The sequence below is a fragment of the Panicum virgatum genome, chromosome 8N, assembly GCF_016808335.1.
Source record: "Panicum virgatum strain AP13 chromosome 8N, P.virgatum_v5, whole genome shotgun sequence".
Taxonomy (NCBI): Eukaryota; Viridiplantae; Streptophyta; class Magnoliopsida; order Poales; family Poaceae; genus Panicum; species Panicum virgatum.
In genome coordinates, this window is record NC_053152.1 from 5173114 (window position 1) to 5245202 (window position 72089).

Sequence of the window (72089 nt, forward strand, 5' to 3'; positions counted from 1 at the left end):
AACCTGCCAAGTCTCTCTCACTGCATTCTTCAAAAAAGTCTCTCTCATGCAAAATTCTGGGCGGCATATTTAATTTTATGCTCAGTTGTTCCAACATGCACAAAGAGCGAAGATTAATTGGTAGGTTTTTCCCGTTGATTGAGCAGATGAAGGGAAATCTTGTACTCCTAGATTCCTAATTGCTTAGTTCTGCTAAATATTGGGAAACTGCCAACCCAAGTCTCTCACAGTGAGATGCATATTTAATTTTTGGGAAAAGTCCACTTTACACCCTCAAACTATTGCATAAGTCTGAATTTCAACCTTTATCTACAAAATCGAATAACATAGACCATCCAACTGTCAAAACCTTGCAAATTTGAACCATGGGTGGTTTCCAAGGTGGTTTTGTATTTTGTGAGAATTAACATTATTCAAATTTAAACTAAAAAATTCATAAGTAATTCATTTTAGATCAAAAAAATACGAAAGGGGTATCAAAAGTTTTCTAAAAATGCAACCTATTTATTGGCATGATATATTTTAGTAATTAAGATCAATTTTTTTATTTCCAAAATATTTGGCTGTTTGTAGTTATGTCTATTATTTTTTAATAACTAAGCTTCAAATAGAGCAATAATAGATAGATCACATTTTTAGAAAATTTTGGTGCTAGTTTCATATTTTTTTTATTTAAAATGAATTATATTTGATTTTTTACATCTAATTAGAATTTTCTTATTTTTTTAAAAAATATAAAACCACCTTGGAAACCACCTCAAGGTCCAAATTTGTCCGGTTTTGATAGTTGGATGACCTATGTCATCCGGTTTTATAGTTGAAGGTTGAAAATAGGACTTCTGCGATAGTTTGATGGTGTAATTTGGATTTTCCCTTAATTTTTTGAAAAGCTGATGCATATTTAATTTATACTATCATACCAAGTTCATGAATTCATACCAAGTTCATGCAAAATTCAGGACCTTTCAAGTATGACATCAACCTGCAAGCCACAATCTTACTATTACTAATTGGAGGCTCCTTTGATGCTTTTATGTGAAGCCACCTAGGATCTTAGGTGGACACTCTAGAAATTGAGAAAATGATAAAAAGTCTCTCTATGAAGCCACCTAGAATCCTACGTGGACACCCTAGAAAATAAGATAAATCATAGAAATTCTGTAAAAAAACAAAACATATCTGGATCCGGCCATCAATTCATATAATGTAATCAGAATAGCCTTTGGATCTACCATGTAGCAGCTAGCAGAAATGAATGAATACGTCCAGGTTGGTAATCGCCATCAGATCGTACCGGATGCAGTCACCAGAGCTGAATGGGCAAAATCGAGATCCCCGACTAACGGATCGAATGGTTTAATTTTTTTGTGATCTTTTCGTTATTTAAATAGCATAGAGAATCTTTATCTCCAAGGCTCGATAGCTAATGCATCTAAGAGCATCTCCAATAGTTTCCAATATATTTTCTCCAAATCTTATTGTTTACCAACTCCCTAAATAGGTATAGGGAGGCAAAATAAACTCCATCTCCAATAATTTCCAATTTGTATTCCCTAAAAACAGAAATCGTCGTGCCGCCCTCCCTGCCTCGCGCCAGGACGTGACGCCGCCCTTCCCTGTGACGCTGCCCCTCGCTGATTATCGTGACGCAAGCTGCAGCCGCTGGTCCTCTAATCAGTGCGAGAACTGGCCTGCTGCTGCCGCCCCTGCCTCGCGAGCACCTCCTGCCGCCGCCCCTGCTGATCGGCGCCGGCAGACATTGTCTGGAGGAACAGGGGAGGAACACGTCAGGCAAGGAACAGGGGAGGAACACGTCAGGCAAGGAACAGGGCAGGCCACCCACGTGCAGTTCAGGCAAGGAAAAGGGCAGGCCATCAATGGCTCAGCACGCCGGCAGGAAGGGCAGGGCGGCCATACGCAGGCCTACGGCGGCGGTTGCTACCACAGAACGCGTCTGCCTATACCCAACGCGAAGGTGACGAACACATGCTACCGTAGGCCTATACCCAACACTGGAGAAAATGGAAAAAACAGATGGAATTCTATACCTGAACGGCGGCGGCGGCGGCGCAGCTTGTTCTCGACGGCGATGGCGATGGCGCGAAGGAGTGGCCGCGCGGGAAGAAGCCCGCGCGAGAAAAAAAACGCGCGAGGGAGGAGGATCGGGAGTTCGGAAGGCTGCGTATTTTTACGCACAAGGGCGATCAATTTGGCAATTGTTAGAAGATGGGGAATTAGGATGGGAAACCATTGGAAACTATTTTTTTGGCTTTTTCTAAAAAATCAAAGATGGGGAAGAGAAATATGGAACTATTGGAGATGCTCTAAGAAACATATAAAGAGAGTTAGCATCCTTCCAAAAAAATCCTATCTCTGATTTGTACTGCTACACCCATGTTTGTACATACAATACTTATGTATAGAAATATAGTTGAATTAGATCCATCACCACCTTTCTCATGCAGTTGAACAAGTCGCGATGGTGAGCAAAACCTAAGTGAAAGTAGAACATGAAAATCAAGGCAAGAGTAACTAGAATATGGAATGCAATATTGCTCGATAGTGCACTACTAGAAAACAGGCCTTCAGCACCGGCTGAGAAGGGCCAAAGGAACCGGTTTCCCAACCGGTGCCCCGCAACCGCGACCAATGACCTCGCCTTAAGACACCAGATTTTTCAACCGGTGCCTTAGGCTTCCATTGGTACCAGTTGGAAACACCAACCGGTATCAAAGAGGCTGCCACGCTGACGCAAGGTGGCAGCCCCTTTGGTACCGGTTGGTCTTTCCAACTGGTACCAATGACCTTTTCCGTTTTTTTCCCAAATCCAGTTTTGTTTGTTATATTTATTACTGTTTATTCTTTTATAATTGCTAAACGCACTCAAGCTCTACAGTACTATACGTTCATTAGTCGTTCGTGTTCGTTTTTAGAGAATATTTGAAACTAACTAAAAGTGAAATGTGAGCAAATAATTAAGCTAATTAGATGAACTACTATATTTATAAATTTACAGACATCAAGACATAATGTTTAAAAATATTTACAAATGTACAAGTCATGTTTGTAGTCCAACTACTGGTCCCCTCAGGAGGTCGATGGAAGTCCTCTATGGATGTGACCGTCGTGGTAGAACTCGCCTCTAGTATCCAAGATCTCGTTCAAAATGAATCCGGCGAGCTGCTCGCACACGACGTTGATACGATTAGTAGAGTAACATTCATCCCCCATTTGAGACATCTATCATTTAGAAAAAAAGGATTAACATCATGTGCGTTAGTACAATTATGAAAATATACTAGTGAACGGTTTGGACGTACTCTCGTGTTTTCATCAGTAGCCTTCCCGCATGGAGTCATGATGTGCAAGTAGCTACATACGTAGTACCCACACCAAAGGAGACATGAAGCCGATCTGATGGTGCCATCCATGTTTTCGGCTTCTTTGGGTCTCCTGTCTAAACGATACAATAGAAATTTTATAATGCACACATATAATTATGTTCTTATTAACAAAAAGTATTATTGTAGAGGTAAGTGATACTTACAAAACCCAAATGGTGATGATAGAGGCGTCGAGGGCTTGTCGATGGTAATTGTGATATAAATTTTCGAAGTACACCCAGAAGTCCTCCTCCCCACGGAAGAAATCATGGTCACGATACTTGACTCCAAATATTTTCACTTGGTCATTCGACATTCGCAGGTACCATCTATGCAAATTGAACATCTGCGTGCCTAGACTTTTCTCCTCTTCCTCAGTGACAAAAGGTTTTCCATGCTTGAATGGAGTAAGAATGGGAGCGACAGGGATTTCCGCCTCCACTTACCCCGTTTCTTCTAGCGTTAATCCAGTTTCAGAAAGAAATATCGCGGCATGTAGGTCCGCCTGGAGTTGTACGTCCGTTGGGTGTAGGAGTGGCAACCCTGGCACCCGAAGGGGCTCGAGTCCTTTTTGTTGTGTGCCAAGCTGAGGAATGGTCTTGCCACATTTTTTCTTCAGATTTCTCACCTTGTGTGCTTTTGTCAGAGTACGATCATAGTCCGAGGGTAAGCTTTTCGGTTTTGGTGGGTTGTTTAGGTTTGCGAGAAGTTTTTTCCCTAGTTCTAGAGGTACCTTTTCCCTCGGCGGGGGGACTTTAGGCTTCAATTGTTCTTTTATATATCGAGCAGTCTCCTCTTCCAACTCCTCAGCAGTTTTCTCGTAGGTTAATTTTCTTTCGACCGTTTTCTGCTTCTTCTTTGAGGGTCCAGCCGCTGGGAGGGATGCTGTCTTTTTCTTTTCTTTTTCTGGGTCAGGAGGAGTTGGAGTACTCGTGGCCCTTTGCGCCGGCGGAGACGGTGGTGAAGGAGGTGGTTGTGGGGACGGCGGTGAGGGAGACCGCGGAGACGGGCGATCGGTCTGCATGGGAGCCGTTGTGCTTGCAGTAAGTTTGATGTCGGCCTTGCGCCATAGAACGACCCCGTGCAGTGCGTCTCCCAATGTCTTCTCTCCATCCCCTCCAACAAAGTCGAGCTCAAGATCCTCATTGTTTCCAACTATTTGCTCGACTGTGACGGAGGTGTAGCCAGGGGGTATCGACCTTCCATGAATTGTAGTAGAAGGATTCAGGGGCAGGGCTGACCCGTATGCGACATGAATGGATATATTTCTTGCTCGCACATGAAGCTCGCACAGTGTTGGCATGGTGACATCGTCCACTGGATACCTCTGGTCATCTACCGCTGTTGGCTCAATCTGGTGTTGCTATTCCGCTTGTATGTCGGGCGCCGATGTGGATGCACAGCTGCTGCGTCGCTGAGAGACCGGGATTATCACAACATCCGGGTGCGACCCAGCAGTGCCCCTTTGGCTCAGAGCTAGCTGCACTGCCTTATTGACCCTGGCGTCCATCTGAGATTCCAAGGACGCAACCTTCCTTGTTATCTCTTCTTGCATGGCACGAAGTTTCTCTTCCTGTTCGACTTTGCTCTTTCGGTGAGTTTTGTAAGAGGAATCTCCGGCCCAAGCAATTTTCCATGGGACCACGCCGATGCCGCGGGCTCGTCCAGGGTATTCCGGATTCTTTAATGCCCTTGTCAGCTCATCATTCTCTCTTTGAGGCTGGAATGTTCCTTGTTGGGTCTCATCTATTGCAGCGACTAGATCGCGGGACACTTCTTGCATATGCTCGGGCACGACCAAATTTCCATCCAACTGGTTTAGTGTCACGCCATTAGTAAATAACCACCACTTGGATCTATTCGGCCAATCCCAAGTCGTCGGCCTGATGCCTCTATCCATAAGGTCCTGATCCATCTTCTGCCATTTTTTTATTGACTTCTTGTACCCGGCAGCCCCAATGTGGTGGCTGTACTTCTTATTTGCTGCATTCACCTTGGCCTGTTCGGATTTTTCTTGGGATCCCTCTGATAGTTTGTATTGTTTGAACTCCTCCCAGTATGGTTTAACCTGAGGAAGATCGTCCCAGTTCGGCTCCTTATCCTTCTTGATGTAATTGATGTACAACTTCTTCTTGAAAGTTGCAAAGGCAAGGGTCATCTTTTTCAAGGCACATTTCTTCACAAATTCTTGGTCAACTCCTTTAGGAAGAGTGAACATATCCTTGAGTTCTGCCCATAGCATTTCCTTCTGATGTGCAGGCACGGCGTGTTGCTGTTCTTTGGGTTTGCTCGTTTTCCATAGTCTTGTGGTGATCGGAATTCTTGCCCGAACAATAACCCCACATTGGTTGACAAATTTTGTGCTAGCAGCCTCTGGAGCACTTGGACAGCCCTCTGCATCCACTTCTGTGACGACCTGTCTTCCCTCCATTTTCTTGGTTGGCCGGCGTCTCCCTTTTGACTGGCTCAACGAAGTCGATGCGGAGGTCAACTAAATTACAGAAAAGATATGTTAATCACAAAACTAATCTAACGAAGTCACCATGCATATAGTTTTAAGATTCGTACTGGAACATGCTGCTGTTGATTGGACGGCGGCGCAAAGTCATCATCATCATCTCCAGACATATTCAGGAACGAATCAGCTGCCCGAGCATCTTCTTCAGCGATTGGCTGGGTGGTGTTGGCCCTCGTATCTTCGTTAATTGCATCCAACATGTATTGCTTGGCGACCTCGTCATCACCAAAGGGGTCCATCCTTAACTGAAACCGTAAAAATGTGTTAGAGTATGTGTCCATCCTTAAATGAAGTAGGAGAATTCAATTCTTTGAACGAATATGCGTGTTTGAGAGAGAGAGTGTGTGTGTATGTTAGAGGGACAGAGAAAGACAGAGAGAGTTAGTGTGTGTATGTGTGTGTCTGTGTGTGTGTTAGGGTGTGTTTGTGTGTGTGTTAGAGAGAGAGTGTGTGTCTGTGTGTGTGTGTGTTAGTGAGTGTGTGTGGGTGTTAGAGAGAGAGTGTGTGTGTCTGTGTGTGTGCGTTAGTGAGAGTGTGTGTATGTGTGTGTTAGAGTGTATTAGACAGTGTGTGTGTCTGTTTGTGTCTGTGTGTGTGTTAGTGGGGGAGTGTGTGTGTGTCGTGGAACGGGGTCGAGAAACCGGGGTTGAGGGTTGAGGGTCGAGGTCTAGGGTTGAGGGTCGAGGTCGAGAGTCGAGGGATGGGGTTGAGAGTCGAGGTCGAGGGTCGAGGGAGGGCGAATGCGTGAGTGAGTTAGAGAGCGAATACGAACGGGTTCGAGCTCGAGAATTAATTTAAATCAATCTAAATTACAAATGCAATACATGTAATCAAGAATTGTGCATAAAAGAATTACTCGTCGTCGTTACTCGTCATTACTCGTCGTCGTCATTACTCTTTATCGTCGTCATTACTCGTCGTCGTCATTACATTATACAGTGCAATACATGTAATACTCGTCGTCGTCATTACTCGTTGTCGTCGTCATTACTCGTTGTCGTCGTCATTACTCGTCGTCTTCATTACATTATACAGTGTAACAAAATTATACATAAAAGTAATAAAATTCTATCTAATTATACAAACTAATTATACATAAAATAATTATACTATATACATATATAATACAAACTAAAATCTATCTAATTATACAAACTAATTAAAAACTAAATTCTATCTAATTAAAAACTAAATTCTATCTAATTTTACAAAATAATTATACAGAATATATAAATAAATAAAACAATTAAGAAAAAAAATTCCTTACGCAGGAGGGGGGGCGGCGCGTGCTGCAGGTGAAGGGGCGCCGCGCGTGGCGTCGAGGTTGAGGATTGCGCGGAGATGGAGGGCGGCGGCGGTCGGGGGCGCTGGCGTCGGCGTGGGGCGGTGGCGTGGGCGTGGGACGACGGCGTGGCATGGCGACGGAGGCCGGAGTCGAGGACGACGATGGAGGTGCCGGCGCGGTCTCAGAGGAGGAGGCGCGGCCACGGAGGACGGCGCGGGCCGGGCCAATGGGAGGCGGCGGCGCGCAGGGAGGCGGGATAGGGCGGCGGCGGCGAGGCGGATGATCGTAGAGGGTGGCCGACGGCAATCGCGACGAGAGCAGAGGAGGAAGAAGAACAATCGGCGCGTCCCTCGATATATAGGGAGAGCCTAAGGTACCGGGTGAAAAGAACAACCGGTACCTAAGGAAGCCCTAAGGTACTGGTTGAAGATCCACCCGGTACCATTGGAAAGCCTAAGGTACCGGTTCTCCGTGTACCCGGTGCCTTAGGACTCCAACGGGCGGGAAATGAAAAGCCCTAAGGTACCGGGTTGTTTGCAAAAACCGGTACCTAAGCCTCTTTGAACTTTAGTTTTATAGCCTCTTTGACCCAATTTGAAAGAAACTCCTCAGTATCTCAATGGCAACGCTCGGTAATTTGGGCTCCGCGGACACGGTTCGACTCCCGCGCGACGCCCAATTTTGTTTTTACCCAAATCTCAAATAGGACCCTAAGGTACCGGTACCAAAGATTCTCTTTTCTTTTCCCATTTCTTTTTCTCATGTAAATCTATTAATTGCCTCATAATTCATAATAAATCTGATATTTGCAAAATAAATCAGATAATTGCCTAGAAAATCTGTTAATTATCTAATAATTTAAATAATTGTCTAATAAATTTGTTAATTGCTCAATAAATTTATTAACTTCCTAATAAATTATTTAATTTCCTAATAAATTTGATATATGCCTAGTAAATCATTTAATTACCCAATAATTATATTAATTATCTAATTAATCATTTAATCATCTAATAAATTAGTTAATTGAATAATAAATCTGATATATGCCTAGTAAATCATTTAATTGCCTAATAAATTTGATAATGTTCACGAAAAATATTACAAGATATAATCATTCAACTAAGGGAATATTAACTATGGTTTTAGGTGCACAATAATAAATCATTTAAATGTACAATAATTTTAATTACTACATAATAAATCATTTAAATGCGCAATAATTTTAATTACTACATAATAAATCATTTAGGTGCATAACTAATTATTTTAATTGCATAATAAATCAAATAATTGCATAATAAATCATTTAAATGCACAATATTTCTAATTACTACATGATAAATCATTTAGGTGCATAACTAATCATTTTAATTGCATAATAAATCATAATAAATCAAATAATTGCATAATAAATCATATAATTGTCCAATAAATCAATTCATTGCACAAGAAATCTAATAATATTCACAGAAAATATTACAAGATATAATCATTCAACTAAGGGAATATTAACGATGGTTCGCTTTATAATCGTCCCTTCATTATGATCATGACGTGCGTACGGAGCCTCCTCTTCGGCTAAAAGAATACTTGTGTCAACCTCCACTGCGAACGGAGTCATATCTTCAACCTTATTGTATTCTTCTTCATCTGTGACATCGTCGACTCCCACAATTTTCCTTTTTCCTACCAGAACAATATGGTGCTTTGGCTCATCTCCGGCACCTACAAATCTTGATTTATTCCTGGACTTGTCCTTTCTCGGTTTGCTAGACATGTCCTGCACATAGAAAACTTGAGTGACATCTTTAGCTAGGACGAATGGTTCGTCTCGATAGCCAAGCTCTTTGAGGTCTACCGTTGTCATTCCGTACTCGTCGATATCGACACCGTTTCCTGTGAGTTTAACCCATTGACAACGAAATAGAGGTATTTTCAATGGCCCATAGTCGAGTTCCCAGATCTCTTCAATGTAACCAAAATATGAGTTCGTTTGGCCACTAGAGTCGGTGGCATCTATACGGACACCACTATTTTAATTGGTGCTCTTGTTATCTTGGGCACTTGTATAAAATGTGTAACCATTAATTTCATATCCTTAGTACATCAATATTGAATTTGCCGGACCCCTGGCCAGCCAAGCTAGCTGCTCATGAATTTGATCGTTAGCCATGACTTCCTTCTGCAACCAGGTGGCGAATGTATCGTTATGATGTTTTGTAATCCATGTCTCAGACTTCAAAGGGTATAAGCTTCGCACAATTTGCATGTGCTCCTCCATGTATGGAGCCACCAAGGCTGATTGTTGCAGAACTGTGAGATGTGATTTGCTCAACGTGGCATGATCTGTGGCATTTACTGATTTTCTTCCAAGTGTGCCCTTTCCAATCAGCCGCCCCTCATGACGTGATACTAGAATCCCAATTGGGCAGAGTTCTTCCACATAGTCAACACAAAACTCAATGACCTCCTCTGTGACGTAACCCTTCGCAATGCTTCCTTCTGGACGAGCCCGATTACGAACGTATTTCTTTAGGACTGCAAAGTATCGTTCAAAAGGGAACATATTATGAAGGAAAACAAGACCGAGAATACCAATCTCTTTGACCAGGTGAACTAGAAGATGCGTCATAATATTGAAGAATGATGGAGGAAATATCATTTCAAGACTGACTAAACTTTGGACAACATCCTCTTGTAGCCTACTTAAACTCGATGGATCGATTGCCTTCTGAGAAATTCTGTTGAGAAAGGCGCATAGCTTTATGATTGTTGCTCGAACATTAGCTGGTAGAATACCTCTAAGTGCAACTGGAATCAATTGCGTCATCAACACGTGACAGTCATGGGACTTTACGTGTGCGAATTTCTTCTCTTTCAAGTTCAGTAACCTCTTTATATTCGAAGAGTAACCTGATGGGACCTTGATACTGTTCAAACAGTCGAACATACTTTGCTTCTCTTCCTTACTAAGATTGTAGCACGCAGGACCTAGATAATGACGTCCTTTATCCCTTTTTTCTGGATGTAGGGCGACCTGTTGTTTCATACGTTGAAGATCTAGCCGCGCTTCCAATGTATCCTTTGCCTTACCGTAGACACCAAGGAAGCCTAGAAGGTTCACACAAAGATTTTTTGTTAGGTACATCACATCAATTGCGTGGCGGACGTCTAAGACTTCCCAATGAGGTAACTCCCAAAAAATACTCTTCTTCTTCCACATAGGTGCACGTCCGTCATCACTCTGCACTGATCTGCTGCTGGGTCCTTTTCCGGATACTACTTTTATATCTTTGACCATTTCAAACACCATTTTCCCACAACGGTGCCTAGGCTTGGTACGATGATCTGCCTTTCCATCGTAGTGAGCATGCCTCCTCCTTAATGGGTGCTTGATCGGAAGAAATCGACGATGACCCATATACACGATCTTCCTACAGTGCTTGAGGTACATGCTGTCGGTTTCTTCTAAATAATGGGTGCATGCCCTATAACCCTTATTGGATTGTCCAGAGAGGTTACTTAGTGCTGGATAATCGTTGGTGGTTACGAAAAGCAATGCACGAAGGTTAAAATGATCCTCTGCATGCGCATCCCACATACGAACACCCTCCTCTTTCCACAATAATAGAAGATCATCAATCAGTGGTTTCAGATACACATCTATATCGTTACCGGGTTGCTTCGGGCCGGGGATAAGCACCGGCATCGTAATGAATTTCCGCTTCATACATAACCAGGGAGGAAGGTTGTATATACTAAGTGTCACAGGCCAGGTACTATGGCCACTTCTCTGCTCACCGAAAGGATTCATGCCATCCGTACTTAAGTCGAATCTTATATTCCTCGCATCATTTGCAAATGTTGTGAATGTTCTGTCCACTTTTCTCCACTGCGACCCATCAGCGGGGTGTCTCAACATATTGTCTTGCTTACGTTCTTCTTTGTGCCATCGCATCAATTTAGCATTCATTTTGTTCATGAACAAACGTTTCAAACATGGTATTAGAGGAAAATACCACATCACCTTGGCAGGCACCCTCTTCTTGACACGCATCCCCTCAACGTCACCTGGATCATCTCGAGGGATCTTATACTGGCATGCGTTGCATACAGGGCATGAATCCAAATTTTCATACTCACCTCGATATAGGATGCAGTCATTAGGACAAGCATATATCTTATGTGCCTCTAATACTAAAGGACAAACAACTTTTTTTGCCTCGTATGTTGTCTCTGGCAAGGTGTTACCCTCAGGGAGTAAGTTTTTTATAAGTTTCAGCAACTCCTCGAATCCCTTGTCAGACAAACCATTTGATGCCTTCCATTGCAATAATTCCAATGTGGTACCCAACTTCTTTTGGTCTTGTTTGCAATCAGGGTACAACAATGTTCTGTAGTCCTCCAACATACGCTTCAGATCTCTCGATTCCTTTTCTGTTTCGCAACCTTCCTCAGCTTCGCGCAGCATCTGACCAAGATCATCTTCTACAACGTATCCTTCAGTATCTTCTTCAGGCTCAACCATTGCAGTGTCATTGAAAAAGGAATTATAATTGGCTGCAAATTCAGAAATCCTGTCCTCTTCTTCTACATTATTATCCAGCACAATTCCTCTTTCGCCATGCTTGGTCCAAACATAGTAGTTTGGCATGAAACCACTATTGAACAAGTGACTATGGATGGTTCTTGATGATGAGTAATCCTTCTCATTCTTACAGAATTTGCATGGACAATGAACGAAACCGCCATACTTGTGTTTCTCGGTCGCTTCTATGAATTCAAGCACGCCATCCATGAACTCCTTTGAACGCCGGTCGGCCATGTACATCCATTACCGACTCATCTGGGTCCACAATACATTTATATACATCATTGTACTGTACAAATAGTTCATTCATACTACCAATTTATAACAATATATTTATATAATTGATAATGTATTTAACTATAATAAATAGATACTATTCACTTATCAAATAAATTGATAAAACATATAAATACAATAATTTGATAGTATTCAAATATCAAATAAATTGATAACGCATATAACTACAATAAGATGCTACAAATAAAAATAATTATCACATGTATAAACTAAATCAAGTAATAACTGTTTCTAAAAATTAATTGCTAAATTATAAAGAAAAATAACTAACCTTTTTTCAAAAAAAAAGCAAAAAATCGCCTCCCCTCACCTCACTCAGCTGCCATGAACAGTGAGTTCACGGCAGCTTGAGGGGGGGAGGGGCTAGGGTATTTATAGGCTAGGGCCAAAGGCACCGGTTGGTTTCAATGACCCGGTGCTAAATTTTGTTCAATAGCATCGGGTCAAGGCACCAACCGGTGCCTTAGGCCTGAGCTTCTGGCAGCTGCCACGTTTCATCACCATAGGAACCGATTATTACCATCAACCGGTGCCTATAGCGCCGCCTTCATTTGGTACCGGGTGGTGGTTCAAACCGGTTCCTATGCTGACGCATTGGAACCGGTTGGAACCTCCACCCGGTGCCAATTGTCCTCCACTAGGTCGGTCGAAGGCCAAAGGTACCAGCTGCAACAGCAGCTGGTACCTTTGGCCTGGACCGATGGCCCGTTTTCTAGTAGTGGTGGTTAACAACTAAGTCTTAACATGATTCTTATTGATCAACTGGTATAATAGTATTTCACTATGAGTGCAATTTTTGAGATTATTTTTTGTTTACAAATTATTAATGATGATTATAAATATGGGGACCATGATACACAGGGTTATCAATAAAGTCTATATGGAAAAGTTTAAACCACTAATTGAGGAAGGTAATGTGTACATCATTGCAAATGTTAGAGTCACACCAGCAGCACAGAAATATCGGCCAGTGAAAAATGATAAGATACTCAACTTCTTGCCGACAACTACTCTAAAAAAGATTAAAGGATACAGAAGACATTTCAAAGTACAGTTTCAAGTTCTTCACCATAAATATGATTTCTAAAAGAATAAATGTAGACATGTACCTCCCAGGTAATATCACTGACCTTATATTTTTTTACACTTTCTCTCATTCGATGGCCATCTAATAATAATTATGTTCCATAGATGTTATAGGAGTTGCAGCACACATTGGACAAGTAGAAGAAATCAGGACAAACTTCGGAGTGACGAAAATCCATGATATTGTGCTCTTGATCGAGTAGGCTTTTAATTCTCTCTTTTAAGAAAGAACTATGAACCTTCAATGTTTGCATGCATGGAACCATCACTTCTGATGCAAAAAAAAATCTCCTATTGCACCCCTCAAACAATTTATTGAGTAGTAAGATATTTGAATATTTACGTTTTCCTATGGATATGCGTGCTGATCTTGAATTATATTATTTTTTTACTTTTAAATTTGCAGTGATCAAGAAGTTGAAGTTAGGTTTTGGAGAGACAAAGTTGAGGAAGGCGATGATAGGACAAAATCCGAAGTCATTGCAATAACATCTACAACTATGAGGAAATTTAGCAGTAAGTCTTCAGTCAAGCTCAGTCATTCAATAAGGCTAACGTCCTAGAAAAATAAATAATCGATATGTCCATAGGGTATTATTTGTCATCAACCAAAATAAAGGTTTAAATGTAAATTTACCTATTCCTGAAAGTATGGATGCATGTGAGAGGTAAAACAAATTTATACATATTATCAAAGAGATACATATTGAGGAGCATCTAAAAGGGCCAATGGAGGACCAAATGAAGTACAATAGAAGAACTTTAGAAGAATTAAATTCAGTATTGTTTGGCATGATGAACCAGGCATGTATTAGCCTTTTCAATATAGACTATACAGTTTAAAAACTTATGTACAAACGGATCATATTGTTCCTACTTATAGGATAAAATGTTTACCATTGAAGAAATAATAGATGCAATTAATGCAAGATATGGCTGGTACTACATCTCATGTAGTAGAGGTGACCGTAAGAAGCAACTTGGAAACAAGTTAGATCACTACTACATCTCATGCAGTTACTGTAGCAATTCGTTTTGTAGTGATAGACTAACTAATTAGGCTCATTAGATTTGTTTTGCAATTTACAAGCAAACTATACAATTCGTTTTTTATTTCGTCTACATTTAATACTCCATACATGTAAGATTCTTTTTCGATGTGATAGTTTTGAAATTTTGAATTTTGCGACTAAACAAGTGTCTAGTTTGTATTAAGACAGACGAGCCCGTACTAATAAATTCATGGTCAGTCAAGCTCTAGGATCCCCTTTTCAAAGCTTTCAATGCTGGTTGGTAGAATAGCCCACCTCTGAAGATGTCTGCATACAAACAACGCAAACTTGGCCAACGCCCCCAGCTTTTGAGTAGCGGAGAGCTTCATTAGAAGCTGTGCTAAACAGGTATTTCTGAGCCGGCTTTAGGCGTGAAGCCGTCCATGAAGTTCTTTTTTAATGACTGATTAATTAATTTTAAAAAATTCGTCTCACAGTTTTCAGACGAGTTATGAAATTAGATTTTTAACTATTGTTTGAAAATTTCTTCCGACATCCGGTCAAACGTCCGATGTGACACCTAGGACAAAATTTTTTGCCAACTAAACACAGCCTGATCAGTCACAATCTCAGCGTGCTATCTTCCCCCCTAATCGTTTACTTTTTGACTTTGAGTCAGTCTCATTGTGCTATCTTCCACAGCGCACTTTTTTTTTTTGGATAGGACTAAGTTCTGATTTGGCTGGAAGATGCCTCCGAGGGCAACTCCTTTATCGCATTTTCCGCAGGGCATCGAACATCCAGGACCCCACGAGCAGCCTTGGCGCAATCCGGCCTGGAGATGAGCGGGCTACTATAATTTTTGAGAAGATACTGAATTTAGCTTCTATAATTAGCTTCAGGCTTTGAGCTCATCACTTAGTCAAGATGCCGACAAAGCTGTGGAGCTTCCTTGCTGATCTGCTCTCCAAAGTCAAGATGCTGACATCCATCTTGTGCGATGTTGAACCCCGGTACAAGACTCATCAGTAACTAAGTCGATCCAGAGCATCCGCTTATTAGGATTTTGGAGGAAGATGGTTCTATGGCCCTGTTTGGGACTGCGTCTGCGACGCGTTCCAGCGGAAAAAGCAAAAGAATCCTGCCAAACGGTCTGTGGTAGACGCGTGTTCGCCAGCCGCGCACAACGCGATAAGCGAGAAAATGAACTGCAAGCTGGGAAAACGCGAGAAGTGAGGCAAGAGCTGCTTACCGCTTTTACGCAGCCCGCGTCCGCAGACCACGGTCCCAAACAGGGCCTATTGCTTCTGAAAAGATTATTCTGGCTGCAGTGGCGGACCCGAGCAGTTTTTGTATAGTCCTAGAACTACTTAGATTTTTTGCATTCTTTTGTTTACTAGTTAGATATCAACAGCTAATAAACAGCTCCCATACTACTACTTTGCAGTCGTGCTTCAAATCTCTATGTTAGGTATGCCTTAGGTTCAAGTTCTAGATCCGCCCCTGTCAGGCTGGACAGCAACTTGTAGGCATGAGTGACAAGCTTGTCCCTACTCCATGACAAATTACTGCTGCACTAAGTAAGCTATCACTGATTGATTTTGACTAGATGACTTTTGGGACAGGAGTGTTAAAATTGTTTTCTCTAAAGAAATTGGGTTTTAAATTGTCGGGGACCCACTTTGACAAGCGTCAAAAATACAAATGGCTCAGCCTTGAATACAAGGGACCGGGCCTGGGCCCTTCAGCCTTCAGGCAGGGATTTTTTTCATTTTTGTATTTAAAAAAAATTAAAATTTCAAAAATATATGGCGGTTTCGAAAAATTTCAAAACTATACCCCTGTCGCCCCTTGCCTGGGCGACAGGGGGCCTGTCGCCCTCTGGCTGGGCGATAGGACCTAAATGTAAAAAAAAATTTACATTTAGGTCCTGGCGCCCGGGACGCATTAAACAACGAACTTGTAAAATAGATATAAAATCGTAGAAAAATTGGAAAAATACAAACTCAACTTTTCTGGATTCTATGAAACAAGATCTACAACTTTTGTTATATAAAGTTTTTCATTTAATCAATGTATCTTGCTCTATTTTAAATACTAGTTTAATGCACTTTTATTTAAATATCAAGATCCATCATTTGGATGCATGTCATCTTTGGCCAGAGTGTTGCATATGGTAAGTATAGGCTTGTACAAAATTGGTAGGCCCAGAAAACATTTCTAGAATAAGTTTTTAAATTAAATCTTGCAATATGTCTAGTTTAAATGAGTTATTTATCCATGCTGCTATACTGAGTTTTAGAAGCCATAACTTTTACAGTACCATTATTTTATTTCCTAAGAGCTACAAAAAAAGTTTGGTAAATTTTAGATAAGCACAACTAGACCAAATGAATTATTTCAAATTTTTCTAGGTACAAGAACTATTTTTCTTGATTTAGTGCATTTACCTTAGTCATAATTCATTTGGTCTAGTTGTGCTTATCTAAAATTTACCAAACTTTTTTTATAACTCTTAGGAAATAAAATAATGGTACTATAAAAGTTATGGCTTCTAAAACTCAGTATAGCAGCATGGATAAATAACCCATTTAAACTAGACATATTGCAAGATTTAATTTAAAAATTTATTCTAGAAATGTTTTCTGGATCTACCAATTTTGTACAAGCCTATGCTCACCATATGAAAACACTCTAGCCAAAGGTGACCTGCATCCAAAGGATGGATCTTGAGATTTAAATAAAAGTGTATTAAACTAGTATTTAAAATAGAGCAAGATACATTGATCAAATGAAAAACTTTATATAACAAAAGTTGTAGATCTTGTTTCATAGAATCCAGAACAGTTGATTTTGTATTTTTCCGATTTTTCTACGATTTTATATCGATTTTACAAGTTCGTTGTTTAATGCGTCCCAGGTGCCATGACCTAAATGTAATTTTTTTTACATTTAGGTCCTGTCGCCCATCCAGAGGGCGACAGGCCCCCTGTCGCCCAGGCAGGCAGGGGGCGACAGGGGTATAATTTTGAAATTTTTCGAAACCGCCATATATTTTTGAAATTTTAATTTTTTTAAATATAAAAATGAAAAAAATCCTTCAAGCAGGCCAAGTCCAATTGTTTTGGGCCATTTTTCGCTTCTGGACCATTTGCTCTGGAGTCGGGCAGGCACCTTCTCCGCCCGCCCTCTGGGCTTTGGAGGGCGGAGGCTCCATCAACGACATCTTCGAGAAGCTCCGCCAAGCTCGCGCGCTGCAGCAAGAAGCTCACCTTGAGCTCCCGCGAGCTCCAGACCTCGGTGCGCCTCCTACTCCCCGGGAGCTCGCCAAGCACGCCGTCTCCGAGGCTGTCAGTCGCTCCTCACCAGGTTCACCTCATCTTAGCTTGGTCGTGGTAGCAGCAGTATGTGGGTGGTGTTGGTAAATGGTAGCTGTTAGGGATAGTGGTAGGTAGGCTCCGTTTGTCTGTTAGGGATAGTGGTAGACTGGTAGTACTAGTGATTGAAACTGGAAATGGATGGATGGTGATTTCTGTGCGCTTGTGCTGCGGTTATGATTAATTGTCGTGATGCTTTTGGAACACTGTTCGCTCATGGATCCGGAATAGCCACGGTGCTTGTTCTATGAGTGGTTTCTGCCAGAATGCGATACTCCCACTGCTCAGTTGTCGTGTGTCTGGCAGTAAACTGATGACGATTATATGCATAAATGTCAAATTTCTGGAACAAGTGTGTTGCGCGTTTGCTAGTTGCTTGTTGAAATGTCTGTGAGGGCGTCCAAATGTGAAAAATCTGCAGTGCTTCAAACCTGGAATTTCCTGCTCTTATACTCCTAGATGCATTTGCTCTGAAGGATCAAACTCTTAGACACTCCAAATTTCAGCTTCAGCTGCACTGTGGAAACTGGAGAATGGGTAAGAAGCTGTGATCTATCGACTGGCATGAGCACTTCTCTAGTGCTACTCTGGAGCTTCAAATCCTGTCGTCTGTGGTAAACTTTGCTTGACATTGTACTAGTTTCTTATGCTGTTTCAGGATTCATAAAAACATAGGCCTACTAACTGAGTACCTTGTTTGGCTTCTGTTATCCCAGGATCATGTTCCACCTTGTTTCCTGGTTACTCTTCTGATGTCAACTGCACGTAGGCTTCTCTTTCTGTTTCTGTCTTCCATTACTGGCAAACCGCGCACTTAAGAAGACCAAAATAGCTTGCAAGGTATTCATCTGGTCCAACCTTAAGCTTTGATGTTCATTGCTGTTCCACTCTGCAGAGATGTCTGTTAAAACTTCTAGGATCAACTAGTGCACGGATCGAGTGGGTGTTTCTTTCTCTTTCCTTTTCATTAGTACAAAGGGATCCTAAATCTAGAAGATGAAGTACACAGAGGGAGAGAGGGAAAAAGAGAGGTAGAGGACCTTCAATACCAGCACTTGAACTCGATCCGGCGGCCATCTCAGGTTTGTTGATGGAGATCCGCTCAAGGGCGGCGACGAGCAGTGCAGAGGCGTCGTGGGCGTAGCGTCGGAGTCGAGGACGGTGGCAGCGACGCCGATGGATCAGCGTCGATGGCGGTGGCGGTGAGTCTTCCCGCTGCTCCAGCGCCCCCTCTAGATCGGCTAGGGTTTAGGAAATGTAGGTGAGGGTACTGGCGGCGCGGCGAACCTCGTGTCGAGTGCCCCGGCCCCTCACCCCCTTTTTATTTGGCGCTGTACAACGGGGGCCCACCAACCATTAAGGGTTATGCGCCCCCGATCAAAGCGCGGATTAAGGGCCTAATAGGCCGTTGGGCCTATTAGGAAAGAGATCAATCCAACATTCTCCCCCTTGATCTCACCTTTTACTTTAACTTTATACTTTTAACTTGAAACTTTTTCCTTTAGTTGTTCCATCACAGATTAATGAATAGAGCATGCTTTATCGTCACGGTCCAAGACCGATAGACTCAACAGCTACCACACACATCACTGTTTTGAAACAAATTCTTTATCTTTTGGGTCATTTTACTCTCCAGAAATCACAGGCTTTCCCTTAAACCCATGTCGGCTATGTGTTCCATGAACACATTGGGTGGTAAGCCTTTAGTGAGCGGATCCGCAAGCATTTTCTTTGTACTTATATGCTCGGGTGTAATAGAGTGATTCTGGATTTTCTCCTTCACAACATAAAATTTTATGTCAATGTGTTTGGCAGCACCACTTGACTTATTGTTGTGAGCATAAAACACTGCTGGTTCATTGTCGCAGTACATTCTGAGTGGTCTTTGAATGCTGTCTACCACTCTTAAACCAGGTATAAATTTCTTTAACCATTCAACCTGCCCCGAGGCCTCATAACATGCCACAAATTCACCGTACATCGTCGATGATGCAGTGACGCTTTGTTTGGAGTTTTTCCACGATATAGCTCCCCCTGCGAATGTGAACACATAACCGGACGTGGACTTTCGGTCATCGATGTCCCCCGTAAAATCCGCATCTGAGTACCCTTCTATCTCTAGGAAATCGGATTTTCTGTATGTTAGCATGAGGCTTTTTGTGCCTTGCACATAACATAAAGCTTTCTTTACCATGATCCAGTGTGCCTGTCCTGGATTACTTTGATATCTGCCAAGTATCCCGGTAACAAATGCTAAGTCAGGGCGTGTACAAACTTGAGCATACTGTAGGCTTCCGACAGCTGAAGCATATGGAACCGCTTTCATTTGATCGATCTCATACTGGTTCCTGGGACATTGAAATTTACCAAATCTATCACCCTTGACTATTAGAGCAGGTGAAGGCTTGCACATATGCATACTGTACTTCTTTAGAACCTTTTCTATGTATGCCTTTTGTGATAGTCCTAATACCCATTTGTTCTATCTCGGTGAATTTCAATTCCCAAAACAAATGAAGCTTCACCGAGATCTTTCATATCAAAGTTTGAGGACAAGAATTTCTTTGTCTCCAATAGCAGACCAACATCGCTACTAGCAAGTAGAATGTCATCCACATACAGGATTAAGAAAATAAATTTTCCATTTCTGAACTTTGCATAAATGCAATTATCCTCCTCATTTTCTTTAAATCCAAATTTCCTTATGGTTTCATCAAACTTTAAATACCACTGCCTAGAGGTTTGCTTTAATCCGTAAATGGATTTCTTTAAGCGACATCCCATATGTTCTTTTCCTTTCACGACAAAACCTTTCGGTTGAGCCATGTAAACATTTTCATACAGATCCCCGTTAAGGAATGCCGTCTTTACATCCATCTGATGTAATTCTAAGTCATAATGTGCCACCAATGCCATTATAATTCTGAAGGAATCTTTACACGAAACCGGAGAAAAGGTTTCATTATAGTCTATCTCTTCTCTTTGCGTAAAGTCTTTTGCCACGAGTCGTGCTTTGAACCTTTCTATACTCCCTTTGGAGTCATGTTGGAACTTTTGGTGCAGCATCAACAGGTAGTGAAAAAAATGGCTCTTGAATCATAGGAGTAGGCACATACACCCGCTTCTCCTCAAGGTCAATTTCTCTAGGTACCATGCTCCCCTTATCATTTCATTTTCTAGAAAGACAGCATGTCTCGTTTCTACAAACTTTGTGTGTCTGTCTGGACAGTAGAAACGAAAATCTTTCGACTTTTCAGGATAATCGATAAAATGGCAGCTTACAGTTTTGGGATCCAATTTTCCAATACTTGGATTAAATACTTTAGCCTCAGCTGGGCTCCCCCAGACCCAAAAGTGAGTCAGTGAGGGTTCTCTTCCTGTCCATAGCTCATACGGTGTTTTGGGCACCGATTTGCTTGGCACTCTGTTGAGAATATAGATGGCGGTTTTTAACGCCTCCATCCACAGACTCAATGGCAGTGTGGAATAACTCATCATACTGCGCACCATATCCATCAGTGTACGGTTGCGCCTTTCAGCTACTCCATTTTGCTGAGGCTCCCCCGGTGTGGAATATTGAGCAACTATTCCTTTTACCTGTAAAAATCTTGCAAAAGGTCCAGGAGCTTGACCATAAGGGGTATGTCGACCGTAGTACTCCCCTCCACGGTCTGATCTTACTATTTTAATTCTTTTGTCAAGCTGATTTTCAACCTCAGCTTTGAATATTTTAAATTTATCCAATGCCTCAGATCTTTTTTTAATTGGATAAATGTAACCATAGCGAGAGTAATCGTCTGTGAATGTTATGAACGAATCATAGTCATCCATACTTTTCACAGGAAACGGGCCACATATATCAGTGTGGATTATTTCTAATGTTCCTGCACTTCGTTTGGCACCCTTTTTAATTTGCTTTAAAAATTTTCCTTTAATGCATTCGACGCATTGTTCAAGATTAGAGAACTCTAGCTGAGAAAGAATTTCACTCTTCACTAATCTTTCAATTATCCCCCTCGAAATATGGCCTAAACGACAGTGCCATAATTTCGATGAAGTGTCTTGAGTTCTCTTTCTTTTTTTTGTTTCTTTCTCTGACAAGGATTCATTCACATTCACATTACATACAGAATGCACTTTATCACGCATAGATAATAAATAAAGATCATTGTAAAGGAAAGCATCACCAATACAATTATTATCAAACCATAGTTCACATTTGCCATTCGCAAAATGACAACCAAAACCATCTGTGTCTAAGCGTGATACACTGATCAAGTTTTTTTGAAGCGAAGGAACAAATAAAACATCTTTTAATACAAGCATGAAACCATTAACTAGCTCGATGGAGACATCGCCAACAGCTTCCACATCTGCTTGTACTCCGTTCGCGACTTTAATGTGTCTTTCGCTTCTTAGCGTAGTCCTTGTCGAACGGAATCCCTGTAAAGAATTTGCAACATGCATAGTTGCACCAGAATCAATCCACCAAGTAGATTTAGAAAACTGTATATACAAGGATTCATTAACAAATGAAATTACATTCTCACCATTCTTTGCCATTATTATCTTTAAGTAGCCGGGACAATCTGCTTTACGATATCCCTTGTCATGGCAGTGGAAGCACTCATTTTGAGCTGGAGGGCGCTGTTGCTGATACTTCTGTGGCATAGGGACTTTGTCTTTGGCTTTAGAGGAAGAAACAGCATGAAAAGGCCTTTTCTTGTTATTATGCACAAAATTGATAGACTCACCATTCTGTTTCTTGAGTCTATCTTGCTCTTGCGCACACATGACAATTGCCTTTTCCATATTCCACTTCTCTGGCTGTGAGTTATAGTTTACAACGAACGTTGCAAACTCTTTTGGCAGAGAGACAAAAAACAGGTGCACCATAAACTCTTCCTTGAGATCCAAGTTCATTGGTTTGAGCTTGGAGATCAAGGCGCACATCCCCATGATATGATCTCTTATAGTACCGGCATTGCCATAGTACTTCTTTGTGATCAACTGCTCTATGATCTGTGTGGCATATGTCTTTGATAAACTGGTTCTTTATCTTTTCAAGATACTCTGCAGCTGAATCACACTCTCCAATTGAACCCAAAATGTTAGGATCAATTGTGTTCTTTATCACTGCCATACATTTCTTGTTGGCATTATTCCACTTTATCTTTTGGAGATCATAAGCCATCTTTAAAGGAGCATAGTCCCTTTCCTTTACCTGCCACTCAGCATCAGTGTCAGATTCCCCTCTCACTGGAGCCGGTGGCTCAGTGGGCTTTGGAGTGGTGATCATCTCATCCACCTCTCCACAGACGAAAGCAAGATCAACCTTCTTGATCCATTCGCCATAGTTGTCTCCTTTTAGAGTTGGGATGTGATTGATGAATCCCATCAAGTTCATCCCCGCTGAAAATTTCAAAGAATAGTGAGAGCATAATAACAACAATTGCATGTAATAATTCCAACGTTAGTCAAAAATAGAACATACAACTGTTTATGCAATTAAATCTATATCACCGTTGGGCAGAAATAGAAATAAATGTACAAGAACTATGAAATTACAGTATTGTAATTAACAACGTTGGTCAGAAAATTAACAATACCATAATCCTCAAAAATACTTTAAACATGCTCTGAAATTTAATTGTCTCGTTGGTTCGAATTAAATTAGAGAGCAACAATATAAACTTTGCAGCGGAAACATGTAAAAAATTCTATTTTCAGAAGCAATACTATGGACTTTTATCTCTAAACAATGTACACATTGGTGTAAAATTGAATGGAGATCAAACTATAAACAAATTCATTCAGAAAATATTATTGAAAATGCTTCTGAAAAAAGAAAAACGATTAAATCTTTTTACTGTTCATGTGGCCCAAGCACGAATTCGGCCCGCGGCGCGCCGCGCCAGGCCTTCGGCCCGACAGCCAACGGGCGGGCCACCAATCCAGCCCAGCGCGCTCGCCCACCTGGACCTCATTCGGCCCGGGACGCCGTGGAGCTCTCTCGGCTGTCGGATCTGATCCGACGGCCGGCCGCGACCCTCGCGGGATCAAAACCGGCGACGCCGGCTCTTCCCCGAAACCCTAGCGGCATTTCTCCCTCCCCCTTCTCTCTCCACGCGACGCAGCGGTGATCGAGTGCCATGGTGGCCGGGCGGAGCAGGCGGGGTGGCGCCACCGCGGCTTGCTCGCCGGCGCGCGCGCTCGCCAGCGCGCGCGCTCGCCAGAGGGTGAGCGCGCCGCCGTCGAGCTGGCCGTGGACGGAGCCATGCTCTCGAGCCCCGCGCGCGCGACCCCGGCGTCCCGAAGCGGCGAGCCGGCGGCTCCTCTGTGCCGTGAAGTCCGGCGAGCGGCGGCGCAAGCGCGTCCCGCGCACCGGTGGCGGCAGTGACGCGCAGACTAGGTAGGTCGCACGTCCTTTCATCTCTAGGGTTAGGGTTAGGGTTTCACTTTTGAGTTCGATTTGCCATCGATTCTCTCTGTTCTTTCTCTGATTCTTTCGATTCGAGTTCGAATCCACATCTACCATCTCGATCTACACTCAGTGTTGGCTCTGATGCCAATGTTAAAACTTCTAGGATCAACTAGTGCACGGATCGAGTGGGTGTTTCTTTCTCTTTCCTTTTCATCAGTACAAAGGGATCCTAAATCTAGAAGATGAAGTACACAGAGGGAGAGAGGGAAAAAGAGAGGTAGAGGACCTTCAATACCAGCACTTGAACTCGATCCGGCGGCCATCTCAGGTTCGTTGATGGAGATCCGCTCAAGGGCGGCGACGAGCGGTGCAGAGGCGTCGTGGGCGTAGCGTCGGAGTCGAGGACGGTGGCAGCGACGCCGATGGATCAGCGTCGATGGCGGTGGCGGTGAGTCTTCCCGCTGCTCCAGCGCCCCCTCTAAATCGGCTAGGGTTTAGGAAATGTAGGTGAGGGTACTGGCGGCGCGGCGAACCTCGTGTCGAGTGCCCCGGCCCCTCACCCCCTTTTTATTTGGCGCTGTACAGCGGGGGCCCACCAACCATTAAGGGTTGGGCGCCCCCGATCAGGGCGCGGATTAAGGGCCTAATAGGCCGTTGGACCTATTAGGAAAGAGATCAATCCAACAATGTCTTCCCATCCACTCTAATGTTCTTTTTATCATCTAACTGGTATCTTTAATTGAATTCTTTTGTCATGATCATACCATAAATCGTGGGCTACTGGACTTCATCTGGTGTGTCACTTGGATCATATTGAGTAAACCCAGTGACAGGATTTGAATATTTATTAATTCCCATGTCTCACAGTGCATTCGTTTGAACTCCACATATTGCCTGCTTTGTTATTGTTCGAAACTTCTGTGGTAACTTTGTTCCTGTTTTGTTCAAGATAAAAGTTAAGTGCCTGCATGGAATATGTCATATGTGGTGATATGAAACTTTTAGCAGCTATTTGTCATGAATCATGATTGACGTATTTATTTAGTTGTTGGATGCAAAATTTGTGGTGCTGGTGCTTGCAGTTGTGCCTTATTTGAGTTCGTAGCTCTCTAGTGTGGCTATGAGCTTTGAGAACTGAGTTCTTACAGAGGAACCCAGCCTATCTAATCTTGAGAATGTGCAGTGAGGCGTAAGCTGTATATCGTAATGGTACGCCCTGCCGCTGTTTAACATTTCATATTTAAGGTATCCACCTTTGAGGGCGTCAAGACCATTAGAGTTCATTTCCTGGTAGGTCGGTAGTAGTAGGTTGGCAATTGGGTGTTTGTCAGAGTTGGTTTTGATATGAGTTGTGGTGGTGCCTCTTGAACTATTTTTACTCATGGATCTGAAATATTAACTGCTTCATTCTACACGTGAGCTGAGTACTTTTCCATGATTCTATTGTACTATGTAGTGAAATTTATTACTGTTTCGTAAAAATTACATGCAGGAAGCTATTTACCTTTTTATACAGAATGGCCATTGCTGTTGTTCTATCTAGGTGCTTCAAATATAATTCCTAGTTAGTAGTTATTTTTTTCTTTCATTCTAACTTTTCTGGTGCTGTTCCATAGAAATACCATTCTCAGAAAGTTATGCCAACAACCAGATATGGCATGGTCAGTCAAGGACCATGCCCCACTACCTTCTGATTTGCTCCTATTTTGAATCTAGATGCATGAATTAGTTCAGGGGATCTGGAATATTTTGGTTTCTGATACTTTCTTCCATAGGGATGCATTTTTACTCATACATCTTATAGCCATTTTTCATTTGCCAAAAGAAAAATACTCATACTAATTACTGGAAAACTATAGATTTTTATCTGTTTGATGACATGTTACAAAACATAACTTTTATAAATCTGATGTAAACAACTGCAGATTGTTAATAATGTAATGATAGGCCTTATTCATCTCATTGAATATTCTTTTACAAAAGGCATTCTGATAAATAATTATGCTATATATTTTGTTTGTTAATACATTATTAAATGCCCTCTGTGCTTGCAGATATATATCATACGTTTGTAACCAAATGCTAATAAAAGAATAAGAGACTAAGAGAGCTTAAACATCTTAATGCATCTGCAGTTCTTTCTTAGTGATCATCTGCAGGCATCTAGCCCAATTTCAGCTCTTTATTCATCGTTGCACAAATCACTACAGAGTTATTGCTACTCCTCTATGTTCTACCATATGAGATCGGGCAAAATTGAGGTATGAATCCCTGATATGATGCATCTCAACGGCGGCATCCTGTATTAGCGCCCGCTCCCTAAGTTGTTTCTTTGAGCAGGATATTCCGAGGGCAATGGCAGAAACCAAGCAATTCTCTATTATGCTTCTTCTAGTGCTGTGATCAATATCTGCGTGGAGCCACATTGATGCATCAGCTATCTCCCAGATTCTATCCGGAAGAGCATCTTCTGAAAATTTATGTAGATCAATTGAATCCCTAAACATATCATCTGTTGGGCTCCTTCCTGTGAACATCTCAAGAAGCAATATGCCAAGGCTATAAACATCTCCGAGAGTTGAGACTGTGGAACCTTCACCATATTCTATAATTGCCCAAAAGAAAAATACTGATTAGAATGCCATGCTTATATAGGAACTAGGAATAATGATCAAGGACAAAATCAAATCAGTTTCAGTTACCTGGTGCAACATAGCCAATGGAGCCTCTTAGTCCAATTGTGCTATTGGAATTTTGCAGAGTTCTACTTGCACTTTCTGGAAGGATTCTAGATATGCCAAAGTCTCCAACTCGAACACTCATGTCTTCTGTGAGAAGAATGTTGCTTGGCTTGAGATCACAATGAACAATTGGTGGCTGACAGTGATTATGAAGATAGTCCAATGCATCCATGATATCAACAGCAATGTTTAGCCTTTGTTCTAGGCTTAGAGTATTGCTTATAGTGGGCATACCAGATTTCGGATGAAGCCAACCGTTCAAGCTACCATTGGGCATGAACTCAAAAACTAGTGCCTTAAACTCTTCATGGTGCTGATTGATGCTGGAGCAACAAGTGATGATCTTTAAGAGACAACGGTGGCGCATCCGCCTCAGTGCCTCACATTCAGCCACAAAACTTCTATTGGATCCAGATTGTTCAAGGTTAAAAACCTTCACGGCGGTGATAGTTTGCTCATCTTGAAATGTGCATTTATATACCGCTCCGAAGCTTCCTTTACCAAGTAAATTGTCTTCGGAGAATCCATTTGTTCCATTTGCTATTGTTTGGTAAGAAACTCTTCCAAATTGTTCCTCAACTATTAGTTGTTCGAATGGGCTCTTCTGCTTTCTTTTAAGCTTGTTGTGCATAAAATGTATGGAAGCAATAACAAAAGCTAAGAGCAAGAGTGCACTAGTTGTTCCAAAACCTATCTGAAGCGACCTTATTTGCCTTTTTCTATTCTTTTTCACAGATCTCATGTGGCATGGAGCTAAATGAAGCTGAGGTATTCCACCACAGAGCTCGTTGTTCCCTCTAATTGAAAAGTTACCGAAATTTTTGAAAATCCCCTCTTGAGGCACCTCCCCTTGCAGGTTGTTGAAGGACATATCCAATTCTAATAACGATGTCAAATTTTGTAGGAGCGTAGGGATTGGCCCTGACAAGATATTATGTGCTAGGTACAACTCTTGCAAGCTATGGAGAGTCCCAAGGGCATTAGGAATAGGTCCAGACAACTTGTTCACATCCAGTTTAAGTCGTATAAGCCCCTTTATATTATTTAGAGATTGAGGTATGCTTCCCTCGAATAAGTTATTGTCCAACCAAAGTTCTTGCAGCACGATGCACTCGCCTATACTTTCAGGTATCTTGCCAGACAGTTGGTTTCCTGATAGAACCAAGTAATTTAGGTTCTTCAAGCGACCAACTTCAGAAGGAAGGGGCCCTGATAGTAAATTGTAGGATAAGTCCAAGGTTGTGGAAAGTAGAGACAAGCTGAAAATCTCTGTTGGAATTAAACCGTTCAAATGGTTCTGGTCCAGATCAAGGGCTGTTAGATTCGTTAGCTTCCCTAAGCTTGTTGGAAGCGGGCCCTCCAGGTTGCTATTGTATGCATATAGTGTAGTCAACTTTGAGAGGTCTCCGATAGATGAGGGTATGACGCCTGACAAGCTAGTGTTGCACAAAAATAGTTCAATCAGGTTTCCCAGCTTGCCGATGCTATCTGGAATCACTCCGGATATAGAAGTATCACACGCACTAAAGCATTGGAGGCCGACCAGATTGCCAATGGCCGAGGTAATGCTTCCTAAGATCCCAGTGTCTTGCAAGATAAGGAGTTGTAGTGTTGCAGAGAGATTCCCTATCGAGTGTGGTATCTGCCCAGTGAAAGCTGCATTGCCGTGGATTTCTAGCTGCTGGAGCATGCTGCAGTTTGACATGGAAGCAAAGAATTCCCAGCCTTCCTTGTCGTTTGCCTCTAGCCTATTGTAACCCAAGAGAGCACGTTGCAGAGATCGCAGCCTCCCTAGCCCTCGAGGCACATACCCACTAAGCCTGTTACTCATGAGATCGAGTATTTGCAGAGAGGTGAGGTTGGAGATTGAAGCAGGTACAGGACCGGCGAACTGGTTCACAGCAAAGCTCAGAAAGCTTATGCTGGGGAACCTGCTGCTGATGTCTGCAGGAATGGCTCCGTGGAGCATGTTGGCCCGAAACTCCAGCAGCTGTAACGAAGACAAGTTGTAAAGGGACTGCGGGGGCTCACCGGAGAGGAGGTTCGAGCCGAGCACGAGGTACTGGAGGCCGGTGACGCCTCCGAGGCTCGGCGGGATCGAGCCGCGCAGCTGGTCGAACGAGAGGCCTAGGACGGTAAGTGACGATAGGTTGCCGAGCGACGCCGGAATGGAGCCGGTGAGACTGTTGTTGTACAGGCGGAGAGCCCTGAGGCGTGTCAGCCTGTTGCCGAGATCGCGGGGCACAGGCCCCCGGAGCTGGTTGAAGCTGAGGTTGATCAACTCTAGGCTGGTGCAGGAGGTCAGGTTGCCGGGGACCTCGCCGGAGAAGGCGTTCTGGCTCAGCTTGAGGCTTTGGAGGCGGCGCAGGCGGCCGAGGCTAGTGGGGATGTCCCCGACGAGCCCGTTGTTGCTCAGGTCGAGGGTCCTGAGGAACGACATGTTGCCGATGGCCGGGGAGAGGAACCCGGTGAGCCCGTGCGAGGACAGGTTCAGCGCCACCGCTCGCCGGTGCCTGCCCCCGCAGGTGACCCCCTCCCAGCTGCAGAACCCGTTGCTACTGTTCCAGGAGGCGAGCGCACTGCCGTCGCCGACCGCCGCGGCCTTGAAGGCCAGCAGTGCAGCCGCGTCGTCGGCTTGTGCAGCCACGGGTGCCGTCGAGATGGAGACGGAGAAGGATAGCAGCAGCAGCAGCAGCAGCAAGCTCATTGAGCGCATTGCCATGCTGATCTTGTGTGTATTGGTGCCAGTGTGCCACTGGGCGATGGATCGGCGATAAGTTGAAGTGCTTGGTAGGTCACGTTGCTTGATATATATATATATATATATATATATATATATATATATATATATATATATATATATATATAACTATAGTGGATCTCGTGGTCACAGGCCATCATATATGCTATATTAAAGATGTGGGGGCTTGGCTTGACTTCATGACTTGGGGTCATCAGTCTCCGCACACTCCACACGGCATGACTTGGGGTCATCAGTCTCCGCACACTCCACACGCACTACTAGAAAATCGGCTTAAGCCACCGGTTGCAAGAAGCCTTTGGTACCGGTTTTTTGAACCGGTACCCCCAAAGTGGTACCAAAGGCAGTCTTTGGTACCGGGTAAAACAACCGGTGCCTAAGCCTTCAAAATTCACGCAAAATATTCTCTTTGGTTGGGACTTGAACTCGCGACCTCTAGCCTCGCACATTGCTCCTTTACCATCTCAGCTACACAGTTGTTCTGATCGAGAAGGAGATATTTTTCTTTTAAAGTAACCAATGAATGAGACTCAGGTACCGGTTGGTGGTACCACCCGGTACCTAAGGCTCCTAAGGTAACACCAACCGGTACCTAAGGCTCGTCTATAGGTACCGGTTGGTGGTACCATCCGGTACTAATATAAAAGTTACCACCCGGTACCTAAGGAGAGCCTTAGGTACCGGTTGATAATACCAACCGGTACCTAAGGCTCATTCATAAATTTCATCCACCCCAAAAGTACCGGTATGGAGATGAACCGGTACCGGTTCATCTCCATAGCGGTACTTTTGGGGTGGACCTAAGGCTTGTTTTCTAGTAGTGACGACAGTGGTGTCCTTGTTTTCTTTTTTTCATCACCGTTTGGAACGGACACGGGGGATTAATTTTAGTCTCCATCACATGGAAATGTTTGACGCTAACTAGGAGTATTAAACATAGACTAATAACAAAACACATTCCATAGTCTCTGGGCTAATTCACAAGACAAATCTGTTAAGACTAATTAGTTCATAATTAGCTTATATCGTGCTACAGTAAACATATGCTAATTATAAATTAATTAGGCTTAATAGTTTCATCTCGCGAATCGCCATCATTTGTGCTATTAGTTTTGTTATTAGTTTATATTAATACTCCGATGTCACAATGACCTAAATTAGTTGGGAAAAATCCAGTTTACACACTCACTATCACAAAAATCTGATTTTTAACTTTCAACTACAAAACCGGATAACAAAGGCCATCCAACTATTGAAACCGGGCAAATTTAGCCCCTTAGTTGGTTTTGAAGGTGGTTTTCCATTTTGTGAGAATTAAAATATTCAATTTTAAAGAAAAATTCATAAGTAATTCATTTTAAGTCAAAAAATTACGAAATGGATATCAAAAGTTTTCTAAAAATATAACCTATCTATTGGCACAATACTTGTTAATTATTCAGATCCATTTTTATGTTTATAATATTATGATTCTTTTAGTAATACCTATTGTTTTTAATAACTAAGATTCAAATGGAGCAATAATAGATAGGTTATATTTTTTAAAAAAATTGATACTAGTTTCATATTTCTCTAATTTAAAATGAATTACTTTTGATTTTTTTTATCTAATTAGGTTTTTTTATTTTTTTTAAAAAAAAATAAAACCACATTTAAAACCAATCCAAGGGCCAACTTTGTTCGGTTTTGACAATGTTGTCCTGTTTTTTAGAAATGTTGAGTACTCTATCCTGCTTGTGGTGAGTGAATTGTCAACCGTGCGGTGTGATCGTGCGCTTGGTCTTTGGATTGCAGGTACACGGGCGTCGAGTGTCGACGGGGAGCTGCCGTGGAGGTGCTGTGGCCGATGGACCGTGCGGTGGACGGCGGTGAAGGGCAGCCGGGACCGGAGCTCGGACCGGGCGGCAGCTGTGGTGTCCACTCCTGGATCGAGGGCGCAAGCGGCGACGGAAGACGGGTTTCTTGGTTTGCATCACAAAACCAAGAAGGCGGACGGCGGTTGAAGACGCCAAGTCGTGGAGGCACGGGTGTCGGTCTCGGGACTGACGGAGGTGACGGGCGTCGACGGCATCTAGGGCCTCGCTGCGAGTGAGGAGGTGACGGGCGTCGGGTGGCGTCTAGGGCCGTCAGAAGGCCGAGGCGGGAACGGCGTCTAGGGCCACGGCGTGGAGGCGGGAATCTTCCCGCGCGTGAGGTTTTGGCGGTTTTCTCAAAACCGGCCACCTACCCGGGTTTCGCGGACCCTCCAAAACCGCGGACTGGATCTTCATCAAGACTGCGGCATCGTGGAGAAGACTTCGTTCCGAAGAAAGAACCTCGGCCGTCGGATGAGAACGTGTACAGGGGGTGCAGCAGGCCAACCGGTCTGACCGGTCCCTGGCACCGGTCTGACCGGTCTAACCAACCGGTCTGACCGGTCCAGCGTACCTGTCAGACCGGTCCCGCGGGTATAAATACCCCTTCACTTGTGTTAGGTTATTTTGCGGCTTGTGTATTTCGTCCGTGAATTGTGTTGTTCTCCAGGCCGCCGCCCCTGTGTCTCCCTCCCTCTGTTCCTCTCTTTAGAGTAGATTTTGTCCATGGATTGTTGAGACCTTGAGTGGGATTTGATTGGGAAAGGAGGCCCTATCCTCCTCGTGCCCTCTGGGCTTTTGAATCGATTCCATCCCCTTGTTTTTTTGCCCGTTTGTGATGGATTTTGGTTTCGTTTTTGGTGCACACGATTGCGATGGTTCCATGAGTTCTTTGCTGTGATTCCCGTGCTTCTAGCTCTGTCCTAAACCCTCCGGAATCACTAGCTCGTTCGAATTCGATTTCTTGAGTTCTAGAGAAAACCCCACTCCTTTTGATCTCATCCCGAAATTCTCGTGCTATAGATATCTTTAGGGTGAGATCTCTTGGGGATACGTTCTTGGGGTAGAAACGAAGCCTTCCTCCAAGTTTCATCGATTTTCGTGGTCGTTTGGTCGAGATTCATCGTTTGAATCCAAGTTTTCGGGGGTTTTCTGGGTGTCACCGGTCAGACCGGTAGGCAAGACCGGTCTGCTAGTTTTTGAACAGACTCGACCGGTCAGACCGGTCCTGTACACCGGTCAGACCGGTCCAGGCAGATTATTTCTGCAGTTTTTCCCGATTCGCTTCCGATCTGCTTCGTGGTTTTGCTCGCTCGTTCGAGGCCATTTGTGTTGGCTTAGCTTTTCCATAGCTATTCCAAACTCTGGTCAGAACGTTTGAGGGCTTGGGTGATTTTCGGGATATAGGCCGACGGTTCGAATTTCGAAGAAATTTTGATCGGCTCCCATTCACCCCCCCTTTGGTCGCCGGCTTCGGCCCCTCAATTGGTATCAGAGCTTGGTTGAGGTTTTCAGTACCTTAACCGGTTCGAAAATCACTTGGCGACCATGACGAGTCTTGGTAAGATCCCGGTGTTTTCCGGCGAGGACTATGCCTACTGGAAGGTTCGCATGAGAGCCTTCCTGCAGAGCATGGGAGCCGATGTCTGGGAGATTACCACGAACCACCTTTACGAGGTGCTTGCTGTTCGGACCACACCTCTCCAGGTGACCCAGCATGAGGCTAACGCCAAGGCCGTCAATGCCTTGTTCGCTGGCGTTTCTCGTGCGGAGTTCTCATGCGTCCAGGGTTTTCAGGAAGCCCACAAAATTTGGACATGTCTTGAGAACTACCATGAGGGTACACCTCAGGTGAAGGCCAGACTGTTCGAGACTCACCGGCGTGAGTATGAGAACTTCACACAGGAGCCGGGTGAGAGCATTGACCTGATGTTCAGTCGTTTTCAGTCGATTGTGAACAAGGTCAATGCGAACAGATCTGCTGGTGCCCTTGAGTACACAGAGCACGAGAAGGCTCTCAAGTTGCTCTACGCACTTGACCGCTCTGTGTGGGATCTCAAGGTGAACACGATCATTGAGTCTACATGCTTTGAGACTCTGACCGTGAACGAGCTTTTCAGCAAGCTCAAGGCCACGGAGGTGGATAACCAGACACGAGCCAAGCTCAATGGTGCCCCTCCTTCCAAGAGCGTCGCTCTTGTGACTGGCCCAGGTGGATCGAGCTCTAACGCTAACTCTGCTCTTGGCTTTTCTCTTGCCTCTTTGCCTTCTGTTTCAGATGAGCAGCTGGAGACGCTGGGCGACGACGACTTGTGCCTCCTGATCAGCAAGTTCCAGCGCGTCTACTACAACAGGCAGAGGAAGAAGAACCCCGGGTGCTACAACTGCGGCGATCTGAACCACTTCATCGCCGATTGTCCCAAGAAGTCCGGCGGTGGCCAGAACAACTCCTTCGACTACTTCCGCCACCGTGACCGCGACGAGGGAGGCTCCAACAAGGAGCGTCGGCGCCAGAAGTACTGCAGTCGTGACCGGGGAGGACGCTTCGACAAGGAGTCGCTCAAGAAGCGCTTCCAGTACAAGGCCAAGAAGCGGGAGAAGGCCTTCCTGGCGCAGCTCAGCGACCTCGACAAGAGCTCCGACACTGACCGCTCTTCTTCACCGAGCTCCGACGACGACGACAAGAAGAAGAAGAAGCGGGGCAAGGAAGCCACCGGCTTCATCGGCCTTTGCTTGGCGGCCGGTCGGCGCAAGAGCTTCTGCACCATGGCGGGCGAAGCCGATGGTGCTCGTGCGTCTTCGGGTGGACATGCTACACCGACGCACTCCGGCTCTTCTCCTGGATCCGAGAGTGATTCAGAGGTAAACTCCACGATCGACCTGCTTGATACAGAGGTTAGGGAGTTGTACGCCGCTCTCGACAACCAGAAAAGGCTGCTTAAGGAAGAAGCTAGAGAGCGTAGAAAGCTTAGGGCTGAGCTGGCTTGTGCTAGGGAGAAATCTAGTGAGGATGAGTGCGCTGGCTGCATATCTCACATGAATGATCTTGTTGCTCTCCGTGCCAAGCATGATGAGAACGACGCAAACTTAGATGTTGCTAAGACTTCGCTTTCTGACGTGTCTCACGAGCTAGCCAAGGCCAAGCATGAGCTTGAACTTGTCAAGGACGCTCCCATTGTTAGTGATGTGCTTGAATGCGATGAGTGTCCTATCTTCAAGTCTGATCTAGCTTCTTTGCAGTCTAAGTTTGCTACTGTTATTTGTGAACTAGAGGAGTTTAGATCTAGGCCTGCTTTGCTTGGCGCTTGTAAGCTTTGTCCCACGCTTAGGTTGGAGCTAGAGGAGAAGAATGCTTTGATCAAATCTTTTGGAAAGACTAAGGTCGTAGAGTCTAGCCCACCTATTGACTGCTCTGTTTGCCCTGTTTTGATTGCTGATTTAGATAGTCTTGCGGTAGAGAAAGCCAACTTAGAGAATGAGAATACCTATCTTAGGGCGATTCTGAGTTGGGTTTCTAGCAGTGAGCCGCAGTTGGGCATGATGATTAAGCAGTTCAAGCGTGGTGATGGGTTTGGGGTCGGTTACACATACACGAAGTCAGACTTTGACAGGTTGTATGGTAAGATTGGCAAGGCTGCTGGAAACACTGCTAGCACGAGCACACAGCCTTCGCTTGTTGACCCCGCGGATGGTGTGCTTAAAGAACCACCTAAAGCACCTCCGCAGAAGCAGGTTTGGGTTCCGAAGCCCAATGAGCTGAGGAATTCCCTCGACATGCTCCCTGCTGCCACAGCCCAGGTTGCCCAGAAGAAGTTGACTGCTCCTCCCCGTCCGTAGGCTAGGCCTCCACCTCCCAAGCGTGAGGTGAGGTACCACTGTGAGTTCTGTGACAGGGAAGGTCACCTGGAGGAGTTTTGCTTCAGGAGGAAGCGGGCTGTGAGGCGAGAGCAGGAGAGACGGAACGCGGACATGTACTCTGCTCGGGTGCATGGTCCTTCTCGGCGTGGTGATAGGCGAGATGCTAGGGCGCGCCGTGTAGGTGGAGGTCAGGGAGACTGTGGTGGTTACCGTGCTCCAGCGGGTGGTCGCTTTGCCGGCCGTGCTCCTGGTCGTTTTCAGTACGGCTATGGACCACAGGACCGAGGCTTTGGAGGAGGTTTTGAGGCTCTACGCTTTCCTCGCGGTGGTGATCGTCAGCCTCACGGTAGACGGGACAGGGGATACGCTTTACCTGACTTTGCTTACCCTTCTGTAGAGCAAATGGCTCGTCACTGGTTTGCTTCTCACTTTGCTAACCCCAGTGTCGAGACGTTTGCTCCTCCTTTGTCTCGATGGTGATGCTGGTTGGAGGCCTGGAGAACAAGTGCACCATGGATCTTGGTATTATGCAGGTTTGATCAAGACTTGATGGTTCTCCAAGGCTGATGGATAGCCCATGGTGGCTGTTGTATCCTCTGTACATTTGAGTTTGTCTTTTGAGTTCTTTGTACATTTTCTGCGTGTGACTTGTTGTAGATTCTACATCTCTACTTGTTTTGCTTGCTAGGTCTGTGCTTGTGCTTTGGTGGACTAGCCACTAAGTTTGCTAGTTTTGTGATTTTCATTTTGTCATGACTCTTGCTAGCTCAGGGTGTGTGCCTTGTCCAGTCCCCTCATGATTGTATAGCTTTTGCTCCTTAGTTCTGGTTGCTAGCTCAAGTATCTTCTTCATATAGTCTTGCTGTCTTGGTTCATGTAGTTGAGTGCCTTTAGATTTTTCTAGGGATATCTTCTGTCTTGATATGTTCTAGAGTGTCTTTTGGTATACTTTTGCATGTAGCTTGACTAACACCTAACCGTTTGCTTGAGTCTTGCTCTGGATCTTTGGTGTTTGCTATTTCCTTGTGTCCTAGCTTCTCTTGTGCTAGGTATCACTTGTTGAGGGGGAGCTCTACCTCAGGTGCTGATGATGATCCGGAGTTACTGCACCGGCTGCAGGCTCCGGCCCCTTCTGCTTCGACTACCTCAGCTCAGGAGGATGATCCAGTACCACTACTTCCACTTCGATCGTTCACCTCTACAAGAACCTGTTCGAGCAGAAGGTGGACCCGCTGAGGACGCAGGGGAGGTGACCTCGAGCTTGCTATGCTCTAGGTCCAGCGGGATCTTCATCGAGGTATGTGAGCGTTCGGCTTGTACGTTTTCCTTTCAGGATGGACTTGTGGTTTTCTGATTGTTGCCTTTTCATGGTACTCAGTTGGATCCATTTGGTCTAGTCCTGTGTGTCTTTGAGCCGTTGTATTTGCTGACTTTTCTTTGGTTAGCTTTGTAGATTTTATTTGCTTCTCTTTGTTTTCTAGGTTTGGTAGTTGCATTGTGCATATGCATTGTACATGTTTGCATTTTGCATTGTCTCACTTGCACTAGCATTCTTGTATACATTGCTATGATCTTCTAGTGCCTGCTAGTGTAAGTTGATAAACTTGATCATGTATAGCTTGCTCCATTGTGTATATGATATCATCTGAGTTAAGCTATTTTGATTTGAAAATCTGAAAACATGTATAGTATGCTAGTGTAAGTTGATAAACTTGATCATGTATAGCATGTTAGGGCGTGTTGATATGCTTTGCTATCGTATTCATGCTAGTGTGGATTTTCGTTCAACAATTCATACTTGAAATGATTTAAATCTGTAAAAGTTGCTTGAACTGTTCTTGAAATGGATTGAAAAGATCCAGGAGGGATTGCTTGTCGCACTGATCGAGCTTTCGGGACGGCTCACTTTGCACTTGTGAGAACCCGGGCAAGGCTGTGCATGACTGAAATGAGTGCTTTAAGCTTCTAATTGTCTTTTGGCATAGGCTTGGTCTCGTTGCTAAGTGAAGCATGACAAACTTTCAACCCCTGGCATTAAGAATTGCTTGATATAAAATTGATTGAAAAATGAATGTTAACAACTTGTTTTTGGCTGAGTTTTGACTCACCTGTATGAGTTTGAGTAGCACTGCTTTCCACTCCCTACTTATTAGTGCTAGATCATGGGTGATGCTTTTATTTCTCATAAACTGAACTTGCCTAGCTCTAGGCTGATATAATATACCCTGTTAAGCTAGATGCAGGTCTTGTTTATGGATGCACACGTGCTTGTGACTAGATGTTGCTCATATTCTTGTATCCCTGAATGCTTTCACTTATACCTCCTGCGTTGCATTCATTGCATAGCATCTGTTCAGGGGGAGTTTCAGCTTCAGGCGGAGCTTTAGGTCTTTTTAGGCTTGATGTGTGCATGTGCCAACAAGGGGGAGAATTTTGAGAGAAGTGATCGAACAAGGGGGGAGACTTGTTTGATTTTTGAAAAACTTGTTGTGCACAGGGCTTCGAGAGTGCATCATTTTGGGAGAGTTGCACTTGTGAGAGGGAAAAGCTTTGCTTGGGGAGTTTCTGCTTTGTTCTTGGCTCCTGGTTTTCCTCGTTTTCCCTCTGCTTCTTGCATGACTGCGTCGAGCGTTACCTCTGTCTTTGAGGAGTCATGTTTTGGATTTTGATCGATTGCGTCGAGCCTTTGCCCTTGTCTTAGGGGATCGATTTTGCTTGAGTAAGTGACTGTTCCTGCCTTTCTGAGCTTTTTGTCACTTGCTTGTGCTTCTTTGTTCTTTTCTGGTTTCACTTCTCTTGGTTCGTTTGTGGTGTGTTGACAATGCACTCATCAAGGAGGAGATTGAGGAATGTTGAGTACTCTATCCTGCTTGTGATGAGTGAATTGTCAACCGTGCGGTGTGATCGTGCGCTTGGTCTTTGGATTGCAGGTACACGGGCGTCGAGTGTCGACGGGGAGCTGCCGTGGAGGTGTTGTGGCCGATGGACTGTGCGGTGGACGGCGGTGAAGGGCAGCCGGGACCAGAGCTCGGACCGGGCGGCAGCTGTGGTGTCCACTCCTGGATCGAGGGCGCAAGCGGCGAGGGAAGGCGGGTTTCTTGGTTTGCCCCACAAAACCAAGGAGGCGGACGGCGGTTGAAGACGCCAAGTCGTGGAGGCACGGGCATCGGTCTCGGGACTGACGGAGGTGACAGGCGTCGACGGCGTCTAGGGCCTTGCTGCGGGCGAGGAGGTGACGGGCGTCGGGCGGCGTCTAGGGCCGTCAGAAGACCGAGGCGGGAACGGAGTCTAGGGCCACGGCGTGGAGGCGGGAATCTTCCCGCGCGTGAGGTTTTGGCGGTTTTCTCAAAACCGGCCACCTACCCGTGTTTTGCGGACCCTCCAAAACCGCGGACTGGATCTTCATCAAGACGGCGGCATCGTGGAGAAGACTTCATTCCGAAGAAAGAACCTCGGCCGTCGGATGAGATCGTGTATAGGGGGTGCAGCAGGCCAACCGGTCTGACCGGTCCCTGGCACCGGTCTGACTGGTCTAACCAACCGGTCTGACCGGTCCAGCGTACCGGTCAGACCGGTCCCGCGGGTATAAATACCCCTTCACTTGTGTTAGGTTATTTTGCGGCTTGTGTATTTCGTCCGTGAATTGTGTTGTTCTCCAGGCCGCCCCCTGTGTCTCCCTCCCTCTGTTCCTCCCTTTAGAGTAGATTTTGTCCATGGATTGTTGAGACCTTGAGTGGGATTTGATTGGGAAAGGAGGCCCTATCCTCCTCGTGCCCTCTGGGCTTTTGAATCGATTCCATCCCCTCGTTTTTTTGCCCGTTTGTGATGGATTTTGGTTTCGTTTTTGGTGCACACGATTGCGATGTTTCCATGAGTTCTTTGCTGTGATTCCCGTGCTTCTAGCTCTGTCCTAAACCCTCCGGAATCACTAGCTCGTTCGAATTCGATTTCTTGAGTTCTAGAGAAAACCCCACTCCTTTTGATCTCATCCCGAAATTCTCGTGCTATGGATATCTTTAGGGTGAGATCTCTTGGGGATACGTTCTTGGGGTAGAAACGAAGCCTTCCTCCAAGTTTCATCGATTTTCGTGGTCGTTTGGTCGAGATTCATCGTTTGAATCCAAATTTTCGGGGGTTTTCTGGGTATCACCGGTCAGACCGGTAGGCAAGACCGGTCAGACCGGTCATCTAGTTTTTGAACAGACTCGACCGGTCAGACCGGTCCTGTACACCGGTCAGACCGGTCCAGGCAGATCATTTCTGCAGTTTTTCCCGATTCGCTTCCGATCTGCTTCGTTGTTTTGCTCGCTCGTTCGAGGTCTTTTGTGTTGGCTTAGCTTTTCCATAGCTATTCCAAACTCTGGTCAGAACGTTTGAGGGCTTGGGTGATTTTCGGGATATAGGCCGACGGTTCGAATTTCGAAGAAATTTTGATCGGCTCCCATTCACCCCCTCTGATCGCCGGTTTCGGTCTCTCAGTTTTATAGTTGAAGGTTGAAGATCGAATTTTTATGATAGTTCGAATATGTAATATGTAAATCGAACTTTTCCCAAATTAGTTTCCCTCATCCGAACACCGAGAGAGAATGCAGTGTAGTGCCATTTTCCATACAACCAACATAGGTTGGCCACTTGGCCATTGGCAGGACAAAAGGCTTGGCTTGTACAAGACCAGCACGCGGTCTTGCTGCTGCTACTGTACTACTTGCCACTTGCGATATGGCCATATGGCCAGCTTCCTTTTTGCCCCGGCCGGCTACGAATTTGACGGGTCCACGTCCACCGGCGGCACGCCCGGCACCCCGGTTCCATGCGACGACGACGACGTCATTGATGGGTCCATTTGCCCGCGATCGGATCGGCAGGGTAGGAAACTTCTGCTTGGAATCTGTCTCGCCGGATCTCGTCAGCAAGGCGCGGCGGCATTACGGAAACAAGACCTGCGCAGGAATCCGATGCTTCAGGCTTCAACCCATGGCTCCTGGTGATTTGCGCAGGAGGGAACGTGCAAGCGTTGAGAATAGTAAGTAAATGGTACTACATCCGCCCCGTAAAGATTGCGATACTCGGTTTGGACATGTGATTTTTTTTTTAAAAAAATGGATAAGTAGAGAGTGCACAAGAAGCGATGGATAGAGAAGGAGAGAGATAAAAATAGAGTTGTATTGGAAAACGAAAATAACACTTTTTGTGAGACAAATTTCAAAACTCAGAATCACAGTCTTTACGGGACGGAGATAATACTTAGTATACTTAAAAATTTTATATATTTGACAATAAGACAAACGTCCTTTGTATAAGATATATCGAAACATCCGCAGATTGTTTAGACTTTAGAAAAGAAATGATATGATGTCTCCTTCTCCTCCTACCTTTGTTTTTTTTTCTTCTGAGACCGTGTTCATCAAGAGTATATTTACTCGTACTTTCGTCTTACAGACGGTCATATCAAAAGAGTCGCAAAAGGTAGATTCTGGAATTCATCTGTTGACAAAGCCACCAAACCTCCTTGTGGTGGGTAATTTTTATTTTTCTATTTTTTCCTGATTAACATGGAAATTTTTAGGTCTTGAGAAACGAACGTGGAGACTCCGTTTGCTGGCTAAATAATAAGATAACTAGGTTTATGGCCCGCGCATTTGCGCGGCTAGTATTGAAAATTAAAAAATTTGCATGTCATTGTATCTCTACTATTTTTAAATATTATACTATTTGTTACCATACATCACCCTATTCATTATTGTAAATTATGTCTTATTGTTGGTTAAAACAATTCAAATATGATCTACCTATAATAACAATTTGATTTGTTAAACTTTAATAATATTATTATGCATATAATTATTCTTATTTTCTTTTTATTTTGATTGATTGTTATTAGCTTTAGTTTTTAATAATTATATGTTTGTAATTGATACATAGCTAAATGATATTTTATATTTAATTTTTTTATAATAGCATTGGTGGGTAATTTTTAATTTGGCACACGAGTATTTTAGGCTATTTTTTTGTAATGAGAGTAGTGGGTAATTTTATTTTTCTCCGATTAATGTGGGAATCTAGACTTTGAGAGCGAACGTGGATGCTCCGTTTGTTGGTCAAATAATAAAATAATAGATGATATAGCTGAAATGTATTTTGCATCTTCGGTTATTTCAGTTCAGTGATTATCGGAATACATCTTGCCCATTTTCATATCTATGTATTCATTGCTGCAAAGGGGCGGGTTCCGGTAGTGGCTGCATGCAAATCACACCGGTTGCGACTACTGTGCCGTTCCACCATCAGGACTGGCAAAATTGAGGTATGAATCTCTGATAGCAAGCATGTCATAGGCTGCAGCAAGGCCGGCGGCGGCCGGTCGGTGACGTGACCTTCGCGAGCAGCCGTGCGAGAGTGTCCGCAGGAGCTCCGGGGCGGCGACGGCCGCGCGAGCACCCCGGCGGCGACCTTCTCGGTGGCGTGAGCTCCCTCGGGTCACCATCCTCCTCTCTTTACTAAGATTTGTTGCATGTTGCAACCATATATTTCACGTGTTTCAAATATTTTAAAACGATGTTGCAAGTGTATCATGCGAATATGTGTTTCAAATATTTTAAAACGATGTTGCAAGTGTATCATGCGAATATTGCAAAAATAGATTAAGAAGTCGCGATGTTGCACGCGTTTCACAGGCATGTTGCAAGTGTTTTATCCGGATGTTGCATTTTTCTCGAGAGGTTTAGAATGTTCCATGTAACATGAAATAGATGTTGCAGCGGATTTTTTTGCTCATCATTGATGGATGGATAATAAATTTTTTAACATGATTTGAAGTTGCAAATAGTCATTTTTGATGTTGCATTTACTAAGTTTCTATGTTGCAAATGCTCTTTTTTATTTGATGTTGCATGAACCGTCCGACGGGAACATCTTCCATCGGACCGCCGGACGCTAGTAGCGCCCATTTCAATTCATTGGGCCTACTTGGGCCATCAAGATTATTTTAAGATTTGTTACCGTATTTTGTTGCCTACGGAAGTAAAGACGGAACTTCAGGGCAGACTAATACCAAGATCATGCTGCTACTAGACCTGATCATGGCCGTCCAACCCATCCAAAAAATCCAACCCGACCCGACGAATGTTTGGGCCGGGCTCAGGCCAAAATTTTTTACCCGCCATTAAAGTCGGCTGGGTAGAGGCCAATTTTTTTTATCCAAAACTAAAAAAACCGATCCAATCTGTTCCGAACCGAAAATTATACATGAAAAATTGGTTTTACACGACCTGACCTGAAACCAACCACGTGCCGGGTCAAGTTCGGGCCGAAAAATCCAGCCGGATGATCAGGTTGGGTAAAAAAAAAATCTGATCTGATCTGAACCTGATCTGACCCGACGGATAATCAGGTCTAGCTGCAACTTATATCTAGGAGGGGAAGCACGCTAAGCAAATGCAATGAGTGTAAAGAAAAAAGTGACGATTTACTTCAAAATTTAGTGACAAACCACTATTAGGCTTCTATTCAGAAAAAAAAGATGAATGGTTCCAAAATAGATATAGGGTGTGTTTGGTCGGACTATGAGCCGTAAAAAAGCTGTTGTAAGCTGTAAGCTACGAAAAAGCTGTTGTGAGCTATGAGCTGTGAGAAAGCTAGAAACCGTTTGAGTCAAACAATTGTAAAACTGTAGGTTTGATATAAAATGTATGTAATGCCCTGAATGTCTGAGAGACTATTTATATGCATATTGATCACAAAACTTTTTGTTGTTCACTTATTCAATGACCATATTTGGAAGGAAAAATTAATTTTAAGTTTCGCAACTAGCATTAACATATGATCCACATAAATACAATAATAATATAACAAAGGATGTATAGTTTATTATTATACATTATGTTAGAGCGGCGGCAAATAAATGACGAAGAACAACAAGATCAACCACAAGAGACACGAGGATTTAACGTGGAAAACTCTTCCAATGCGGAAGGAAAAAAATAATGGGTAAGAGCTAGCAAATCTTCACTATATCGGGTGTATGTTTATAACGCCTAATGACGGCTTACAAGAGAAATAATCAGCGAGGAGCAAACCCTAAAGGGTATATGAACCGGCGACGGGCCTCCGCTTCGCTCGGTCGAAAGTCGGCCTTTTCTTGTGCAATGAATTTGGATCACAACACATTATACACAGGACATAAAACATAACTGTGGAATAGTAGTGTCACATTATTATACACCAAACATGACGGCCTACAATGGAGTACACAACCATAGCCACCCATTATTCTTCGATCTGATCCTCCTAGCAACGTACGACTACCACCATCTACCCAGTGCTTCCCCATACAGAAAATTAGTTATGCCAAAGACGTCATGGCACCGCTAGAACTTGCTAATCCTGCCACCACCAGTCGTCTCGCCGGAGGCATCGTGCTGGAGCACCGGTGGCACCGCCAAGCTTGGGCACCGGTCTGACGCTCAAGCTTGGGCGCCGATCATGGCCATGGCCGTGCACATACGCATACTTGGAGATATTTTGCATGCTCAGTTAGCTAGCTTTTAATTAGTTTTTACTCTTATTAATTTAGTTACCGTTGCCAGTTTGGTTAAAAGTGTTTTGAGTAGTGGTTTTCATTGAAGTGTCCTTTCGCTTTTCTGGTATTTTTTGTTGTCTTAGTCTTGGTTAATCTTTACTTCCGTTGTATCATGCTGCTTTTCACGATCCTTCCTGGGTGAGCCCATGCTGATGGTGTATGTACACCGTACCATGGCGTAGCGATACATTTTCCTGTGGTAATGCTATGGATTCTCCGGAGTGAACACCTATCGAATTCGCAGAATCTGTAGAGCAGCTGAAAGATAAAATTGAAGCAAAAATAAAAGAAACAGGGGGGATGGAGGCCTCAATTTGTGCTAAAAAAGATGCAGAGGTACGTCCAAAAAAACCACTGCATGCAGTAACAGAACAAAAAACCCATAGGCCACATATATAACTAAAGCATTTGTCTGAGGGTGATCAAATTCGTCCTAAAATATAGATGGGCAGACAAGACATGGCAAGAAATCATGTGGAAATACAGTAACCACTATTCCATGTTGCTCGGGAGAGAGAAGCTAGGCTGGTTGGTAGTGTGGACTGTGGAGGTGGAGCAAGCCGATCGATCGTCCCGGACAAGACACCCCCCATTGGCCCCGATGCAAAGTAGTGCAGTAGCTTGAGCATCTCGTGCTTTACAGCTCCCTTCGTTCTGCCTTCTTTAATCTGAGCATCTACTTAATTTTCTTCGAAAATTCGCTCATCTTTGTTTTGATTCCCCATCAGAAGGGTCACCATCGAAATAGTTGGAACGAACCACGAACGTCCTGCACGAGATGCGCTAATAAGGCAATGGAAGCAGCCAAGCACACGTGTACTAATTCTCTATAAATGCCCTAGCTAGCTAGGAGTCTAGGACACTGATCCCCATCCACCTCTCATAGCAGATCGACCTGCACCTCTCCAAGCAGCGGCCATGGCTTCTGGTTCTCCTACCATGGCCTGCGCGCTGCTGCTGCTGGCCGGCCGGTCCTCGGCCTCGCAGCCGCTGTCGTCATCGTTGAGGTCGGGCGACTTCGAGGACGACATGGTGCACGACTTCCTGCGGGTGCTGGACCGCGCGGCGGCGTACCGGCGGGAGTGCTTCGGCGAGTGCGCCAAGGGCTGCTACTGCGCCGACAACCCCTACAGCTGCCTGCGCGAGTGCATGCCCACCCCGCCCACTCGCCGCTGCGGCGCCACCTACGGCGCCGTCCAGGGCGTCTTCTCCTCGTCGGCAACCTTCGCGGCGTCCGCCGCGCCGGCGAGGGAGGACGGGGACGGGGCTGCTGGCGGTGCCGCCGGCGAGGGCCTCTTCTCCGGCGCCACATGAGAGAGAGAGAGAGAGAGAGACATCGTTACTTCGATCTCGTGTACTGTTAGCTAATGTGTTGGTGTGCATCGATCACTTGTGCTTCTTCACTACTGCTCCCCTTCCCTGCTCTCAGTGGTCGTGCCGCCCCCTCTCCCAAGATGCTTGTTGCCGGCCGTAGTGATCGTGTGCGTGAGGTGTTGGTCACCTCGTGTCGTGTACTCTGATTGACTTTACTAGCTTATCAACTCGTGCTTCCGCACGGATTAATAATTAGAATGAATCTACACTGATTTCTAAAGTGAATAAAAGTTTCTATCTAAATTTTTAATTTGATCCGTCTTATGTCGTTGACACCTATATGCGAGTCGGACCATAGCTCTCCATCTACGACTCGATCACATATATCTATATAAAATAATGTACGGGCAACTGTATGTATCCGATACTTGTATCAACTTTGTCCGTAGCAATGCATGGTCAAATTTGCCTATAGTTATACCTATTTCTAAAACGAATAAGATTTCCACCTCAATTTTTGGTTTGGTCCGTCTCGTGTTATTGATAGGAGGGCCTTAATCCATCTCGTATGCGAGTAGGACCAGCCCACTCCGTCCACGATTTGATCATATAGATTTCTATAAATTAACACAAAGGCAATTATGGATATCTGATACTTATCGCAGCTTTGTTCAGAGCAACGCACGGGTATAATTGCCTAGTAAAAATAGAGCTTATAGCTAATAATTATAATTATTTATCTTTCCCTCTTTCATCTATTAAATATTCTAACATATGCTCAAAATACATATTTATCATTATCTAGTTGCAATAGATTTTATTTTGCATCATACCTCCATACATTTATGTTTGATATATATTTAATTGAACCATTTGTCTGTGAATTAGTATTCTTATCTTTTTCATCATACATGAACATATGGTAACAGATATGGTGGGTAGTATTTTATATAAATAATAACATAAAAATATATTAATAATGATAGGAATAGTAATTAGAATTTTATATTGGAGCACTTTAATAAAGCCTAGCCTAGCGGTCGATGCGTCACTCGCAAATATCACTCTGATTGTTAAAGATTATTGATCTAAATTCCAACGGCAAAAGAAATGATTGAAAAAAGGCCCAAGTTTAAGGACGCTGCTGGCTAATGTTGGCAAGCAAACGCTATTTGGGTATTTCGCCACATCAGAGCGTACGCATGAGAATATTTCTCGCACTCTCGTCCACGTCAATAGAGTGCATGAGAAAATTGCTTCTGCAGGATATTCGGGCAGATTAATATAATTAGATAATTTATAGACAAATTAGGAGATTATTTGTATTATTTTATATAATGGCAAAGGTGGATAATTTACACAAAGATTAGGGGGTTACTTTAGTTTTTTATAATGGCAAAAGTGGGTAATTTAGATACATATTTAAAGGGTTACTTTAATCTATTTTCATAATGGCAGAGATGGGTAATTGTTAGGAAAGATAACATATCCAATGGCTATTATAATTAGAGTTGTCGGATAGATGGCCAGATGTTTATGATTTTTGTGAGAATTTTTTTATTTTTATAGAGTGTCCACCTAGGATCCTAGGTGGCTTCGTGTGGAGGCTTGAAAGGAGCCTCCAATTATTAATAGTAAGATGTGTCATTTGTGTTAGATAACTAGGCAATTTTCGGTATATTTTAATTCCAAATATTACTAGCAATTTTATGGCATAAAAGAGTGATAATGTGTGAACAAAGAATGTGCTTGTGTTCATGTTATTCTCACTAATAAACATGAATAAAATGTTAAATCAGAATAGGTTTAGAGTGTACCCCAATGCGGGACCAGTGCCGGAGGCACCGGTTGCGCCGTTACCAGCTGGAATAGACATTCTATTCGACTGGCCTTGCCTGAAGTAGCCGAACGACGTCGATGCAAGAAGAGGTTCGCAGTGTAGTCCCACGAACGGTCACCAGGAAGTAGACGAAGTAGTCGTTCGTTCACGCCGGGATGTAGACAAAGTAGTCGTTCAGGGAGCGAGCAGTCGCGTCAAGACGCTCCCCAAAAACCTGATTGCCCGCGTCCCGTGCAGGACCTTCAGCGAGCAGAGGTTCCGGAGGCCTGCTCTCGCTAGAGCTGTGCGCGCAGCGCTAGCGATGGGAATGCAGAAAGCAGCAGAGGGAGAAGAGAGAGGTCTCCTAAGCAAGAGTACCTGAAACAAGAGTGCTTGTGTTGTGAGGATGAGTGGAGGACGGCCTGGATTATATAGGCGTGGAGGTGCCTCAGATTCAACGAACTTGGACGTCATAATGGGCTTTGATGAGCAGCAATTACTGGGGCAATTGAGTCACAGGAATCTCATTAACCGCAAAGATTTTATTCTATGTCATCATTCACCTGTTAATGCCAACATTTTATTGTCTTTGTTTTAATGCTTTCAACAGTAAAACGTTCTCTCATCTCCGCACATCACGTCGCACCGCACCTGCACGTCACGTCCGGCCGCGCCACGCCCACGCCCACGCCCTCGGCCTCGGCCCGGTTTGGCGAGGCGAGCGAGCGCGCACGCATGTGGTTCACCGACCTCCTCTTACCGGCTTCACAAGTGGTGTACACGAGGTCCACCCTTTAAGTCAGTTGAGATCCTTCTCAAATCCCGATACAGAATTAAGCAATTGATTCCCTAGCATTTAATAGTGAGTTTTAAATTCTTTTATTGCATTGATTAGAATAAATGGGCCAAGCCCATAATTCCAACAATTCCCACCAAGAAATTCAAGCCACACTAGAAATGCTCTCATTCCCTCATTTATATACCAGTATTTGACAGAGACTGTTAAGTTGAACTTCCATCTAGGACAAATGCTACACTTATTCACAACTGTACAATGGACTATTGTAAGCATCTAGGCCCTCAAGGTATGTTTCGGTGATTAATGACAACCATTATTGTGACTAATGAGTTTGTGCAGCTTAATAGATCATTATCGCTCATTTGGTCATATGTCAAAAGAGGCCCCTCAATTTCTTTATTCAAAAAGACGATCTCGGTATTCAACTCATATATATGCCAAGACTAAGGATCTTTCTAGTCCTAAGTGTCATAAGGTTGAGAAGAACACTTAGGTTAGTATAGGTTTTATAGTTTTGTAGTGATCACACTATTAAGAGGGGTTAAGGCCAAGTAACTTGAGCATGGACATGGTCAATCAAAAATGGATGCACACTATGGTCACTCAGGTTCCTAGAAGTTCAAATAAGTGGTTCTCAACTCATATCTCAAGAACATTTGGATTGCATTCAAGACTCAATTCAGAAAAGGCAAATTCAGAAAAAGTCTTTAACACTGGTTTAACCGACGCTTACATTTTTCTATACGTCGGTTAAACGAAGTCAGCAGAGTCTGGACAAGTCAATACGACGGTTAAACCGACGTGTTTAAATTGAACGTCGGTGCATTAGTCCAGAGTTGGTTTTTCCAGGGTGTTTCAAGGTTCTATACACCGGTTAAACCAACGATGTTTGAATTGAGACGTCGGTGCAATTGACCAGTGAGATGGTTTTTCCAGGGATTTCTGAAGTTGTACTCACCGGTTAAACCGACGATGGTTTTGAGTTAACGTCGGTGCAGTTGTCCAGAGACTTGGTTTTTCAGTTGATCAGTGGACAACTACACTCACCGGTTAAACTGATGATACGTCGGTTAATCTGCCCAAGTTGTAATGGCTAGTTTTCAGAATGGGCAGTTTACATTCATCGGTTAAACCGACGATGACTATTGGAGGTACGTCGGATTAACCGGTGCTATGCAGTTTTCTGGCAGCTTTTTCTCCAACGGCTCTATCCATGTGAGCTGCCTATATATAGCCCTCCAATGGGTCATTTTGCTACTCTTGACACGAGGCAACATCCATACACTTATACAATAGTTAAGAGCCACCTTGAGCTTCATCTTCCATCAAATTGATCATTCAATCACTCAAGAAGCAAGGCTAAGGACTTGAGTAGAGAGAAGCTTGTGTGCATCCATTCTTGGTGATCGGTTCTTGCTCAAGTGAAGGTTCTAGCTTGTTACTCTTGGTGATTGGCATCACCTAGGCGATCTTGGTGATCGAGGTGTTTCTCGCGGAGCTTGCCAAGGATTGTGGGAGCCCGGAGAAGAAGATTGTACGTGGCTTGATCTCCACCACGCCGGGATGGTGAACGGAGACTCTTAGTGAGCGCCCTCGTCTCGGTGACTTGGGAGGTGACAAGACTCTTTGTAAGTGTCACAACGTGGATTAGGGGTGTGTGCCAATACATCGATACCACATGAAAAAATCCGGTCGTCTCTTGTTCACTCTCTTTATTCAAGCATTTTCTTTCATGCAATTTATTCATGTGCTTGACTTAGAGATCATAACTTAGCTCTACCTTGCTAGGCTTTTTCTTCTCTTTATATCTCTCTTAGCTTGTGTAGGTAGTTTAATTATCCGGTTGGTGAATTGGTGCCTTACTAGCATTGCATAGGTTAAGGTTGCTTTATTGTGTTTTAGAAATTGAAAAAGGCCCAATTCATCCCCCCTCTTGGTCCATCGATCCTTTCAATTGGTACAGAGCCTCGTTGCTCATTTGGATCATTAGACTTCACCGCCTAGAGCTATGGCCAAGATGGGTGGTTCGCCTCCTCACTTCGAGGGAAAGAACTTTGCTTATTTGAAAGTTCGCATGGCCGCATACCTTGATGCGATTGCCCCCGAAGTGTGGTTGGCAACTAAGACCGGGTTCACCGGAACTCCCACCACCGAACAACTAAAGTGGAATGCCAAGGCTAGAAATGCAATTTTCGAAGCCATTAGTGAGGAAGTCTTTGCTAGAGTAAATGTCATGGACTTAGCAAGTGATATTTGGAAGGAGCTCATTGAAATTCATGAAGGCTCCACTAAAGTTCGTGAGCAAAAATATCACTTGTTTAGAGCTAAGTATGATTCCTTTAAAATGCTAGCTCATGAAAATTGCAATGATATGTATTCTCGCTTGAATGTCATTGTCAAGGACATTAATGCGCTTGAAATATCCAAAATTGACAGTGGCTCCATCAATCGCAAGATTTTCATACTCCTCCCGAAGCCCAAGTACAACATCATCAATGCAATGCTTCAAAAGGAGAATCTTGACTCAATGGAAGTGGGAGAACTTGTGGGCGAAATTCGCGCTCATGAAATGAGTATCCTTGGTATGTCCGAAGAGCCAACTTCAAGCAAATCAATTGCTCTAAAGACCAAGGCAAATAAATCCCGCAAGCTCAAGATGATCAAGCAAGAATCAAGCTCAAGCAATGAAGAAGATGATCATGATGAAAACTCATCCGATGTTGAAGATGATGGAGAATTTGCTCTCATGATGAGAAAGTTCACACGCTTGAATAACAAGATCAATAAGAAGGGTTTTAACTTTGACTCGAAAAGAGGAATGTTCCGGCCAATGGATGTCAAGAACAAAATTTGCTACAATTGCGGAGAAAAAGGTCACATCCGTCCAAATTGCCCCAAGCCGGACAAAAGAGACAAGGATAACAAGAGCAAGCATCGCCATGATTCAAGCGATGATGAAGAAGAAGAAAGGAAGAACAAAATCAAGAAACTTGGGAAGAAAAAGAGCCATGACAAGAAGACCAAGCTCTTCCCAAAGAAAAAGGGCAACACCAAGAGAAGCTTCTTGGTAGAAAAACAAGAATGGGTGACCGATGTCTCATCAAGCGAAGAGTCAAGCGATGAGGAAGAAGATATCGTCACCATCGCCCTCACAAATGAAGAACCATCGCTACCTCCACCTCCAATGTGCCTCATGGCCAAAGGTAACTCTAAGGTATGTGAGAGTGAAGATGATAGTGATGATGAGCTTGACCCTAATGAGTTTGCTAACCTCATTAATGAGTATACATCTGTTATCAAGAGGGAAAAGGGCAAAGTCAAAGTTATTGAGAGCACTCGTGCCAAGTTAGAGCTTGCCCACTCCGATTTGCTTGGCAAGTACAATGACTTGCTCAAAAAGCACAATGAGTCACTTGTACTTGCTAAGCAAGTTGAAGAGAGCCACAAAAAGCTTAAACAAGAGCATAGAGAGTTGGCTCACAAGTATCAAGAACTTGAATTTTCCTATGAAGTCATTGACTCAAGTCTTGAGAACTCTACCAATGAAAATTTGGTAAAAGTCAATGCTTCTACTTCATGTGATGACCTACTCATCAATAAAAATTCTACTAATGCTTTCCCCAAGCTTGCACCTTCTAGGGAAAAGGAATTAATGGATCAAGTGGCAAGCCTCAAGAGTAGTGTGGAGAAGCTCTCAAGAGGAGAATACATCCACAAGGAGATTCTCTTCAACAATGCCCGTGACTATGGCAAGAGAGGTCTTGGTTCATTTCCAGAGCCAAACATAGCTACTACTCCTTCTCCGGAGATCAAGACTAGCTTCATCAAGGAAGTTGGTTCATATTGCCAACATTGCCAAGTCATCAGGCACCACACTAGGGAGTGCACTTTACCATCACGTCCTCTTCCTAAATTACCCAAGAATTACTCATCAATGTTTCAAAATAACCATTTTCTCTTGAGTAAAGTGAAGGGCAAGGTGAAGGCCAAATTCATTGGCAAACTCACTAAGGAGTCAAAGAAGAAGCTCCTCAAGCAACTTTGGGTCCCAAAAGCTCTTGTCACACATGTGCAAGGCCCAAAGCTTGTTTGGGTTCCTAAAACTCAAAAGTGAATTCTCATGTGTGTAGGTGAACTACAAAGCCGGTGGAAAACATTGGGTACTTGATAGCGGTTGCTCTCAATACATGACCGGCAATGATAGCATGTTCACCACTCTTGAAGACCCCGGAGATCATGAACATGTCACCTATGGTGATAATTCAAGGGGAAAAGTTTTAGGTTTGGGTAGAATAGCAATTTCTAAAGATTTATCTATTTCTAATGTCTTGTTTGTAGAAGCACTTAGTTTTAATCTCATTTCTATTGCTCAATTGTGTGATCTTGGACTAACGTGTACCTTTGACAAGAATGGTGTTGTAGTAACTCATGAAAAAGACAAGTCATTGGTATTCACGGGGTTTAGGCATGGCAATATCTACTTGGTGGATTTCTCTTCAAAGCAAACAAGCACCATGACATGCCTCTTCACCAAGTCGTCTCTTGGGTGGCTTTGGCATAGAAGAATTGCTCATATTGGCATGAGCAACCTCAAGAAGGCCCACAAGAGAGGGATGATCACCAGCTTGAAGGACGTTACCTTTGACAAAAACAAGTTATGCAAAGCATGTCAAGCCGGGAAGCAAGTTGCAACACATCATCCCATCAAGACGATGTTGTCTACCTCCAAACCGCTCGAGCTACTTCACATGGATCTCTTTGGTCCAACTACATACAAGAGCATTGGTGGTAACCTCTATTGCCTAGTAATCGTTGATGATTTTTCACGTTACACTTGGGTCATGTTTCTAGGTGATAAGGGTGAAACTCCAGAAATCTTTAAGACTTTTGCAAGAAGAGCTCAAAGGGAGTACAACTCACCAATTGTGAAGATCCGGAGTGACAACGGCACCGAATTCAAGAATATGAAGATTGAAGAATGGTGCGATGAAGAGGGCATCAAGCATGAGTTCTCCGCCACCTACACGCCTCAACAAAATGGAGTGGTGGAAAGAAAGAACAAGACACTCATCACTCTAGCAAGAGCAATGTTGGATGATTATGGCACGTCTGAGAAGTTTTGGGCGGAAGCAATCAATACGGCGTGTCATGCATCCAACCGAGTGTATCCTCACCGACTCCTCAAGAAAACTCCATATGAGCTCATCACCGGGAAGAAACCAAATATATCCTACTTTCGAGTCTTTGGTTGCAAATGCTTCATCTATAAGAAGAAAAGGCTCGGTAAGTTTGAAAGTAGATGTGATGAGGGTTTCTTTCTTGGTTATGCATCAAACTCCAAAGCATATAGAGTATTCAATCAAACCTCCGGGTTAGTTGAAGAAACATGTGATGTGGAGTTTGATGAATCTAATGGCTCCCAAGAGGAGGTTGTTGGCTATGAAAATGTAGGTGATGAGGAGATTGACGAAGCTTTGAAGAAGATGTCCATTGGGGATATCAAGCCGGAAGAGGTGCATGAAGGAAATGATCAAGGGGGAGGACCTTCCTCATCTACACCAAGCACCTCCATGGCACCCCAAGTGGATGAAGATCAAGACAAAGATGATACACAACCTAAAGAAGATGTGCCAACGCCAACACCCCAATTCCAAGAACAAGAGGAGCAAAGTGTTCCACCACAAGCACAAGTCACCCATGATCCACCCCAATAAGCATCCACGCAAGCACCGCTAGTGAAGCATGGTCGCATCTCCAAGGATCATCCAATTGGTCAAATCATTGGTAGTCCTTCCAATGGAGTAAGAACTCGCTCCAAGCATGCTTCATTTTACGAATATTACTCGTTTGTTTCTTGTATTGAACCCACTAGCATAGAGGAAGCGCTTGAGGACTCGGATTGGGTGATGGCCATGCAAGAAGAATTGAACAACTTCACCCGCAATGAAGTTTGGGTCCTCGAAGCTCCTCCGAAAGACAAGAACATAATCGGCACCAAGTGGGTCTTTCGAAATAAGCAAGATGAACATGGGGTGGTGATATGCAACAAAGCAAGACTTGTGGCAAAAGGGTTTTCTCAAGTCGAAGGTTTGGATTTTGGTGAAACTTTTGCTCCGGTCGCAAGACTTGAAGCTATCCGCATCCTTCTTGCTTACTCTTCACATCATAACATTAAGTTGTATCAAATGGATGTGAAAAGTGCATTCTTAAATGGCGTTATTAACGAACTTGTTTATGTTGAGCAACCACCCGGGTTTGAAGATCCGAGGAATCCTAACCATGTTTATAGGTTGCATAAGGCACTCTATGGGCTCAAACAAGCTCCAAGGGCTTGGTATGAGAGGCTTCGTGACTTCCTAATCATGCAAGGCTTCAAGATCGGGAGGGTGGACACCACGTTGTTCACAAAAGACGTCAACGGGGATCTTTTCATTTGTCAAATTTATGTTGACGATATTATCTTGGCTCAACTAATGATTTACTAAGCCATGAGTTTGCTACCATGATGTCTAGGGAATTCGAGATGTCCATGATTGGCGAATTGACCCTCTTCCTTGGTTTTCAAGTCAAGCAATTGAAGGAAGGGACATTCATCCATCAAGAAAAATATACTAAAGATATCTTGAAGAACTTCAAGATGGATGAATGCAAGACGATCAAGACACCCATGGCAACCAATGGGCATCTCGACTTGGATGTGGACGGTAAATCGGTTGATCAATCCCTCTATCGTTCTATGATAGGGTCTTTGCTTTACCTTACGCATCTAGGCCCGATATAATGTTTAGTGTGTGCTTGTGTGCCCGCTTTCAAGCTAACCCAAAGGAGTCACACCTCTCGGCTGTGAATAGGATCCTTCGGTATCTCAAGCACACCCCTCGCATAGGTTTGTGGTACCCCAAAGGCGCTAGCTTAGATCTCTTGGGATACTCGGATTCGGATTTTGCCGGAAGCCGTGTGGACCGCAAGAGTACCTCCGGGGGTTGCCACTTGCTTGGGCGTTCTCTAGTTTCTTGGTCGAGTAAGAAGCAAAATTCCGTGGCTTTGTCCACCGCGGAAGAGGAATATATAGCGGCCGATGCATGTTGTGCCCAAATTCTATATATGAAGCAAACCCTTTTGGACTTTGGTGTGAAACTAGATAGGATCCCACTCCTTTGTGACAATGAAAGTGTCGTAAAAATTGCCAAAAATCCGGTTCAACACTATCGCACGAAGCACATTGATATTCGCCATCACTTCTTGCGTGATCACGAAGCCAAGGGGACATTTTCCTTCAAGGTGTGAGATCCGAGGAGCAATTGGCGGATATATTCACAAAACCTTTAGACGAGAGTACTTTTGTAAGGCTAAGGAATGAGCTTAATGTTTTAGATGCGGCAAACGTCATGTAAGTTGCTATGTCATATAGAAAAATGCATACATATAGGACACTTGTCTAACCATGGTAAGATAGTGATGAGCAAGGGTTTAGCTAGAGGTGGTGGTCAACTTGTTTTCCTCTAGGCTTGTAGAAAGGCTCATCATGAAGCAGCTTCCCATGGGTTCAAACTTGACAAGTAGATCTTAAATTCTTGTTATGCATTCCTTGTCATATAGATGTGCACTTCATGTTTATTCTTTCTTTCGCATGTGGTTGTAGCTTGCACCATCATTGCATGCGTAAGGGTCACAAAGGAGATCACTTGATGAAAATAAGACTTGTTTCATATACAAGATCTTAATTCATGAAAAGTGAAAAGAGCAAAGTGTTAGGTGCGTTATTGCCTAGTGAGTCATGTCATAATGAGTTTGAAGCTCTCTATCTTCAATATTCCTATGACAAGGCTCATAAATTTTATTTGGCGCTTTGTCTCGCTTTGCGGCTTTTCCTTGTGTTCTAAAAGAAAAATATTTAAGCTAGTGTGCTATCCTATTTATTTTGAGGGGTAAAGTCGCCTATGCAAGTCCATTAACTTGAGTTTATTTGAGTTTTTATAAGTTTATTGGACTTAGCATAGAAGTGTGAGCTGAGAGAAGGTTTTTGGGTTCACCGGTTAAACCGACGCTTAAAAGGTTTTAACTCATCGGTTTAACCGGCGTTACTAAGTTTCAGCCTCAGCTCAGTCAGTTTCAGGCATTCAACCGGCGTATGCAAAAGTCAGAACATCGGATCAACCGGTGAACGTAATAAAGTTCTGTCCCAGCAATCAACCGGTGATCCCTTCAATCAACCGGCGAGTTTAAAAAGCATTACGTCGGATCAACCGGCGCTCAGATGATATTTCTGCAGAAGTCTCGGGTGAACTAAACCGACGCAATCAACCGACATTCAAACCCTATGCATCGGATCGACCGGCGTTAAGAAAAAAACACGGGGCCCACCTGTCATATATCTCTCTCGCCCGCGTACTCTGCCTCTTTCTCTGTTCTCCCTTCACGCCACCGCCCGACTCGAACCGCCACGCCGCCATCGCCGTTCCGCGCTACCGTGCCCTCGCTCGCCCACGCTCACGCCCTCGCTCGCCTGCACGCCGCCAGCCGAGTCGCCGCCGCCACGCATCCACTGCAGCGCATCCTGCGCCGCTCACCTGCGTCGCCCGTGCGCGCCTCTCTACCGCCTGCGCTGCCTGAGCGCCTCCGCTCCGCCATCACTGCTGCTCCACGCCACCACCACGTCTGAGCCGCAGCTCCCACGCGTCGTGACACCCACGCAGCCGCACCTCCACGCCGCCGCAAGCCGCAGCACACGCTCGCTTAGTGCTCGCAAAGTGTTTGACGTATTGCCTATTCGAGATGGGACGTGAAAAGAGGAAGGGGAAGGAGGTAGTTGTCGAGAAGCTAGTCCACAAGCGAACTCGAGCAGAGCGAGAGGCCGAGAGGGCCAAGATGGTGGCCAAGGCCGCCGAGGAGCAGGCGTCAGGCCGTGCTCGCCCGTTCGCGATCAGAGATCCGCCAGCTAGGGGCAGGGGCAGAGGCCGAGGTATGGGCCGAGTTAGAGGTGCCAGGGCTACCAGAGCCACGACTGAGGCAGCAGCAGAGTCAGATCAGTCAGATACAGCTGCAGATTCAGATTCAGAGGCAGAGCAGTCTGAGCAGTCTCAGGGGCAGAGCACACACGAGTCACCGACTCTACGACGGTCTGGCCGCACTCGGCAGACGTCCCCAGCAGCAGAGACTTCGCCAATGACCGAGCGTCGCACTGGACCGAGGACGCGAGGAGGTCACCAGCCACAGGAGCCTCGCAGGTCCGCAGCAGCAGCAGCAGCAGCTCGTAGAGCCGAGGCCCTAGAGGCCAAGCACGCAGTGTTCCGTATGGACACTGTTGTGCGTCTGGAGCCAGGTGTGCTGCTCCAGAACTTGACCAAGGCCAATGCGGCAAAGGTCAAGAGGCTCAGGTGGAGTGTTCAGGAGGAGGACTGGTTCCCCGTGACCCGTGACAGCAGGGTCGACCGTAGGTTCTGGACGCTTCTTCAGGCCAGTTTCTACGAGACCTACCAGAGGCGGGGTCACAGGATCTTCCCGCACAGAGTTCTTGACTGGGTGTCACTGAGGACAGCCGCAGGGGGAGCAGACGTCAGAGAGCACTTCGCTCACTTCAGGGGCCTGCCTAGGTTACTCCAGATAGAGCAGAACAGATACATAGAGGACTGGGTCAGAGTGTTCTTTGCCACAGCTTGGATAGCTCCAGAGCGCAGAGCAGTACACTTCATGTTTGGAGGCCAGGTCTTTGGTCTGTCCAGGGCGACTATAGCAGGGATTCTTGGAGTTGACTTGGTTGACGTCTCCCTGCACGAGATGGTATACGGAGACGCAGATCCACCGCGCAGAGCTATGATTGGCGGGATTGCACCTTCTCACGAGGCGATCTCTCAGTGCTTCCGCGAGCCGTTTCCAGCGTCGTATGCCAGAGTGCCCAGCTTGCTAACTCCGGAGGCGTACGCAGTTCACATGGCCCTCCGGAGGACCTTGCTACCGAGGAGTGGCTACCCAGAGGGGTTTACAGGCTTGCAGCAGCTGTTACTACTTCACATCCTTACTCACGAGCCGTTCGATATTGTTGATTTTATTCTGGCTGAGATAGAGGATGTGATCACAGACGGGATGGGTGTTGTGCGACAGTTTCCATATGCACACTGGATCAGCTATATATGTTCTATGATTGTGCCAGCAGAGTCACCCATCAGCGCTCCCTACCATCACGACGAGGCTCCCCAGTTCCCAGTTTACCGTCCGACAGCACCCCAGGACCGGAGGAGAGGCAGACAGGCCGATAGAGCTGCCATGGCACAGTTGTCACCAGAGGCACAGGCCCGAGTGTCACAGGAGGATGAGGCACTGCTAGCTGCCGAGGCCTAGCTTCCCGGAGGAGATGATGAGATACACTAGTCTGAGCTTGAGTCAGACTCCTCCGAGGACGTCGAGTACTTCCCTGCAGCAGCCCCAGCTAGTCACGACCACGAGGCAGGGGGTTCCAGAGAGCCAGCCCCAGAGTCAGCCGCTGCTGCTACAGTCTCTGAGTCCCAGGTGTCTCAGCCGTCCGAGCTCACCGCACTTCTACAGCAGCTCGTGACTCAGCAGAGAGAGGACCGGCTTGCACAGGAGGAGGCCAGGAGAGCCCATGAGGCTCAGCTTGCTGCTATACGGAGGGAGGCCGCCCGAGAGCAGGCTGCGACCGAGGAGCATTTTGTCGGGCTTATTGATAGAGTCTCTCAGAGGACAGACGCTCAGTTCCAGCAGATGCAGCAGGGCATGATGGCAATGTTCGGGATGATCTCACAGCTTTACTCTCACACCGGACTCGCCCCGCAGCAGCCAGGACTTCAGGGTGTTGTAGCACCTCAGCTTGCAGTCACACCAGCCCCTCCTCCAGCTACTACTACAGCTCCAGCCTTCTCGACGACACCGAAAACCACGTTCTCGATGTCCGCACTTCTTGGGTCTGCCGGTCGTCCACTCTTCTCACCACTGCCAGTGACTTCACTCTTCCAGGAGTCTCCTTCGGCAGTCCAGTCAGTCGCCCTCCCCATTGTACCTCAGAGAGCACATTTAGGGGGAGGAGCACGAGAGGAGTCCCTGCTTCCACAGTCGATGCAGCCGGCAGCTTCAGCAGTCACGACTTCAGACGTTGACACTTCTTCTGCTGACCCGGTTACGACTTCTACGGATCCTCTCCTAGGCAGTGCTAGCACGAGAGCCTCGACTACAGCTACACCCCCAGTCAGTTCAGATCCAACAGGCAGTACTGACCAGCAGCTCCCGTCTGTCACCGAGGGTTCACTGTCTGACGACGACGACGACGATGACGACCCGGACCACTTCCTTGCCGTGCCACGACAGCCGGATCAGTAGCTCGCCTTTTTGGTACTTTGATGCCAAAGGGGGAGAGAGTCAGGGGGAGGGTAGAGTTAGAGAGAGCTCGTAGTTATCAGGACCTTGATGTTTTGTATCACATTTGGTGTTAGTTCATGGATATGTACATTTGACGCTTGTGTTTGCTGTGGTTTGAGACATATCTATGAATTTCGTTTGAGCCGTTGAGCTTTTTGGTCCTTTTTTCGAGTTTGCTTGTGTTTATCCTGTTTTATCCTTCTCGCTCTCTCGTTATTTATGTTTGTGTTGTCATCAATCACCAAAAAGGGGGAGATTGTAAGCATCTAGGCCCTCAAGGTATGTTTCGGTGATTAATGACAACCATTATTGTGACTAATGAGTTTGTGCAGCTTAATAGATCATTATCGCTCATTTGGTCATATGTCAAAAGAGGCCCCTCAATTTCTTTATTCAAAAAGGCGATCTCGGTATTCAACTCATATATATGCCAAGACTAAGGATCTTTCTAGTCCTAAGTGTCATAAGGTTGAGAAGGACACTTAGGTTAGTATAGGTTTTATAGTTTTGTAGTGATTGCACTATTAAGAGGGGTTAAGGCCAAGTAACTTGAGCATGGACATGGTCAATCAAAAATGGATGCACACTATGGTCACTCAGGTTCCTAGAAGTTCAAATAAGTGGTTCTCAACTCATATCTCAAGAACATTTGGATTTCATTCAAGACTCAATTCAGAAAAGGCAAAGTCAGAAAAAGTCTTTAACACCAGTTTAACCGATGCTTACATTTTTCTATATGTCGGTTAAACGAAGTCAGCAGAGTCTGGACAAGTCAATATGACGGTTAAACCGACGTGTTTAAATTGAACGTCGGTGCATTAGTCCAGAGTTGGTTTTTCCAAGGTGTTTCAAGGTTCTATACACTGGTTAAACCGACGATGTTTGAATTGAGACGTCGGTGCAATTGACCAGTGAGATGGTTTTTCCAGGGATTTCTGAAGTTGTACTCACCGGTTAAACCGACGATGGTTTTGAGTTAACGTCGGTGCAGTTGTCCAGAGACTTGGTTTTTCAGTTGATCAGTGGACAACTACACTCACCGGTTAAACCGATGATACGTCGGTTAATCTGCCCAAGTTGTAACGGCTAGTTTTCAGAATGGGCAGTTTACATTCATCGGTTAAACCGACGATGACTATTGGAGGTACGTCGGATTAACCGGCGCTATGCAGTTTTCTGGCAGCTTTTTCTCCAACGGCTCTATCCGTGTGAGCTGCCTATATATACCCCTCCAATGGGTCATTTTGCTACTCTTGACACCAGGCAACATCCATACACTTATACAATAGTCAAGAGCCACCTTGAGCTTCATCTTCCATCAAATTGATCATTCAATCACTCAAGAAGCAAGGCTAAGGACTTGAGTAGAGAGAAGCTTATGTGCATCCATTCTTGGTGATCGGTTCTTGCTCAAGTGAAGGCCCTAGCTTGTTACTCTTGGTGATTGGCATCACCTAGGCGATCTTGGTGATCGAGGTGTTTCTCGCGGAGCTTGCCAAGGATTGTGGGAGCCCGGAGAAGAAGATTGTACGTGGCTTGATCTCCACCACGCCGGGATGGTGAACGGAGACTCTTAGTGAGCGCCCTCGTCTCGGTGACTTGGGAGGTGACAAGACTCTTTGTGAGTGTCACAATGTGGATTAGGGGTGTGTGCCAACACATCGATACCACGGGAAAAAATCCGGTCGTCTCTTGTTCACTCTCTTTATTCTAGCATTTTCTTTCATGCAATTTATTCATGTGCTTGACTTAGAGATCATAACTTAGCTCTACTTTGCTAGGCTTTTTCTTCTCTTTATATCTCTCTTAGCTTGTGTAGGTAGTTTAGTTATCCGGTTGGTGAATTGGTGCCTTACTAGCATTGCATAGGTTAAGGTTGCTTTATTGTGTTTTAGAAATTGAAAAAGGCCCAATTCACCCCCCCCTCTTGGTCCATCGATCCTTTCAACTATGCCTTGAATTGCCAGTCTTGTGCAAATAAGTTTGACCAGAGCCCTACACTGGTACTAGGCTGCATAAGCTTCCCCGCGGTTTGGAGCTTATAAGTCATACTCCAGGCCCTTCATGATTTTCTAGAGAATACCCAGTTCTCATAGACCATGACTAACAGTCAGACTCATATAGGTGCGTTCCTTTTAGATGTTCTGTAGGACAACATCTTTGTTTCAAGAAAACAACTCATTTGTTTTAAAGAAACCACCTGGAACACATTAAGGTATAGACCAACCTGCCATACAGATTAGAAGAGAAATGCACCTTATACACGGAATGAGCCTTTTTCACAAAAGTTCTCTTCTCTCAGTCTGACTTTAGTTTGTTTCACCATCCTACTTTACGGGACCTCCGATCACATAGGACATGTTTCCACTATAGAATGACTCACGTGGGTCTCAAGCCCAATTCCATAGATGCAATGTCTATCACATTCCGTGAAAAACCCTTTGTAAACTGATCTGCCAGATTTTTAGCCGTCTGAACATAGTCCAAGGCTGTAACTCCGGAGTTTCTCAATTTTCTGACAGATTTCAACCGCCTTTTCACATGTCTAGATGACTTTATATTATCCTTTAAACTATTCACCTTGACAATCACTGTTTGATTGTCACAGTTCATTAGAATTGCCGGTATCGGTTTTTCAACTATCGGCAAGTCCATAAGGAGCTCACGAAACCACTCAGCCTCAATAGTGGCGGTATGTAATGCTATGAGTTCTACTTCCATAGTTGACCTCGTTAAGATGGTCTGCTTGCAAGACTTCCAGAAAACAGCTCCACCACCAAGTGTAAACACATATCCACTTGTGGCCTTTATCTCATCAGCATCAGAAATCTAGTTTGAATCACTATACCCTTCTAGTACCCTTGGACACCCGGTGTAGTGAATTCCATAGTTCATTGTCCCCTTTAGATATCGCATTACTCTTTCAAGAGCTTTCCAATGATCATCTCCTGGGTTTGAAACAAACCGGCTCAGTTTGCTTACAGCAAACGAGATGTCAAGTCTTGTAGCACTAGCTAAATACATCAATGAACCAATGGTCTGAGGATATCTCAGCAGATCTCGCATTATTCTTTTGTTCTTCCTAAGAATTAAACTGGCATCATATGGTGTTGAGATAGGTTTATAGTCGCTATAACCAAAGCGACTTAACACCTTCTCCACATAGTGAGACTGTGTAAGAATCACCCCACCATTGCTCTCTTTTACCAGCTTTATATTAAGGATAACATCAGCTTCTCCCAGATCCTTCATCTCAAAACTTTGAGATAAAAACTCTTTGACTTCCTTAATCACATTAAGGCTAGTGCCAAAAATCAGTATGTCATCCACATACAAGCACAAAATCACTCCTTCAACCCCACCATAGCGATAGTACACACATTTGTCAGCTTCATTCACAGCAAAGCCAGCAGATGTCAAAGTTCTGTCGAACTTTTCATGCCACTACTTAGGCGCTGGTTTGAGACCATATAAAGATTTCAGCAACTTACAAACCATTCATTCTTGACACTTTGATACAAACCCATCTGGCTGATCCATATAGATCTCCTCTTCCAACTCTCCATTGGGAAAGCCGTCTTAACGTCCATCTGATGAACGAGAAAACCAGAAGAGGTTGCCAGGGAAAGTAACACTCGAATTGTGGTCAATCGGACAACTGGTGAATAAGTGTCAAAGAAATCTTCTCTTTCTTTTTGGATATAACCCTTGGCCGCAAGCCTAGCTTTGTACTTTTCAATAGTACCATCTAGCCTAAGCTTTTTCTTGAACACTCACTTGCATCCAACAGGTTTACATCCATAAGGACGTTCAACGACCTCCCAGGTTCCATTAGACATAATAGAATCTATCTCACTCCTCACTGCTTCCTTCCAATAGTCAGCATCAGGAGATGAATATGCTTCTTCAATGGTTCTGGGTGTATCATCCATGAGGTATACAATGAAATCATCACCAAAAGACTTTACAGTCCTTTGTCTCTTGCTCTTTCTTGGAGCATCATTGTTATCCTCCTCAGGATTTTCCACAAGTGTAGGTTCATTTTGTTCTATCGGCTCAGCAGAGCTATCATCCTCGATGAACTCTTGCCTAGATGAACTTGTTCCATCTCTCATGGGAAAATTATTTTCAAAAAATGTAGCATCTCTGGACTCCATTATAGTACCAACATGCATGTCAGGTACTCCAGATTTCACTATAAAAAATCTATACCCAACGCTGTGAATAGCATAACCTAGAAAGATACAATCCACAGTTTTAGGTCCAAGCTTACGTTTCTTGGTTATTGGCACACTCATTTTTGCCAAACAACCCCATGTACGTAAGTATGAAAGTGTTGGCCTTTTCTTCTCCCATTGCTCGAATGGTGTTATCTCTTTATTCTTTGTAGGAACACGGTTTAGGACATGACATGCAGCCAATATAGCCTCACCCCACCATTCCTTGGAAAGTCCCGCTGTATCTAACATGGCGTTAATCAAATCCGTTAGAGTGCGGTTCTTTCTTTCGGCAACCCCATTTGACTGAGGTGAATAGGGAGGCGTCCTCTCATGAATAATGCCATATTCCTTGCAGAATAAAGTGAATAAATTTGAGAAGTACTCGCCACCACAATTTGACCTAACTCATTTGATCTTTCAAGTTGGTTTTCTACTTTAGCTTTATAGATTTTAAAGTAGTGTAAAGCTTCATCTTTGACTTCAACAAATAGATGTAACAAAATCTAGTACTGTCATCAATCAAAGTCATGAAATATCTTTTACCACCTTTTGTCAACACTCCATTCATTTCGCACAAATCGGAATGAATTAATTCTAAGGGTGCCAAGCTCCTCGCCTCTGCGGCATTATGAGGCTTGCGAGTTTGTTTTGATTCAACACATACATGGCACTTAGAATTTTTGACAAAAGTAAACTTTGGAATTAAACTCAAATTAGCTAAGCGCATCATACAACCAAAATTAATGTGACAAAGCCTCGAATGCCAAACATTTGTTTCATCAACGTTAATAATATTGTATGCAATTTTATTACAAACATCTGACAAAGAAAGACAAAACAAACCTCTGCTTTCATAACCTTTTCCAACAAAAGTACCAAACTTAGACAAGATACATTTATTGGACTCAAAGACCAATTTAAAACCATCTCTATACAGTAGAGAGCCGCTGACTAGATTTTTCTTGATGGTGGGGATATGCTGCACGGTCTTCCTCGGAGTAAACTTCAGATTTACCGTACCAACCCCAAGAACACGCGCATGTGATCCGTTCCCCATCAGCAAGGAGGAAGTCCTACCGTCCTAGTAAGAAGAAAACAAAGAAGCATCAGCACAAACATGAATATTAGCGCCAGTGTCAACCCACCACTAGGGTGAACAAAAAATTGAAAGAATTGTAGATAATAAATTACCGTACCCCGATGTTCCTCCAGGCTCGCTAATGACCATATTGGCGGAGTCGTTGCCTTTGCGGTTCGGACACTTTGCAGCAAAGTGTTCCGTACTAGCGCACACATAGCAAGCTCTCTTCTTCTTCTTCTTCTTGAAGGTGGTTGTCTGCTTAGTCTTTGGTTGGCTCTGCGGTGGCTTTTTCTTGTTCTTGTGGGAGTTGTTCTTCTGAACAAGATTGGCGCTAGAAGCACCAACAACTCATTTCCCACGTATGTCTTTTGCTATCGCCTTCTCCTCAACATCAAGAGTACCAATGAGTCCATCTATGGTGAACTCCTGTCTCTTGTGTTTTAGAGAAGTAGCAAAGTCTCTCCAAGAAGGTGGCAGCTTAGAGATAATACCTCCGGCCACAAATTTATCGGGTAACACACATGGGGACTCTTTGCTACAATTTTTGAGATCTTTTGCCAGAGTATGTATTTCATGAGCCTGTTCCACTACAGAACGGTTTTCGACCGTCCTATAGTCAAGGAATTGCTCCATCGCATACAACTAACTGCCGGCATCAGACACTCCATATTGAGCCTCAAGAGCATCCCATAATTCTTTGCCAGTTGGAAGTAGGACATAAGAGTCTACTAGGTTTTCAGCGAGAACACTAATGACGCAGCCTCAAAAGAGGGTATCAGCCTCTTCGAACGCACCCCCTTCCTCTGGAGTGAACTGTTCAGGCTTACCCTCTTTTACATGCATCACTCTTAGCACTGTCAACCATAGTATAAGCTGCTCTTGCCAACGTTTGTAATTTGAACCATCAAAACGTGTTGGTTTGATTGTTGCAGCAAAGCTAGATACCGAAAGCCTATTAACAAGATCAGGTTTTTGGAATGTTAGATAACTAGGCAATTTTCGGTATATTTTAATTCCAAATATTACTAGCAATTTTATGGCATAAAAGAGTGATAATGTGTGAACAAAGAATGTGCTCGTGTTCATGTTATTCTCACTAATAAACATGAACAAAATGTTAAATCAGAATAGGTTTAGAGTGTACCCCAAGGCGGGACCAGTGCCGGAGGCACCGGTTGCGCCATTACCGGCTGGAATAGACATTCTATTCGACTGGCCTTGCCTGAAGTAGCCGAACGACGTCGATGCAAGAAGAGGTTCGCAGTGCAGTCCCACGAACGGTCACCAGTAAATAGACGAAGTAGTCGTTCGTTCACGCCGGGATGTAGACGAAGTAGTTGTTCAGGGAGCGAGCAGTCGCGTCAAGACGCTCCCCAAAAACCTGATTGCCCGCGTCCCGTGCAGGACCTTCAGCGAGCCGAGGTTCCGTAGGCCTGCTCTCGCTAGAGCTGTGCGCGCAGCGCTAGCGATGGGAATGCAGAAAGCAGCAGAGGGAGAAGGGAGAGGTCTCCTAAGCAAGAGTACCTGAAGCAAGAGTGCTTGTGTTGTGAGGATGAGTGGAGGACGGCCTGGTTTATATAGGCGTGGAGGTGCCTCAGATTCAACGAACCTGGACGTCATAATTACTGGTGCAATTGAGTCACAGGAATCTCATTAACCGCAAAGGTTTTATTCTGTGTCATCATTCACCTATTAATGCCAATGTTTTATTGTCTCTGTTTTAATGCTTTCAACAGCAAAACGTTCACCGCACCGCACCTGCACGTCACGTTCGGCCACGCACACGCACACGCACACGCACACGCACCGCCCGTCCGGCCGGCCGCGCCGCGCCCATGCCCTTGGGTCGGCGAGGCGAGCGAGCGCGCGCGCACGTGTGGTTCACCGACCTCCTCTTACCGGCTTCACAAGTGGTGTACACGAGGTCCACCCTTTAAGTCGGTTGAGATCCTCCTCAAATCCCGGTACGGAATTAAGCAATTGATTCCCTAACATTTAATAGTGGGTTTTAAATTCTTTTATTGCATTGATTAGAATAAATGGGCCAAGCCCATAATTCCAACAATTTGTTGGTATATTTTTTTCATTGCCACCGCGCTGTTATTCAGCAAATAAGTTGGTATTTTTCCATCTCCATTTGTTCATACTTTATTGGATAGTAGCGTTTAGGATAAGTAAATTAGCTTAACTTTTACTAATTAGCTTGTAAGAAATGCGTTGTGCAAATCTAAGGATGGAGGTACTTGTTTGTAATAAGAAAATTAAGGATGGGAAACGGATAGCAGATATCCGAATTATCCGATATCCGTATCCGCTTAAACATCAATATGGATATCCGTATCCATATTCGAATTTAATGTCATAGTAAAATGAATACATCCGAACCCGATTTTCATTGGTTTTCTCTATCCGATTCCACATCTGTATTCGACACTATCCGTATCCGTTTTCCTTCAAAAACTATTTAAAAAATTATAGTTATTTCTCACCACCCATATTATTAATTTTTATAATAAAGATATAAAAAAATTAAATTTACTTTTAAATATTCTTATTTTATCCTAAAATTACTTCTATATTTTTTTATTTATATATAATAAAATTATTTATATGTTTATTGCAATATATTTTTATTTCTAATTTTATTTTTGTATTTATTTATTAACATATTTATTGATAACTAAATTATTTTTAACTAGATATATTTATTATATTATTATACTTTAGTTTGTACATGTATAATGATTTTATAATCTAAAACTTTTTTTGGCCACTTTTTTTACCTTGATTTTATAATTTAAAACTACTAATAAAGAAAATAGCTAAATGTTAGCTCGTATATCAAGTCAATATCCTAATTAGAATCCGAATCCGAGGCATCCGTTTTGCATTCGTATCCGAGAATATCCGAATCCGTATCCGTATTCGATTTAAAATGTGGTAAAAAGGGCTATCCGAATCCGATTCCATGCGAATCCGATCCGTTTCCATCCTCATAGAATATATACTCACTCCATTCCAAATTATAATTCGTTTGACTTTTTTACCCTAAGTTTCACCACTTGTCTTATTTAATAATTTATGCAAAATATCACTTATTTTGTTGTGTCTTGCTTTATTAATAAAAGTTTGACTTAAATTTGACTATGTTGCACAAATTTTTTGAATAAGATGAATGTTCAAACTTGAAGTAAAAAAATTCAAACGAATTCTAATTTGAAACGAAGGGAGTATACGAGTGTTTAATTGCGTCAGCATGTTGAAGCTGAAATTCATAAAGATTTTTCTTTCTTTTGAAATTTTAACCTTAATTGCATATGTGTCTGTTTTCTAAAGGAGAGGACCTATGTTTAGATTTTGAAAACATCATTTAGGACTCTCTTTTGCATTGTACCTCGGAACGAGTGAATTACTAAAAAAAATTACATCAGTACTCCTTAATTTATTATCCTCTATAGCAGCACGAGAAAAAGATATACCCGTTTCAAGGTCATTTTTAAATTATTTAGCCATTATGTTTTTTATATACAAGTCTCGTGGAACTTTTGGGACTTATTAAAAAATAAATTCTTAAATATTAAATTGGATTTATTTTGTGCTCTATATTTCTCAATCACAGTTACTACTTAATTTAAAACTGGTTCTGAATATATCTTGAAATTTGGAAAAAAATTGCAATTTTTCTACACTTAAATAACAACATATGCCTAGCATTTTCTTCTGCACATCGACTGAAACTTATAACAGGGAATTAGCTTTGCCAAATATCTCGAATTTGTTCCATAAACCCCTATACGTGACTTACTAGTGTCGGTGTCCCGACCCGGGGGCCTGGATCCCAACTAGTAAATGCTGCGTGTTTTCTCGTCCCAGATGATGATGCAAGAGGCAACACAGTAACGCACGGTTTATCCTGGTTCTGGCCACGGGGCCGTACGTCTAGCAAAGGGGGTGTGCGAGGGCACTGTATTATCTTGCACCCGACGTGCTTGTAGTAGGAGGAAGGCTCCCAAGTCTCTGCTAGAAGAGGGGTTGAACGGGGCGAATAGGGATGCCGGAGCGTAAGTGATGATGGATCTCGTCTGGGAGCGTCTGAGCGTCCTCCGAGAGAGAGAGAGCGTCTGAGCGTCCCGTCTAAAGGTAGCCCGCCCCTGTCGTGCTCGGGGTCGAAGCGTCCACCCCGTCGAGGGGTGTACCTCCTGCCGTCGATGATGTTGCGGGCGTCGCCGTCACCGACATGCCCGCGCGTGTCACGGATTCGCTCCCTTACGGGAACTCTGCCGACGCGCTCGTGCACCGAGGGTGCCTTCGCACCGGGCGCTACGGCTGCCTTGCCCTTCCCTGCTGGTGGCGTGTGCACAGAAACCTTGCGGTCCTGGTGCGCAGTCCCACCAGGCTGCTGCGGGGCTTTCGAGCGCATACGAGACGCAGAACTCTCGGCCTACTGCACGGCAGCTTGCTCGATGAACTCCTGTACCTCGCGGCGCAGGTTGCGGCCCGAAGGCATCGATGGCTCGGGCATAGCTTGGAGTAGATAGGCCGCAGCGACGAGTTTTTCGCCGGCCGTCTTCAATTCCGGAGATTTGTCGATGTTGTCGTCGGCTAGGATGCGCTCCCGGGCAACACGTCCCGCCGCTTGGGCATGTGCACCATGCGCGGTACGCTGCTGCTCGAGTGCGGTGCGCAGTTCCTGGGTTTGCTGACGCTGCTCGTCAAGCGTGGCTTGAAGCTCCTTGAGCTGTGCCAGCTGTGCTTACCGCGCCGCCGAGCTTGACGAAGAAGAGGGGGCTGCAGGCGGGGCCGCCGGTTGGATCGCCTGCGCGTCTGCCCCGCCGTTCCCGTCATCACCCGGAGCGTTGTCGTCTTGCCCGTCCGCGAGCTGGACCATAAAGCACTCCCGGGCAGGATCGAAATCCCCCTCGCTGGAGTCTTCGGAGCAAGTGAGATAGTAAGCCGTCGCCAGCTGGAACGAGCGGAGAGCGTCGGGGTCGCAGACCCCGGAGTAGTCCTCGGCCTCCTTGGCCGTGAAGTTGTTCATGAAGAAGTTGATGTCGTCGGCGATTGAGCTCGCCGTCTCGGGGTAGGATTCGTCGAGAGACGATGCGATGAGGCTGCGGATCGACAGAAGATGATGACCCGGCAGATCCTCATGCTTGGTGAAGATAGTGCTGATCGAAGAGGCGTAGGTGCGAGCGGCGGTGCTGTGCATCCCAATGGGGAAGGGCGAAGGCGAGGTCGAGCCCCCCCTGGGAGGCACTGGTGCTGCAGCAAATAACAGTGCCGGCGCAGATGACGCCGAGGCACGTGATGATAAGGCGATGGCCCCGTTGGGCACGATGCTAGGTTGCGACATGCCAGCCTCAACCCACGTGGGGGAGCTGTGGCATGCCGCATGGCGCCACTCCGCGTGTGCTTGTCGCGAACGGTGGCCCGAACGCCTGTTGTGCTGGGCTAGTGGTGTCGGAGCGACGAGGTTGCGTCTAGGCGAGAGGAGCTGCATGAGGTAACCATTGCCGGTCGCTCTGAACTCTAGACTCCCGAACCAGATCAGGAATCCCGCTGGGAACGGATCCGAAACACCCATAGGGTATGAGTTGGATCTGCCCGCCATCCCTAGAGATCAAAATGAGAACAAGAGAGAAAAATGTCATGCAGAGCCCCTACCTGGCGCGCCAACTGTCGGTGTCCCGACCCGGGGGCCTGGATCCCAACTAGTAAATGCTGCATGTTTTTCTCATCCCAGATGATGATGCAAGAGGCAACACAGTAACGCACGGTTTATCCAGGTTCCGGCCACGGGGCCGTATGTCCAGCAAAGGGGGTGTGCGAGGGCACTATAATATCTTGCACCCGACGTGCTTGTAGTAGGGGGTACAAGCGAAGCGAGAGAGGGAGGAAGGCTCCCAAGCCTCTGCTAGAAGAGGGGTTGAACGGGGCGAATAGGGATGCCGGAGCGTAAGTGATGATGGATCTCGTCTGGAAGCGTCTGAGCGTCCTCCGAGAGAGAGAGAGTCTGAGCGTCCCGTCTAAAGGTAGCCCGCCTCCTCCTTTTATAGTCACAAGGAGGGGCGGCGCACATGAGTGGGGGTGTGGAAGTCGTCGTTTTCCCCCGAATCGCGGGATACAGTGGTCGGATACTGTAGAAAGTACACTGTGGGGCATGGTGTCAGGCGTGGCAGGTGTCCTGGGTATCGTCCTTGGTCCTGCGAAGATTGCGCCGGTCGTCCTGCCAGCCCCTGCAGGCGGCGTAGTCGTCGCTGGTGTATGGTCTTCTATATACGGCGCGGTGGCGTTCAGTGGGCCCTGCGGACTAGAGTCCTGTATGCACCAGCGACAGCGGGGCGCACGACGGCCCCGGCCATCCTGGTCGGAATGCGGGCGTGCACTCTAGGAGGTCCGGGGGACACGTGGAGGCCCCAGACTCCTTGAGGGGGGAGGTCTGGGACCCTGTCCGTGTGTGCTGAGTGCCCCTCTCTGAAGGATACGTGACGTCGTCGGACCCCTTCCTCAGCGGGAGGCGGGTCTGGTTGGTCGGCGTAGGCAGAATAGTAACGGGAGCAGTGCAGAGCCTGTCTTGTCTCGCGTCGCAGGTCCAACAGTGCTGCTACAACATCTGGGATGGCGGAGCGGTGACTGGAGTCAGCGGATGGGACCCCTGTCACATCCACTGTGGGAACGGCGGCCCGACGCCGCCTGTCCTGGGTGCCGTGGTGGAGTGGCTGGCCTTTAATGCCTTCGTACGACGGGCGGGCGAGCGGCAGGGCCGTTTGTCCCTTATGCCGAGAGGTGGCCTCGAGCGAGGCGGAGATAAGTTACTCCCTCGAGGGTAGGTTTGCTACCCTCGAGCGAGGCGGAGATGTTTTGCCCGCTTGAGGGTAGGTGACCTTCCCTCGAGCGAATTGGAGATGCGAGGCGCAGTCGAGGGGTCTCGACGGGGACCCTCGAGTGAGGCGGAGATCATCCCGCAGGTTTGAGAGGGATGCGAATGGGCCGCACGCTGGCTTCTTTGAGTCCTTTACTTTCTTCCGGATGGGAAGCATGCCGTGGGCCTTCGTGGGCTCAGTCGCTTAACATGTGTTTGCGTTTCAAGGCGATCTTAGTACCCCGATTAGGGTGTCTGTTGGCGCTCCTTAAGTATCCATTTTATCCCCTGTTTAACTTTGATAATGGCATGAATTTAATATCAAAATCACTAACCATCCTAACCTCGCCCCAATTATTGGTCGTTTTCACGTTTGTGCATATATTTTGGAGGTACTTCGTTTTTGCAGGTTTTTGACCAATTTTGGAGCATGAAATGGCGAGGCCCACGATCACGCGATGACACGAAGAATGACAAAGGCCAAAGCCCGAACAAAGGATCGAAGGCCATGATGATTAGAGGCCCATTCATGCACATCCACCCTCCAATGAAGCCCAAAAGACAAAGCCCACAAGATAAGATTGAGATGCTTCGGGGCTAAGCAAAGCATAGAGATATTTAAGGAAGGATTTTCCATCCTATCCTTCTTCTCGAAGAAATCTCGAAGATAACGACGTCTAAAGGGGTGCAATCGTGAAAGACATAAATTCTAGAAGATTCTAGGAGACTTGGGGAGAAAGTTGAGCACCAGCCGGTGAAGGAAAGACCCAGGCCAGCCGGCCTAGGCTCATTGGGCTAGCCGGCCCAGCCTGTTTTTAGGTCGGTTCGACCTCCCCTTTGACCGAGGGTTCCCTGAGGCTATTTAAAGACCCCTTCC

The 72089-nt window shown here is 44.9% G+C and overlaps 1 protein-coding gene and 1 long non-coding RNA gene across 2 annotated transcripts; one reads left to right on the forward strand and one right to left on the reverse strand.

The window, feature by feature from the left end:
* Window positions 1-17949: 17949 nt before the first annotated feature.
* On the forward strand, window positions 17950-27572 carry LOC120686816. Its single transcript, XR_005680387.1, has 5 exons — window positions 17950-18146; window positions 18249-18372; window positions 26103-26217; window positions 26297-27247; window positions 27433-27572. It is a non-coding gene; the product is annotated as an uncharacterized LOC120686816 (long non-coding RNA).
* Window positions 26111-29466, reverse strand: LOC120686815 (receptor kinase-like protein Xa21). Its single transcript, XM_039969023.1, has 2 exons — window positions 26659-29466; window positions 26111-26561 (listed from the first exon to the last, which is right to left on the reverse strand). Exons 1-2 carry the CDS (start codon window positions 29417-29419, stop codon window positions 26161-26163), a joined length of 3162 nt encoding a protein of 1053 aa, XP_039824957.1. The 5' UTR covers window positions 29420-29466; the 3' UTR covers window positions 26111-26160.
* Window positions 29467-72089: the final 42623 nt, after the last annotated feature.

Excerpts from the sequence above, each read along its gene's own strand:
- LOC120686815 (XM_039969023.1), bottom strand. The coding sequence starts at position 29,419 with ATGGCAATGCGCTCAATGAGCTTGCTGCTGCTGCTGCTGCTGCTATCC. Across the intron at positions 26,562-26,658 it reads CATTGGCTATGTTGCACCAG|AATATGGTGAAGGTTCCACA; the intron begins GTAACTGAAACT and ends GGGCAATTATAG.